At 39.8% G+C, this 72089-nt stretch overlaps 2 protein-coding genes across 3 annotated transcripts; one reads left to right on the top strand and one right to left on the bottom strand.

Moving 5' to 3' along the window:
• Nucleotides 1-15929: 15929 nt before the first annotated feature.
• plpp6 (phospholipid phosphatase 6) lies at nt 15930-36428 on the bottom strand. The gene is made up of 2 exons (XM_043699856.2): nt 35852-36428; nt 15930-20282 (listed from the first exon to the last, which is right to left on the bottom strand). Exons 1-2 carry the CDS (start codon nt 36315-36317, stop codon nt 19909-19911), a joined length of 840 nt encoding a protein of 279 aa, XP_043555791.1. The 5' UTR covers nt 36318-36428; the 3' UTR covers nt 15930-19908.
• Nucleotides 35048-53799, top strand: LOC122554591 (protein FAM78B). Of its 2 annotated transcripts, XM_043699858.2 has the most exons (3): nt 35048-35186; nt 41674-42504; nt 52524-53799. In XM_043699858.2, exons 2-3 carry the CDS (start codon nt 42242-42244, stop codon nt 53044-53046), a joined length of 786 nt encoding a protein of 261 aa, XP_043555793.1. In that variant the 5' UTR covers nt 35048-35186; nt 41674-42241; the 3' UTR covers nt 53047-53799. The 2 variants fall into 2 exon arrangements, with proteins under 2 accessions (XP_043555793.1, XP_043555792.1); XM_043699857.2 differs by lacking the exon at nt 35048-35186 and having other exon boundaries at nt 40814-42504.
• Nucleotides 53800-72089: the final 18290 nt, after the last annotated feature.

Below are 72089 nucleotides of genomic sequence, written 5' to 3'. Positions count from 1 at the left end.
CAGTCCAACACCGGCATCTCCGAATCATGTCCAATATCATAGGACACCATCTTCAACATTCCGGCTGCCTGTGTGCATGGGAGTGTACATTTCAGGGAGTTTGCCAGCAGTGACAGTGACAGTGGTAGGAGGTACAACAGAGAGAGCCAATACTGCAGGCCGGCCAATAAGCAGGCACCGTGCATGCCCATGTTGCTAACATCTTGTGTTCATGATCAATGTTCTTGAAGGTCAATGACTGGTTGTGCTGGAGGGAGCCTCTCTTCCTCACACGCCGGCTCACATAGTCTGCCCATCGCAAGAGTATTCACAGCCATTCCCCTCAACGTTGTGCCCTCTCCACATGCTTCACGGTTTGACTTCATGAGACAGCAAGGGGCAATGCTGGTGGGCAGCTTGATGCACATGCTGAATGGGCACTAGTCCCTTATGCAGTAGCTGTACCTGCTTCAGCCATATACTTGCTGGTGCCCTGTTGAACAAGCCTGTCTTGCAAGCACCCTGCCAATGCATTGGAGTGGTACCTGGAATGGTGGCGATGGCTCAGTTGGAGGAACCTATATTGCTGATCCCAATAAGACAGGGCCTGTTAACTCTGCTGTGTCTCCACAGAGACTGTCTGACCTGCTGAGTTTCTCCGACAATGACGGTTTAAGATGTCATTCATCATTATTACAGCCATCCCATTGATGGGGGAGTGGGGGGATTGTAATTTTATTTTATTAATGCAATTTCCAGAAACAGAAGGGAAACACAAAAATGTATGACTGCTTCTTCATGATGCATGCATTGAAGTACTGGAAGAGATAGGTGACTGAGCAATGTTCTAAAGAGCTATCAGCCAAACCCATGACTGGCAAAATCCAGCTACGCAAAAAAACGTGGAAAATATTATAGCAAGCCAATTGAGGTTCACATGTATCTAAGATAACCATCAGACAAATAAAGTGTTTTATTTGTGTATACATAAGCTAATGCTATTTTTCCACATACAGAAATAATGACTGAAGTAGCTGTTAGCAATTCAGTTGTCTTCAACTTTTCAGTTCTTGCCTCCTGCAAGCTTAGTTTTGAAAGGTTATAAACTAAAACTGCGTTTTAATCCTATCCTAAAGGGCAACTTAATTGTGATTAAATATTTATTAATTGTTGTTATATTAGAAGCAGGAGCCAGGGCATAAATCCCTTCAAACCTGCTTCCCTGTTTAATATGTAAATAGCCAATGTTTCACCCCAACTCCACTTTTCCTGTCCAATGCCTCTGTCTGTTGATTTCCTTTGAATTCAAAACTCTATCACTCTCTTAGACTTGAATTTACTCAGCAATTGCTCATCCACAACCCCTCTCGGGTAGAGAATTCCAACTTTTATTTTCCTTCTATTCGCTGCAGAAATTTCTCCTCATCACACTAGGGAAAGGCTGTCTCCTTATCTTGAGAACACGGCCCTAGCTCTAGATTCTTCAGTCGTGAGAGACATCCTCTCAGCAGCTATCCTGCCAAGCCCTCTCCAGATCCTGTGCATTTCCATTAGGTGACCTCTTATTCTTATACAGTCAGAGTCACACAGCATGGAGACAGCTCTTCAGCCCAACCAGTACATGACTATTATAATCCCAAATTAACCTAGTTCCACAGGCCTGCAATTGGCACACAGCCCTCCAAACTTTTCCTATTCATGTACTTATCTAAGCATTGTTTAAACATTGTGACTGTGCCCGCGCCCACCATTTCCTCAGGACATTCATTCCATACACGAACCAACCATCCCCGTAAAACACTTGCCACTTATGCCATTTTTCAAATCTCTCTTCTCTCATCCTAAAAATGTCCCCTAATCTTGAAATCCCCAACCCTAGGGAAAAGGACACATACCATTAACCTTATCTATACCCCCCCCCACCAAGTTTTATATATCTCTATAAGGCCTCCTCCCAACCTCATATGCTTCAGTGGAAGAGGTCCTAAACTATACAGCCTTTCTTTATAACTCAAACCTTCTAGACCTAGCTACATCCTGGTAAATCTTTCCTGAACCCTCCCCAGCTTAATAATATTGTTCCTATAACAGATTCTCAACCTCAGAGTGTACCTCAATTCTACTGTCCTTAAACAGGCCAATAATTAGTACAGTGAACCTTTTTTGGTACACTCCGCTAAAAGGTAAATATATACCTCATTCAGGTTAAATTAGGCAGAGTGTCTAATTCTGATGATCCAGTCAATTTGAGCCACAGGACAGGCTTGAGAGATCATTTGGTCTATTCGTGCATTCTCTCAACTTTGCTATAGGACTCAGATGAAATGTGGCTCCCTTGACAGCTGAACCTTAAGGATGGAACATAGCATAAAGGCCCAAGGCTGTTGAAATGTTGATTTAGCACAGCATACAAAGAAAACTATCTGCACACAAAGACTGAGCACTGCTTGAAGTGGTGTTCTTGGCAGAGCAGTGAAGTAAACATTTGCATTTATATTTAGTCCAATTATTAGCATCAGTGGGAATAAGGAAGGTTTTTCTGGGATGGATGAACTCTGGGATGAATGAGTTTTCATCCTCTTTGCCACCTGACTGTTTAATCCATATCTGTACACTTAGCTGTTTAGGCTGTCTGCAAACTTTTTACTCACTGCTTTTTAAATGCTGTTCTAAATCATTTAAACACAACCTTCTCCAGTAGATTCACAGATTTACACATTGAAATTGATGCAGGCAAACAATTTATTTGGTCTTTTGAGAGAACTTTTAGCAACAAAAATGCTGAATTTTACATCCACTTATGAAAACTGAAATATAAGACAGGCAAGGTTATAGCCTGTGATTGCATCCTGCTTTTACCAAAAAATTGCATAATTCACTAATTAAAATGAAGGCAAAAATGTATAAAATACATAAAGATTTGAACTGGATGCAATAGAAATGAGATTCACCACACATGCTTTACTTGCAGGGTTAATAGGAGGGTGATTGTGATTCAGTAAGCACCATATTGACATAACTCAGATATAATAGTGCCAGTATGTGTAAATTCATGTAAACTATACCTGCACAAACTCTGCAAATGCAAGTCAAGCTAGCCTTGAAAAGGTTTTTTTTTATCCACAGCTCCCATTGTTTATTGTTTGGAACATTCATATTTGCAATTAACCTGCTTCAATGATGGATGAATACAGGTCAAAATCTGAGTAGGCATATTTTCACAATTTGCATGTTCAGATTTAAGTGAAATTGTCAGGGCCTTGGGTTAAAGTTCTTAATGTGGTGCAGACTCATTTGAATTCAGCCTCATTGTCAGGGCTGATTTACGTGAATCCAGTACTTGAGCTACAATAGTTATCTCTGTAAATGCAATTTCCTTTCAAACTGTCAGTAGCCATAAACAAAGTGTTGAACATTTAATAGGAAGAGTATTTCTCTTACCCTTAACATAGCTTTAGAATCTTTTCTATGCAGTTACGAATCAACAATGACACACCTCTCTATGCTAAATTACACCTTCTCTGCCACATAAACATAAATCCTAACTTGAAATGCAGCACATCTGACAACTAATAACTCACGGTGTTTTAAATTTATCTAGCAAGAATCACCAATTTCTATAAGCATCCTTGTTTACAAACTGCCAACAGTCTTTCATTCATGTAACCTCTCATTCATTCATTCACAAAACTAGGAATTAGGTAACAAGGTCTTGATCTTACATGACATGGTGATTTGAGATCAACCCCTGCTTTAAAGAATCATGCAACATTCCAACAGATTTCCCAAATGGAGTGGGATTCAGATTAAAACCTACAATTCTGGAATAAAGAGTGCATCTCAAACTTGATTCAAATGGCCAGAACTAAAACCAAGCCAGTAGCCTCACTTCTCATGACAGTTAGAACAAGACTAACCAAGGCTTGGACTAAAGACCACAGGTATTATTTTCTTTAGGATGTCATTTTGCAGCACGCTATCCTGATGAAGAGTTTAACAGGGGATTATCAACCAGCCATCCTTGCAGAAGTGGACCAGCCATGTGGCCAACCATTATTCTTCTTTGGACAGCAATTCATGCATGGTACAAGAAAAATAAACCAATTTGTATGGTTCCCTCATTGCTTGAATATGCTCACAATCACTGTTGTGTGCGGAATTTGATTGAAACGTGTAACTATAAGCAATATTGACAATTTAGTGTTTTATTCCTGTCAGCCACTGGACAGTTACTGACAAACACAGCAATATAGCTCCCATTCACAATGTACTAATGTTCAAGTAGTGGTGACTTGCCAGTCCTTGGTGGGAATTGTGTAGGTGAAATGATGATCTTCCATCTTAGGTGTACAATCTCTATCCTGCTGAGACACTGTTTATAATTTTTAGAACTCTTCCACTAAAATTGAAAGAAAATATGCTGGAGGTGGGGGTCAGATTTTCTATGAAACAATTTTACTGTCCCTATGTGGAAGTTGAAATAGTTCACCATCATTTGCTTTCTCTTGTTGAGGGGGAAGGGAAGACAAAAGATGAACATGCTTTTCAGAGGACTGAGCAGACAGAAAAAAAGGCACAGGTCAACAGAATCTTATAGCACAGGAGGATACCACTTAACCCATTAAGCTCAACCCAAGTATTTGGAAAAACTACCCTAATTCTTTTGTCATAGCTCTGCAAATGTTATTTCTTTTTAAAGGGTGTATCTAATTCTCTATTAAAAAGGTTAGTATTGAATCTGCTTCACCTACACTCACAGGCGGCACATTCTGATCACCAACATGAACTGATGGTGATAAAGTTGATTTCTGGGTAAAGTTGCACTTCTCCTGCGGTCTTGCGAGAGAAATCTTGAGCTTTTGCTGCTGAAAAATCAGGCGAGGCTAGCAGCAGAGAGGGGTCATTGGCAGTGGCTGTGTATGAAAGCCTGAACCTGTGAGTAATGTAGAGGCCAATGCAAGAAAAAAGGAATGTTGGCTGGCAACTGATATTGAGGGGGGAAACGGAGCTGGTCAGTGGCAATGGCTCTTTAAGTTGGGGCAAATATTAGGGTTTTCTAAAGAGCGCACATTCAGCACTCTGCACTCATGCTTAAAGTCTGGAATGCATTGCCTGAGATTGTGGTAGAGGCATGTTCGCTGGAATCAATAAAAAAAAAATTAGATTGTTATTTAGAAAATAAGAAGGTACAGAGTTATGGGGTGAAGGTTGGAGAATGGCACTAAGTGAGTTGCTCATTTGGACAGCTGGTGCAATGGGCCAAATTACCTCCTCTCGCAGACCGGAGTTCACTATAAAGTACAAGATTTCAGAATAGAAAAGTGTGGCGCTGGAAAGCACAGGTCAGGCAGACATCCGAGGAGGAGAGTCGCTGTTGCGGGGATAAGCTCTTCACCAGCAATGTGAGGTGGGGGGACGTGGGCTGAAAGATAAATAGGAGGGTGGGGCTGGGGTGAAGGTAGCTGGGAAGGCTATAGGTGTATGAAAGTTGGGGGTGATGGTAAAAGTTAGGTCGGGAGGGTAGAGCGGATAGGTGGGAAGGAAGATGGACAGGTCAAGAGGGCAATGCTGAGTTGGAGGGTTGAATCTGGGGTGAGGCAGAAGGAAGGAAGATTTCAGATTAGACAATCAACAGCCAAACTCTGCTTGCAATGTTAATAAAGTAGTCACTCTTAATGGCACACTGAAGTACGTTCATAGAAAGAATTGCTTGCGAATCATGTTGTACAATATTAAATTTAACAAATCCAGACTATTCGGACTGACAATTTCTGCAACCTAACTACAGCCTTCTCTATGTTGAAATTTCTATTCCCAGTCAGAATTACTGACTTTTAATTTATTAAACATCACTTTAAAATTTAAAGCAATTGAAACAAAAGTAATATCAGAAATATCATATTCAATCTAACTTTGTTTGAACCCCCATCATTAAAATTGAGCCACTGATAATCTTCAGAACAATGGTCATCTATCCTGAGTTTCTTCAGCATGTCAAGAAACTATGCACTCTGATGTACCATTGCTCTCTCTGATGTTAGTACATATAATTTGCAAGTGATTGATTTTTTTGTTGGTGTTCTTCTAAGTTTCCAACTCCACTCTTAAAATGGCGGCGAGACTTTTGAATCTATTACTCTCTTTGTACAGTCTTTCTCCATGCATCATTGTGCACCTTAAAGGGTTTGCTGGTTGCAATCGAACAGGAGAAGCAGAATTTGTCAATTCACACGAAACAGAGAGAAGTAGCACTAACACATTCATACAGGATTGTAAACAAAAATTCAACTATTCTCTGATGTGTTCTTGCACCAAACCTGCAAGGCAAGTTAGAAATATTGGAAGAAGAATTCCCTGTAAAATAATTACAAGTGCTTCAGTCAGATGTGGTAAATTTCCATAGTCACCGTCCATGTGGCTAGTCTAGAAGAACTATCCCAAACCCAGTCGATAAGGCTATTGGAAGAGGTGAGAAACAGGTGCCTACACTACTACTACAAACTCTTACCCCCCACCACTGAAGGTGAAAATTACAATCTTGTCTAATGTAGCTAAGATGATCCATCAAGGTTATAAATGTATTCATTTGGTGACATTAAATTTCAAACTGCTACCGTTGCTGGAATACTGGCATGCTGCAAGAACAGGGAGGAGCAAGCGAGGATTGCAGATGCTGGAGATCAGAGTCGAGAATGTGATGCTGGGAAAGTACAGCAGGTCAGGCAGCATCTGAGGCGCAGGAGAGTTACCATTTCGGGCATAAGCCCTTCATCAGGAAGGGTTTATGCCCGAAACATCGACTGTCCTGCTCCTCGGAAGCTGAGTGACCTGCTATGCTTTTCCAGCACCACACACTTGATGTTGCGAGAACACTTCATTGAGATAATACCTGATATGCTGCAACAGCTTCTTCCTTTAACTTCCAGGAAGCATAATTCAAATCACTTTCAATCCTCACTTGGGCATCAGTGAGATAGAGCAGCTACATTAATAGTGAAGGCACAACAAATTTGAGATTAAAGAACCAATAGATGATATACAGTCTTCCTCTACGCTACACATACAGCTTGACATTTTCAATTGCATTTGTGCTTTGGGTGCTAGTCAATGCCTCTGTACGTAAAAGATTTATCATTGAAAATCTCATCATTGGATTTGCCTTATAGTTCATGGCTCTGTGTTGACAGAGCACAGATTTGACGAATGAAGTACAAGTAAACACTCCTATATTTTACATTAATGTCTTATTTAAACAAGTAGAAACACTCATAACCCAAAGCAGCATTCTTTTAAAAGCTTTTTTTGCCCTGTACAGAAATAGTCATTGTCAATGATCTTCTCCCTAAGGAAGATGATGAACCCTCAGCAAACAATCCATTCTGAATGTGATGGTTTTTAATTATGCGTCTTTGGCAATGGTTGGAGGTCTTTCAAGAAAGACAGGCTAATGCTTTCAGTCTGTAATAATAATGTTATTTAAATTCAATGCTGCAATTCAACAAGAAAAGTGGGATACTAGATCTGCTGAGGCTATCAATGGTTAAATGGCTGTTTTCATCTTCTTGGAAGAAAACTGCAAACCAGACAGTTGATATTTATCACTGCCAAAATATATGGCTTCTCACACCACTAATTTGATGTTCAGATTGGCTGGTGGTCATGATGTGATTTATAATATGCATGCAGTCATATTACAGAAATGTTCATGATCAGTTTGGGAAATCTGATTTATTGTAAAGCTGTCAAAAGGAAAGGGCTCTGGAAACTAAAATATTAATAAGCTTTTAAGAACTGATAACATCACAATTATGGCAGTGGTGAATGTGAAACTTTGGAGAGCAATGGTATTAATTAGATGTCTCTTTAATCAATGAAATTGAAAAACAAAAAACTAAACAGCACAAGAATTGAAAAGGTGGGTCTGTTAGAGTCAAAACAGACACAGAAAGAGAAATAAAATGAAAAGGAAAAAAATAGTTGGATTGAGATGCAAAACAAGAAATAAAAAAAAAGCATTTTTAAAACCTTCAACAATTTTAAGCCTGAAAGAAGGAAACTCTACATTTATTCTGGGTGAACTTTTTTTTGTCAGTCATTAGCAATTATCACATTGTTAAAAGGGCACTTTAATAATTATTATTTAACAATTCATCACAAGGTTTGTGCACAATTGATGTGAAAATTCAGTAACTATCTTCACAATTAAACTCATGGGAGGTAAAAGATAAAATGCAATTTTTGTTGCTCATATCAGGAGTAGCAACTTGTGCTGAATCACAATTCAAGGCAACCAGTTCCCAATAGAGGTTATTAACCTATTTAGCTTCCTTTGTTCACATTGTTCTTTTTTAAGCACAGGGCAGCATTGTGGCTCAGTGGTTAGCGCAGCTACCTCAGTGCCAGGGACTTAGGTTTGATATTAGCCTCAGGCGACTGTATGGAGTTTGCATGCTCTCCCTATGTGGTTTTCCACTGGGTGCTCCGATTTCGTCCCATGGTCCAAAGATGTGCAGGTTAGGTGGATTGACTACGCTAAATTGCTGATACGAGTACAGGGTTGGTGGATTATCCATGGGAAACTCAGGGTTACAGGCATGGTGGTGGGATGTGCTTCCTTTGGAGGGGGAGTGTGGACGTGACGGGACAAATGGCCTGCTGCCACACTTTAGGGATTCTATGATTTATACACTTCCTAGCATGAGAGTTGCAACATCCAGCAGCTGAAGATACATGTCAGTATTCATCTTTCACTCTCTAAACTTGCATTAATCTCTTCTCATTTTAAAAATATTGCTCATCATTGAGATTCATCTGGTGTTTTAAAGGTTTTAACATTACAAGCATTCTCAGTACCACTTCAACCCCATTCAAATATCTTTTATTCTTTTTCTCGTTCAGGAGCCCAATCCTATTTATATTTGTTTCTCTCTAGTCACCTTATACAACCCCCGCATTTATTGATGCTGAGTTTTTTTTGTTTAAGATGAGCCCAGTTTAATCACTATCTCAATTAATACTTTATTTTGGAATCAATTAGCCCTGGACATCATGCTCTTTTTTATTGTACTCCACCAATTAATAGAGAATAATTTTGAAGCATCAGTTCTTGCTCTTCAAATTCCTATGCAGTATTCATCAGCAAGAACATCGTAAAGTGAGAGTGGACTTGGTGCAAAATACAAAGATCAGAGTTTTGAATGAGTCAGTTATGATGGGCGGATAATAGGTGGCCAATCAGCAGGGTGCTCGAATAGTTGAGATTTCAGCAGTACAGCAGATGTAAGTGTGAGAGAGAGATTGGGGGGGGGGGGGGGAGTTGGAGTCAGTGTTACAGAGTTTTAATGAAGAGGATTTAAAAAAGGCTTGCATTTGCATAACACTTTTCATGACCACTGGGTATCCTAAATTGCTTTACGTTCAATTAAACACTTTTGAATTATGTGACAGAACAATGTTCGCCCAGGGCAAAATAGGATGGGATGTGGGTATCCTTGGCAAGTTTAACATTTACTGATCATCCTGAACGTCCTTGAACAGAGTAGCTTGCTACGGCATTGTAGAAGGCAGGTCAGAATCAATCACATCAATATGGGTCTAGATTTATAGTGGACCAGACTGGACAAGGACAGGTTTCCTTTCCAAAAGGAAGTTAGTGAATCAGCTGTATCTTTCAGTTTCATAGGACTAACTTTCAATTCCAAATTTATTAATTGAAATTAAATTCCATGAGCTGCATGCTGGGATTTGTACCAATGGGCCTACTGGATTACAAGTTCAGTGACATTACCACTACACCACATGCCCCCCAGAATGTAAATTACTTGTTCCAGTCTAAGGAGAATGGAATCATGATTGTGTTGCATTTTAATGTAGCTTTAAAAATCCCTGCCACTTAGAAATAACACTTCTGCATACAGTTTCAAACTAGGAACTGAATTTTATACCCTCGTGGTACATTTAAGCTCTGCATCTGGAACCCCATCTAATGAAGCTCATCAATATAGTGCAATAATATTGTAATCTATATAATGCTAACAGTCCATTGTAAATTGGTTAGCTCAAATGTAATTTCTATTTCTGAATACTGCTGGCATTCAAATTTGTTAGGCTCCTGCACAGTACAGTAATGAAAATATAACTTTTCACTTCAGTGAATAAGTCAATCAAGTGGAATTTTAAAGCAGTTTGGGACTTAATTCAATTAATTTAAAACTGACGTGACTACGTCTGAAACTCTTCCCATTCAAATCAAACTTTCAACAACTGCCAAAATAAAGTTAACTAGCAATTTTGCAAAGAGGAATTTTCCATTTTGGCCAGTAATGCTTTATCTGGAGATTTAAGTTCTGTTACATGTAGCTTTCTAGAGTAGCATTTGTGTTACTGCCAATTCTTTATAGAAAAAAGTCAATTACTACAAACCAGATTATTCATTGATTTCATTAAATTTAAAATCACTACTGGGGAACTGAGCAGAGATTTTCCAAACTGTATAAAAATGATACTCATCTTTTATTTTTCTTAAGAGGCAGGTTGAAGTTGAAGTCAGCTTGCAAATTCTGATTTTTTTTGGTCTGGAAAATGATGTTTGGTGATATGTATCTGTGGAACATTTGACACTGATGCACATGGACAGAATGCAGAAGACTCCAGGGCTTACGCAATTGTAAAGAACACCAAAGAGGGAGATTACACTTGAAGATTAAGATAGACATGCAGATGGAGGCAATGTGCAAGTTGGCACTGGAGCTCTCAAAATTAAGCGTGGTGCCAAAGTATCGCCCAGGGCAAATCAGCTTTTAAAGTAACAAAATCAACAGTGAATGAGAAATGTGAAAGCAAGTCCAGGAAAATCCTTAATTTGAAAGCAGGAGGATATCTACAAAAGCAGCAGTGGTTACCACTGTGTAACGCAGAGGCAGACTGCTTATTGCTGAGTCAAATTTGTTCCCATTCCTAAAAGATGGGATACTTTATTTTGTCCAGGACTATCATTGTTTTAGCACTTCTACTGCTTTTTTCTAATTAATCTCTCATTTCATGAAAAAGAATTGCAATTACTGTATATGGTCCCATTTCTCATCTCAAAATACAAAAGCATTATACCACCCTGTGTTGTTTTCAATCATTAACTCGCACCAAGGAAGAGGTTGACCCTGAATTGTGAATCAATGCAAGTTGCTACTGTGACATTAACATCACAAAAACGGAATTTAATCTTTTACTTTCCAGGAGTTTCATTTGTGAAGTTAGTTGCTGAATGTATAATCATGTCACATACACGAAGATGGACTGTCAAGTAAGGCTTCAGAACTACCAATCTCTTGTTACTTCAGTCAAATATTATACCACGTGAACCATGTGAGGGTAAAAATTAGAGTAACACTGTAAATGACCTGATGGTGGGGCAGGATGTACAGCTGAGAGTGTCCAGTTAATGCCAGACTGTTCAATCAGTGAACAGCACATTAAAAACGTTTCTTTATTCTGTTTACAAATGCAACTACAGCAAACATCCCCCGATAAAAACAGCATTACTTAGCCAGCAAAATGCAGAGAGTGGTGGCAAGTTATGTAATACACATTTGGTGCAATTTTCAATCATGAGTGACAGGATTCTTACCCAGTCCTCTGTCACAGTAAGTATTTATATTAAATATTTATCCTACCCTTAGTGACAAGATAGAGACTAGGAGCGACAGGATAATGATTAGAGATCACAATTCTCACTTATGTCACTTTGCTGGTTCAAAGGCACAGAAGACAATGTTTTAACACCTTGATCGTACTCTGTCCGAGACTGGCTAACACACACATGCCATTGAGAGTCAGAGGTGTACAGCATGGAAACAGAACTTTCAGTCCAACTTGTCCATGCCGACTAGATATCCTAGTCTAATTTAGCCACATTTGCCAGCACTTAGCTCACATCCCTCCAAACCCTTCTATTCATAAACCCATCCAGATACCTTTTAAATGTTGTAACTGTACCAGCCTCTTCCACATCCACCATTCCACAGACGCACCACCCAGTGTGAAAAAGTTGCCCCTTACATCCCCTTTTACATCTTTTCCCCTCTCACCCTAAACCTATGCCCTCTAGTTCTGGTCTCACCCACCCCAGGGAAAAGACCTGGTCTAATTATCCTATCCATGCCCCTCATGATTTTATAAGCCTCTATAAGGTCACCCCTCAGTCTCCAATGTTCCAGGGAAAACAGCCCCAGCCTATTCAGCCTCAAATCCACCAACCCTGGCAACATTCTTGAAAGAGTTCAGAAAATGATATCCAAGTTTCACAACATCCTTTCGATAGGAAGGAGACCAGAACTGCATGCAATATTCCAAAAGTGGTCTAACCAATGTCCTATACAGCCACAACATGACCTCCCAACTCCTACACTCAATACTCTGACCAATAAAGGCAAGCATACCAAATGCCTTCTTCACTATCATTTCTACCTGTGACTCCACTTACAAGGAATTATGAACCTGTACTCCAAGATCTCTTTGTTCAGCAACACTCCCCAGGACCTTACCACGAAGTGTATAAGTCCTGCTAAGATTTCCTTATCCAAAATACAGCACCTCGTATTTAGCTAAATTAAACTCCATCTGCCACTCCTCAGTCCATTGGCCCATTCGATCAAGATCCTGTTGTACACTGAGGTAATCTTCTTCACTGTCCACTACACCTCCAATTTTGGAGTCATCTGCAAACTTGTCAACTATACCTCCTACGTTCACATCCAAACCATTCACGTAAATGATGAATAGCAGTGAACCCAGCACCAATCCTTGTGGTACACCACTGGTCCCAGGCCTCCAGTCTGAAAAACAACCCTCCACACCACCCTCTGTCTTCTACCTTCAAGCCAGTTCTGTATCCAAATGGCTAGTTCTTCCGATATTCCACAAGATTGAATCTTGCTAACCAGTCTCCCACAAGGAACCTTATCGAACACCTTACTGAAGTCCATACAGATCATGTCTACCGCTCTGCCCTCAATCCTCTTTGTTAATTCTTCAAAAAACTCAATCAAGTTCGTGAGACATGACTTCCCAACACACAAAGCCATGCTGTCTATCCCTAGTCAGTCCTTGCCTTTCCAAATACATGTAAATCCTGTCCCTCAGGATTCCGTCCAACAACTTCACCAGTGTTGTCAGGCTCACTGGTCCATAGCTCCCCTAGCTTTTCCTTACCACGTTTCTTCAATAGTGGTACCATGTTAGCCAACATCCAGTCTTCCGACACCTCACCTGTGACTGTCAATGACACATTTGTCAGCAAGGGGCTCAGCAATCAATTCCCTATCTTCCCACAGAGTTCTAGGGTACATCTGATCAGATCCTAGGGATTTATCCACTTTTATACATTTCAAGACCTCCTTGGAATCAAACTGGAGACCTTTCCCAGTTGTACGCTTCCACATCACCACTGACCACTGTATCTATGAAATAAATCAAAGTTACAATCTTGTATAGTGCAATAAACAAAATATTTAAATGATCTAATACGTGAACTATAAACAGTTGTCATTTTATGCTTCACATATGGTTAACGGTTTGACTAACTTGTATCTTGATAACAAGTGAGGTTTTGAATATTGTAGATGGTAAGTTGCTAAATTAGACACCTTTGTGAATCAATTTACATGTGAATTAAACCATGTGGATCCACTGAGTTACCAGTTGGAAGGAAAAGCAAAAACAAATTATAGAAATAAATTGATACAACAGATATACACTGGTGCTATTTGCAAGTGCTTTGCCCAAATAGCAAAGCTCAAAGTGAACAGAAAGAACAAAATAAACAAAGTTCACACATGATTTTTATTGTAGAAAATCATTTAGGAGGAACAAAATATTTAAAATGCACATCTGTAATCAGGTTATTTATATTTTACACAGCAATTTATTTTAGCATATCATACCTTTTCTTGTAGGTATAATAGACACACTAATTACCTTTAACTCATTTGTTCCTGGTCTTCCTAGGTAAATTTTCTTTTTGGATGTCTAAATGTAAGAAAAACCTTTTATCTTTACTTAATATTTGCAATACCTTTTTTAAAATTTATCGAAGGAACAGTAATCTATGGCAGCTTTTCAAAGCAAATACATCTCCTGAAGTCGCTGAGACATGGCTTATTAATTATAAGTGGCAAACAGACATTTGTGACAGACCATTTGCTGCATGGTAATCAAGCAAATAATGAGATTCCTAAATCCAGAACAATTGTGTAAAAGATTCTTTACTGCAATCATCTTTGTGATACTTTTGCATTTATTAAATCACATTTTAAAGCACTTTCTACTCAGATATGATCTTCAAATGCACTCAGTCAATATCATCCAATATGCATTCAAAACATGCAGTATGAGAGTACATTAGCCAGGACATCAAAGGAGATGGGCAAGAAAGCTAAACACTTGCCCGAATCCCATCAAGAATCAGTAATTTTGCAATGAACAGATTTTACTCAGTGTAAAATTAAAAAGTGTGTATCACACACCAAAAAGTAAAGTTTCACTGTACAGATGATCCAAATGATGCTAAAAAGTTGCTTCGTGGAGCTGTTTTTGATCAAAGACAGATGCATTTGAATGGAACTGGCCAAATGCATCATAGGCAGGAGGAGGGAAAGAGAACTGGAAGATATTTTAAAATCAATGAGAGGTCCATTGACTCGAAAAAGCAAAGAGGAAAGGGAAAATGAAGCAAACCAAGGTGATTAACTTTATTAAAAAGTTGTAAATGAAGTCTTTCTGAACTGGAATTAATATAACAATCTATACTGTCATACTATTGACCACTGGTAGCTATGGGGAGAAAGTGAGGTCTGCAGATGCTGGAGATCAGAGCTGAAAATGTGTTGCTGGAAAAGCGCAGGTCAGGCAGCATCCAGGGAACAGGAGAATCGACGTTTCGGTCATAAGCCTGAAGAAGGGCTTATGCCCGAAACGTCGATTCTCCTGTTCCCTGGATGCTGCCTGACCTGCTACGCTTTTCCAGCAACACATTTTCAGCACTGGTAGCTATAGTGCCCTAATATTTGTATTTGCTCCAATTAAAAGAAAGAAAGTAACTACTCCATTCAGGGCCTAAAATACTCCAGAATCTATTATTAAGCTAAGCATGAAAATATGTCTGATTCTGAGGCATGGTCAAATCTGATGGGTATGGAAAACTGAAATGGTCGAGTCTGACTCTCTCAGGCACTGATTAAATATGGCAGCCCTAGTAAATGAAAAGAATTGATGCTTCTCTTAATTGTTTTTGCAAAACTAGCAAACAACTATACAGTCAGTTATTTATAGCAAGCAATAAAATTGCTCAAGAACAACTCTGCTAAATTGGGTTAGCAGGGGTCACTCTTTAATTGCATTCTAATCCTGAGAATTGCAATGGTTATGCAAAGGAAGTTTGTTAAAAAAAGAAGCTGGAAGTAATTTGCATTACAACACAGGTGTAACTGAGATATTGTTCTGCCAAAGTTACAAACATTCACTATGGCAATGCTCCCAAACACATTTATCGTAATTCACAAATATTACATATTAACCACAAATGCATACACAAACACACTGAAACAATTCCACACCACAATGATTAGGTCTATGACACTGTAGTTCTTATAGTAAGAGAAGGATTTAAGTTATATGCATTACGTTTCTCAGTTCTAATATCACAACGTATTATTCAAGCAACTATTATTGACACCTTAGCTGCCATATTGAAGATCAAAAATATAAAAGGATAGTTTATTTACACTATGAAAGTATTGTAGCTGAAGCAAAATCTTGTCTTGAATGTGATAGATCAATGACTATTTCAAAGTGTGAAGGCTGTGAAGCATTTTCACATTTATACTCTGCTGGTGCAATTCATATTTTAAATTTTGATGTAAAACCCAGTTGGTTTCAACAAAACTGGTCTAAATTAGTGCGTCTTAAAATAAACCGTTTATTTAATTTTATAACACTGCACGCTGATGAAGAGGCAACAGTTTCCTTAATATCTGGTAAATCTGATACAAAGTGTAAATTAAAAATTTATAAACCCACAATAAAACATGTTAAAGATCGCAGCAAGCTGCAATGGTGATGGAGGGGAGGGGGCAGCAAAATCAATCATGTTAGGTGCTTTGAGACTTCTATACAAGCTCTGCAGAACCAGCATACAACTCATCAAACAAACTAACAACATATAACACATCACTGAATAGACAACACAAGGCAACTGTACAAACATTACCACATTTAAAACACCACGTCTACAATATAAAGACACATAAATGAGGTCTTGAACATCTACTTACATTGGGGAAATGGCTTCTGGAATGTTGTAGGAAGTCACAACATGTAGGAATTATTCTCAATGAATGTTTCTGGAAGGAGAAATGCATTTTGTGGAACAGTTACACAACCCAAATATTGTTGTCAGTGAAGCTCTGACATGCTTTGAAACGGATGGTCAAATAAGCTGATCTTTTTATAGCACACTAAGTTGTGTTCAGTACTCCCCATCATGTTGGTAGCTGTCAGAGAAAAGGCACTGGATGGAAGGCTTTATGCCTTTATTGGACGAGAACAGAGATAATACTTGAAATAATTTTTTAAAAAATCAAATATGTACACAAACTAATTCACAGAAAGAAACAGTTCTGTTTTTGGTGGTGGGGCAGTGAGGGAGTTTAACAGTTAGAAGGAACGAAAAGGGGGGTTGCAAAAATGTATTATTTTATACAATTTATATTACAGTTTGGTTAAACATAGCTGGATAAACCATGCCTGCAAACAGTAAGCTTTACTGTGATGAAACAGGCTCCTGTACACTGGTAGAGCCAAGAGGCCTGGGTTCAAGTCCCACTTGTTCCCCAGGTGAGCAATAAAATATCTGAACGGTTGAATGGAAAAGTTTCTTTTCCTGATATGAAAACCTGGCACTTAGGGAAAAGATGAAAAAAAAGGATTCTGAGTCAAACTGCTTTCTTTCTCCACCTCACTTGGCTATAACAAAAATAAGAACGTAAAGAAAACAAAACATTCAAAGTTTATCTGGTTTGCTTTCTGCCATCCTCTTGGTCATGAAAGATGAATGGAGGTCGTAGCTCATAGCAGCAATTAAACTCCATTAATTAGTCTACAAATGAGGAAAGCCCCAGCAGTGAATGGTCTGTTAGGGTTTTTGTTTTCAGAAGTGGAACTATCCCAAATTTCCTGTTGTAAATGCAACCAATTCAGCTAAAGTGCCTGCTTAAACATCTTTTTGTAGCACTTTCTTCTTATGATAGAAACAGTGAGTTGTGTACAGTAGTCCACTGCAACAGCCTTACTTGCCATCAGTGTTCTCTGATGGTTGGCAAGAGAAAATGATCCAAAGAAAATATATGCAAAGATGTGGATGAACACAGGAGCTCTAGACAGAGAGCCAGAGATAATAATGTAAGTCTGGACAACTGCTCACAAAACCATACTCAAATCGATCCAGTGATTGCCTTGCGTAGTTGGTGAGGTTTCAAACAGAATTATTGCAAGAAGTCCCTGCAAGGCAAATGCGGCCCATGGACTTAGCAGGGGAGTGTTAGTGGTGACAGAAAAAAATGTGACAATGAGAGTACAGCTGACATACAGATAGATAAGTCAGTAGACAAACCATCGACAGTGAAAGAAAAACAGGATGAGAGAACAAACACAAAACCGAGAAATAACTGTAGTCCCAAAAAAAACTTAAAAAGGAGCAAATGGTTGAAAAAGACAATGCAGGTAGCAGATAAAAGCTGCAAACACATCAGGTGCAGATATTCTTCACTTCGCTAAGTTGGCATTTATGCACAATGGGTGGAACAGTTAGAACTGCAGGAAAAAAAAAGACATGATCCACATAATCCTGTTAAAAAAAACATTAATACTAGCTCACATCTCTGACTGACCAAATCTGAGAGAGAAAGATATTGCTTTCCAATTTTATCTGAATATCACTTAAAAAGGGAAAGAAATGAAAATTTCTCATGTGCTTGATGAATTCTGTCAAGGAATGATCAGGATCTATTTAAAAGTATATTAATGCAAGGGGAGCTTATTGAACATTTCCTATTTACTATTCATGAATTGCAAAAAACCTCAGCCTGCATTTTAATCAAGTTCCTGGTTAGCATACAATTCAACGCCAAGACTGGTTTTGCCTCAGACCTGGCTAAAATTTGGCGATAATTTGAAACTGGCGAGAGGGGTTTCTTTCCACCAATTACCCATGCTCCTGTGGAGAAGAATATACATCAGGAAAACTGTTTTGAAATACATGTCTGATTTCCCACTTATATTCTGGGAGGCCATAATTCATAGTACCACAGAGAACTTGTTACTTTTGTTAGATCCTTGTCATGTGACTAATGAAGGGCTTACGCTGGAAATATCAATTTTCTTGCTCCTCAGATGCTGCCTGACCTGCTGTGCTTTTCCACCACCACACTCTTGACTCTTGATTACCTTCCCATTCCCAGCTCCCTCCCACCCAGCCCCACCCCCTCCCATTTATCTCTCAGTCTCCCTGGTCCACAAGCCTCATTCCTGAAGAAGGGCTTATACCGAAAATGTCGATTCTTCTGCTCCTCAGATACTGCCTGACCTGCTGTGCTTTGCCAGCACCACACTCTCTACTCTTGATTACCAGCAAAGACTTGTTACTCAGTCTGTGGACACTTTAGTCACAATTTGTACTTGTCCATTGATATTCTTAACTATTTGGAAATACCTTGTTATTATTTCCCTGCCCATATATTCTGTGCCTGTGCGCATTCCTCCACTTCACCTAACGAATGAGCAGAGCTCCAAAATCTTGTGATTTTAAATAAATCTGTTGGATTATAATCTGGTGTCAGACTTTTGCTTTGTCCACCCGAACCCAACACCAGCATCTCCACATCTGGGCTAGTAGTAAAGATGCTCTTTAGTATAGACACCCCCAAAACAGAAGCTTGGAAAATGCATTTGTCTTATACTATGGTGGTACCTCAACACTTGACAAGGAATGGAAATACTCATCTCAACCTGTTTCTTTCCAGCTAAAAATAAAAGAATTGGGAAGTAAGCAAAATAAAATCCAGTGAAATCACAATGAGTCAAATTCTGATAACTACACCAGAGAATTTTGTGTTATCAGGTGTTTCCAATGCAAAATAGAAATTCCAATAGATGGATACCAGTGGTAAGCCAAACTTCTGACTGGTAACTCTGGAACAACTGACCTTGTGCACAATTCTTGTACAACTATATCAATCAATTGGAGCAAATTAGGCCACACGAGAGCACAATATCATGGGAATGGCTGCAAAATAGTCTCACCCATATTATTAAGCAAACAAGCGCAGAGACTGCAGAAATGCTCCAGACTTCACACTATGCATGAAAACACAGAATACATTTGACTGCACTACCAACACTGGGCGCTTCCAAAGGTAGCATGTTAAGCAAAACAAAAAGTTTTTTTTTAACAGAGCTAACATTCAACATTTTCAATACCCTTTACTGTATAAGGTCCAGCCATTGTAAGGTAAGAACAACTTTAAAAGTAAAGTCATTTGTCACATATTTTCTGCATTAAGTGTTTTCATTTGGTTTTGTTTTTGATAGAGCATGTCTATCAGCAAATTGTATTACATAGGTGCTTAGTCTTAACTATGTTGCAGCTCTGTTTAATGTGAAATTGTGGATCAATTCCCCTGCAATTTGACTTATTATAATTTTACTGTATTAGACATTGTTTTGGAGTTTTGAACATTAGCTAAACAAGATACAGTGTTAAAGTAAAAGGTCAGAATATAAAATCAAATAATTGTGCACTATCAATTTACAGTGTTAGGTATACAGTACAATAATAAGTTGGAACAGATACAGACTGCACAAAAAAAAATCTACACTTAATTATTTAAGTCCACATAATCTCAGAAATGTCTGCAGGTTACTGGATGACAACCACATATACTCCACCAGGCTATATTGCAGATACCCCATGATAAATCCACAAACAACATCAGTCACGTTATGTCTTCCCAGCATCACTCGTGACAGTCCCACGATACAAACCCATAGCACAATCAGAATGCGTAGCGGAATGGCTAAAACCAAGTGATTGAGGAAGAATCGACCTCCCAATGCTGCTCTGGTTGCATGGCCTGACGGGAATGAGTATCTGTCCACAGAGAAGGTAGCAAACATGTCCATCTTGTTATGTGAAGGCCGACGCCTGCGGACCAGTGACTTGACAATACCTACCAGGACCAGATCCAGGATCAAAGCTAAACAAAGAAACAAACAAATCATTATACTATATCAATGGGCAACATGGTCTCCACATCATATCTAACTGTTTGGCAGGCATGAATTACTGACCTCTCTGTCTATGGGTAGGAAACAGAAATAATGTTGTATGCAATTTTGAGAAAGACCTTTGTAATTAAACCAGAACTTAACTGTACAGCTGGCGCTCGTCTCCTGCACAGTGGGGACACAGTTGACTTGTGAGTCGCACATGTCAAGGCATTCTTCAAATCACAGAACAAACCCTTGATAATGCAGAGATCTGAATTTATTCCTTTGGAATTGTAAAACAAGCTATGGGAGAAACATTGACCGAAAATATTTATTTTGGAACTCATTCACTGTGGAATTTTTTTTTTTTAAAAAGCCACGGTGACTTAATGATACAGGGGCTTTCAAGGGACTTCAAGATTCCAGTTTGAGCGAGGCAAAAATTAAACTTACGTATAAAAAAACATGATTTGCAACTTTTAAAGTAAAATTGCATGACAGGAATAAGTCTGCATCACATTAGCGTATGTACTTAAATACCAGGATTTGGAAAACATCAGAGTTGTTGGGCCAAATCATTTATAGGTGCAGCAACAATCTGCAAGCACAGGTGCTTAGATGCAAATAAAAATCTTATTTAATCTATTTCACACATTAGGACTACAAAATGTACAATTTCAAATATTTCCTAAAGAAGTGCTCAAATAGACAAGTATCCTGCCAAGACTGGCAAGGAAAGTGTGTTTTTCTTTTATTTCTCTACCAATTGATCATCCATGGCTTTGCTTGTTGCTCACTTAAGCAAGTTACATGCCCAGATTTTGTATGAGCAACAAATGGACACCACATGCTGTTCTCATGACACAGAATTCCTGAGTGAATAAAACACGTAATGACTTGTCTCAACCAATCAGACTGAAGAATTTTGAGAGAGCCATAAAGTCTAACACAGTAAGTTTTAAAGCATTTAATTCAATGCAAAATAACTTTCGAAGAATATGAAGTGTGGAGATAGATGGATGGGATTGAGAGATTTGAAACAAAAATTGCAAAAATATATTTTTGAAAGGATCTGCCAAAATTAAAATTGGAATGAATAATTCTCCACCATTTGTAAAAAAAAACATGTTTACAGTATGTGTGGTTGCTTGGTAATAATTAAAATTCATCATCAATTTAAAATTTCAATTACTCTTGAATGGATAAGCCAAAAACTATGCCTCAAGTTTAGTAGGATCTAGTGGATAAGTGCCACAAATCTGGCCATATTTGCATCTGAATTGCAAAAATAGCAAATGGCTTTGGAAAGCTTGTGGAAGGGCAACTCTCAGCAATTTCTGGAAGTAGCTACCTGATTTACTCCAGTATCCTTGGACAACACAGCCTTGCCATTATTTCTAATGCAATAGGAATGATATGGAGGCTGCCAACACACACCATTAATAAGGCATGAATCAGACACAGTTTGTTATCCGCATATTTAATCAAATGCTGAAACCATATTGGTGCTAGAGTTGGCCTAGAAATCATCACAAATTCTTTGAAAATTTAGAATGAGTTCACCAGAAATAAAACATGATTAATTGGGGCAGTGTTTGGGTATATACCTCTATTTTGAGATAAATTAATTTGCACTTCTCAGCACACCTACATTATGAATCCTATATAAAACAGTAAAATATTAATTAGGCAACCTGTATTTAATCACACCTTGAAGTATCAAAAGATGTTTAAACAAGTGTGTAAAAAAAAAGGAGGAAGCCATTTTATGCTGGTTTCTTTGAATCTCGAGCCAGAAATTTACCAAGGGCCTGCCAATATGCAAACTTTGCTCATCAACATTTCCTCTCTTTACGTGTTTCTCTGACAAATAGCTAGGACAGGTTATTCATGTTAAAAGGTGTTTTGGTTAATGTATAAATATACAACACATTGCAGATTTGTCTAAAGCATGACACTGAATTGCAAAATTACCTTATTTTAGTTCAAAGCAGAAACAGAATATTTGTTTCTTCAGAAACCATGCCAGAAGTAAAGCATTGCATGGATAGACTGCCTAGGGTTCATTAAAATGACATTGTCCCACCTTTTTGGTTTATTTTACTTCTTGTCTAAAAATCAACGTTTGCACTTGTAGGTCTTGAATTTACTCAGTTATGAAGCACCCATAGCACTGCAAACACACAAATCTTTTGTGAAGAAATTTCTCATTATGTCAGTCCAAAATTGCTGATGTGTTATTCTCAGACTGTGACCCCTCATTCTAGATTCCCTAGCAAGGATAAACATCATCTCAGCACTGACACTATTAAGCCCTTTAAGATTTACATAGTTCAATTCAATCACTGTAGGTCTAAATTCTGGTCAACATAGGCCTAGTGTACTCAGTCAGAAGGCAGCACCCTAATTTCAGGAATCAACTCTTGTTCACCTAGTGAGCTCTAAACATGCTATCATAAAAGATAAGATGAAGTTTGAGAGAGACAAATAAATAACTTGCACCAGCGATGCTGAACACCTTGGTTTTGTCCTACTAAAGCCTAATAAATGAGCAAATACACAAATTACAAATGTAAGCAAAAAGTATCTGATGTATTTGAAAAGCTACACGGTGGCTGATCTGCTTTGCCTATTAACTTCTTTCCATTGGGAATTGTCTTTTTGTTTCAAGCACTTTTTTTGAAAAAAAAAATGCTTTACAAGGAAAATCTGTTTGAGTACAAAATCTAACCAAGGGGTTTTCCAATCTGGCAATTATAGTCCTTTTCATCAGGATATCAAAAAGGTCAAATGTGCAATGAGATTCCCATCATCCTGCCCAAGTGCTAGATCTTCTGCAAAGTCTTATACGACCTTGTGGATCCTCAGATGGAAAGGTTGTTGTAATTCTTTGCGAAAAATAGTTCTCTTGGTAGTACTTTGTTCCCAATTACATTTTACTTAGAAAACACTTTTTTTTAAACAAGATGTGCTTGAAACAAAAGATAAAATTCTCTGGGGATTGGGGTTAAGTGAAAAAGCAAGTGAGCCACCAGGTGATGCCGCACTCAAACTCAGGAGCCATCTTGTGTTCAAACTCCCATGTTGAGTCCAAATTCCTATGTTGTCTTTTCTTGTTGAGACTTTACATCACCAGATTTTTCTGTTCAGTACTGAGAATGCAGGGGTGGGATGCTAGTTTCCACTCTGCTAGTAATTTACCAGTAGAAATATCAATAAAATGGGTATATTTGCCAGTAGACCTGGTTTCCTTTCTATTCCTTCTCAAGTAAGACTCAGTTTTATGAGAAAACATCTGCTGTTCTTGAATTGAATGTGCCAAGGTTGAGATCATTGGGAATCACGATAGCATGATAGACTGAATTATGTTCTCATAAATAGACATTCTCAAAGATGTTTAGTATCTGTCAGTTCTACTGTTACCAGACATTTCCATCTAAAGTGACAAAGGAACCATAACTGATTTACTGGGTCACTTGCAGTTTCACCGCATGGCATATGTACTGAAGAAATGGGTGGCTTAATTGTGAAGACAGGCAATTGCTCACGACTTGAACAGCCAGCTAAATGAATGAATCTGAATGAACTCAATCATTTTTTTAGGATGGAGATATCACTGGTATGGTTGACATTTATTGCCCATTCCAGCTGTCTTAACTTGAGTGGCTCAGCAGGTAAGTTCAGGGGCACCAACTGCTTTAGTGTGCAAAGTTAAAAATCACACAGCACCAGGTTATAGTCCAACAGGTTTAATTGGAAGCACACTAGCTTTCGGAGCGACGCTCCTTCATCAGGTGATTGTGGAGGGCTCGATCATAACACAGAATTTATAGCAAAGATTTGCAGTGTGATGTAACTGAAATTATACATTGAAGAATTGATTGTCTGTTAAGCCTTTCATCTCCGAATCATGCACTAGTGTGGTTTGAGAGTTACATAGAAGCTACACTGAATGAAGAGTCAGTTTCCCCAAAAAATAATACAAACGCTGACCATAATCCAATGTTTTTGTCCTCGCTTTTCCTTTTAAAAATGATCCCAGCTTATTGCCAAAGCTGAATTCAAATTCTCAAACTGTCCTGGAGGGATCTGAAAACAATATTACTGTTTGGTATCATAATCTGTGCATTCTGTGTCTGTGGCATCTTGTTTTAAACTTAAGCTAATTTGCTTTCTCTTAAAACACAACTCTTAGAAACAAAACTCAAAAACCAAATTCTTTCCATAAATGAAACCTATTGTCATGTTTTGGAATTTTTGACTATGAAAAAGATGAATTTTAATCAAATTGTCCCATTTATGTAATTGGTAGTGCTGAACAAATGGCGACGTTCTATGAAAGGATATAAACTATAGCGTTTACACCACAGAAACAGGCCAGTCAGCCCAACCAGTCCATATCAATTTTTATGCTCCATGCAAATTTCCTTAAAACCTTCTTAAAATAAAAATCCCTTATTCCTTTGTTTTTCAATGTTTACCTAGTTTCTCCCTAGTCATATACCTCATTCCTCTCAGGACAAAGTTCCACATTCTAAGCATGTACTGTGTACAGTTTCACTTGCATTAGTGACTGTCTCATACTTCCATCATTAAGGCACAGTCTGGAGGGGTGCATCAATTACTTTCCAGTTCCACTACTTGACTGGCAATAACAAATTTAACCAGCATGGTGATATGCCAATTAATTTTAGGTTTATGGTCTTAAGATTATATTAAATTTTGTACTAAAAACAATTCCACCAAGTTTCTTTCAAAGAATAACTAGTTTACTACAAATAAAATTTACTCAAACATGCAAAGATTATTGACCAAAGACAAAGGTTCTGACTGTGTAAAGACACAGGTAAAAGCATGTGGCAACTGCTGCAAGGCACTGTGGGGAAAAGTCTGTGGAAAAAAAAAATCGGAGTTAATGTTTTGGGTCAAATAATTTCTGTTTTGTTCCTGATTTCAGATATTGCACCTGCAGTTCTTTCAGTTTTTATCATCTAAAGTCTTTCTGCCAAAGTATAACAAGGGACCATTAAGTTCTAAGACCCATTCGTTGCCTCAAAATGAAAGTAAATAGTCTCCTGCATGCTACAAAATGTTGTTTTTGCAACATGCAGAGTATATCTGAGAAATGTCAAATTCCAATGTGTCATTTTCTTTTTTTTCGCTGCAGACTGTCCAGAACTGTTTTGACACTTCCCATGTACTTACAGATAAATGAATAAAGTATATTTTTGCAATAAAAACAAATTGATCCTTATTTGACTGAGTTTGCATACTATGCACATAACTTCTCTCCTGCTTCAGAGGTACAGGTTGATTCAAAAATATAACTTCTGTCAAATTATCTGCAGAATTGCACTCCATTTTCCTTGCCTCATATATTGGGTGATTTACACACTTAATAACTGACTGAATTCATATTGTAGCTAATAAGCAAGTCTAAGATCAGTGTAGCAAATCTCAGCATCAAAACCAATTTCAAAGTGAAATTAATGAATGAATGACATTCCCATTGTCCTTTTGTTACCATGTGAAACCAACACCAAATGAAAAATAAAGTCATTCAATTCAGAACAAATGGCTCAGTTTAACTCAGTCAATGTAGAAATAAACAAATACTTTCTTGATAGCTTAATGAGTGAAGAAAGACTCAGTGTTGTACTAAACTATAGTAGCAGAAGACCTTGTGCTCACTTCAAGATTTATACTGACTTTGATTTCACCCAAGTTAGCAATTAAAGCGCTCCAATTACCTACAACACCTTAGTTCACTGGGCTCATTCCTGAGATCTTAGGAGGAGAAACTCAATTAAAACTCATGGCAGTTCAGAAGATGAGAGAGGATAGTATTGAAATGTTTAAGATTCTGACGGACTTTGACTGGCAGAATGGTGAGATGATTTCCTTATGGGACTAGCACAGAAAGAAGCAGCACAGTTTAAAACTAAGTGGTTTCCCATTCAAGATGGCGATAAGGAGAAATTTCTTCTGTGGGACATTAGTTTTTCGAATTTGATTCTCGAAAGAATAGTAGAGACTGGGACATTGAATACATTCAAGTGTGTTTGACAGATTTTTGATTCAGAAGGGAGTCAGATGTTATGGCACATTCAGGACAACAGAATTAATACCACAATTAGGTCAGCCAAACCTAACTGAATGGCAAAACAGCTGAATGATTTATTCCTGTTCTTTCTTCATATGTTCTTCAGGAAGGATGGAGAAATAAAAATCAACCAATGTACCCATACCTGCGCACTAAAATAAGATTTGATAACATTCCACACAAGCAGTTAGTGCACACAATTAGGGCTCTTGGAATATGGGACAATAAATTAGCATTGACTTTGGACTACTTAAACAAAAGAACAGAACAATAAACATAATATTCTGGGTTAGCAGGCTGCAACTATCAAAGTTCCACAAGGATTAGTATTTGGCTTTAGCTACTTGTAAACTATATTAAATTACTTAAACAAGGGGACCAAATGTAATGTGTTCAAACTTGTCAGATGGGAAAACAGATTGTGAAAAGGATGCAAAGCAACTACAAAAGAATATCAAAAGATTATGCGTGACTAAGAAAGTTGCAGATAGATTTCAATGTGAAATTACCCATTTGGTAAGAAATAATAAAAGTAGACTTATTTTAAATGGTGAGAAACTATTATAAGTTGGCTTTCAGAGGAATTTGGAGTCCTTAAAGAAAGAAGGCAGAAGTAAAGTTTGTTTGCTGTAACACAATGCTATTAGGAAGGCAAATAATAAGTCGGTCTTTATTGCAAGGCTGTTGAAGTATAGCAGTAAGGAACACTTGCTCCACTTGTACAGAAGTTTTGTGAAGGTGGGACCACACCTGGAACAATTATTGCAGTTTTGGTCTCCTTACATAAGAATGAATGCAGCTGCTTTGAATGAATGCAACAGGGTGGACTCCTGGGGTGAGGGGATTGTACAAGGAGATATTAAATAGACAGAATGTATACCCCTTGGCATTCAGAAGTAGAAGCAATCACTGAAACATGAAAATTCTTAGGAGGCTTTATAGCAGAGATGCTGACAGGATATTTTCTCAGGTTTGGTAATCTAGAACTAAGGAATCAGAGGTTCACAATAAGAGGTCAGCCATTAATGACTGGAAAATTCTGTTGTGAATTTTCAGCATTTGCTGCATCAAGAGAGCTGTGGATGTTCAGTTGTTGTGTGCATTGCAAGACAGGTTGATAGATTTTGGATATGAAGGTTTTTGAGGGATCATAGGCAAGAATGGAAATGTGTAGTTGAGGTCAATAATCTATTATCATATTGAAATGTTGAGAGAAAGCTCAAAAGGGCCAAATGGACAACCCTTGATCCTGTTTATGTTTCTATTGTGATATTTTCTGGATTGGGTGAATGCGTGGCAAAAAAGCATGCTCAGGATTTACTTGGAAGCCCATCACAGCCAAAACAGCATGATAATAATAGTGTTTAAATTTACTCATGAAAGATATCGAAGTTACCAGAGAAGTGCTGGCACTCACGAAAACACTCCCCAGGAACACAGTCAGCGCCATCAGGAGTTATTTTGCAACTGAACAAGTGCAAATATGTATATTAGCAACAGTTTGATAGGGCTAATACAAAAACTGTGAAACACAGTAAACAGAATTTACACAAGAGATGTAATCTTCAACATGGGCCAAGAGTTGCAGGTGGAATTAAACATCCAACCAACATGCATATTCATTTTAAAACAAGCACATAAATAGCCGTTAAGCATACCTTTTGTAAAAAAAAAAGCACATCTACTCAGTTCAGATCATAAGGTAGAACTGATGAAGCATGTGTTTATAATCGAAAATACTGCTTCAAGTGGCTACCCTCTGACAATGTGTCAACTATTAATTAAAAGGTTATTGTGCCTGTTGTTACTTCATCTAAAGTAATTCTATTTCATTGAGAATGGAGGTACGTTGGAATGCTCAATCCTTAATTAAACTCTTTGAAATTGATATTTTGCAAATGTTTTGGTTGTTAAACCAATTATTTAGAAGTCGTTCACACAAGTATTAAAATACCAGCGAGTGGTTCCTAGCACTTTACAGTGTGAAGCTCATAAATTAGGAGATCTAAATTTACTTGAGAATCTTAAAATTTCCAGCACCTAATTCTTTGCATTTTTTTTAGTTCTTAGTAAGTGGCCAGCAATTAAGCAAAAAGGGCTCTTGTGGTGGTTTAGTGCCCCTACCTCTGAGCCAGAATCTTTGGGTTCAAGTCCCACTTGTTTCATAGTGTGTGATAATATCGCTGAACAGGCTGATTACAAAATGTTTATAAGACCAAGATGCCTGCACACTGGAATTAGCAGGCATCAGGATTTCAAAGATAATTTAAACTTCACTTTGTAAAATACTGATGCCACATGTAATCTGCTTGCCCACCTACGTAGAAGGTTCAAATGTAATAGGCCATCTAAGGCAGTGTCAAGTTACTGTGGATGTCTTGAAGTGGTACAGAAAAGGGCAGATATGAATTGCAAAAGGTTGGTAAGTTTTAAAGTCAAAGTCCCAAATTTTATAAGCTGCTGGTTCAAGTTTGGAAAGTTCCTAAATTTTCAACCGAAATTGCAACAGTACAATGTCAGGAGACAGGGACACTGCAAAATAATCAGCTTTTAAACTGTTCTTGTTGGCACAGTGTTAATGTGGTGATTTCCTGTATTTTGACATATAGAATTCCTGATATGATATAATGGCCTCCAGCAGCAATCACTTTTTCCTTGTGCCAAATAGGATTCCAAATCAGTGATTTCAAAATTTACTAAACGTCCCCCTTGTTGTCAAGTGTGGTTAAATGCCAGGGCAACCCTGCTCACCTCTGGCATTCCTCGTTACATATGAACCAAGGTTGTAATCCATTCTATAGCTGAACAGTCCTGGCTGAATCCAAAAAAAAATCATTGAAGTGTTGTTAGCCATTAAGTGTTACTTAATGGCACTGTTGATATCACCTTGTGATTTTATAAGATTAGATTAATGGGACAATAATTGGCCATTGTGAATTTTGGGATTTTTTTTTTTTATGGACAGCACAAACATGTACAATTTTCCTCTATACAGCATAAATGCCAAAGTTGCACCACACAGCTTGTCTCATGTCCTCCGCAAAGGGTGTTGTCAGGTTCTATGACCTTTCACTCATTGTACTCAGTCATGGAGTAAATTAAATTGGTTGAAGAATGACTGTTATGATGCTGGGAAATTCAAAAGAGGCTGAGATAGATGATCCATTTAGCATTTATGGCTAACGATGACTGCAAATGCTTCAGGCTGGTCTTTTACATTCATGCTAAATTCTGCCATTGTGAAGGATGGAATGTCTTTGGATCCTTCACCTCTGGTTAGCTGTTTAATTATTAAAAACCATTAACCACTGGATCTGGTAGGACTGCAAAGCTTTGATCCCATTTATTAGTTATGGGAATATTTTAGTTTTGAATAATATCACATTACTTCCACCGTGCAACATGTAGGCAAGTTCTTTATTGTTATTTGACATGACAATAATGGTAGAGTAAGAAGTATACCAAGCCACAAAGTTACAGATTGTCTCAGGATACAATTCTTCTGATCACGGACCCAAGCAATTCATGAATGCCCAATTTGGAGCGACTAGATTTGTTCTGATTCTCTTCCATTTAAGCATGTTTGGAGTCCCACACGTGATAGAGGAAGTCTTATGTGAAAACAAGCAATGTTGATTGCAACTGTGAGATTGCAAATCTTATCAATACTGTCAGAGATAGAAATGTTGCAACAGCTAGTGTGGTCAGAATAAGCCACATTGGTGCTCTTTCTGCCTATTGCTGGCCCAGTCTTGTAACTATTTCCTTCAAGGACTTGGCAATCTCAGTCAGTTTTGATACAAACAAACCAATTCTGGTGAAGTCACTCACCTAGAGGGTAGCATGTGCCCTTGCTACCCTCAGTGCTTCATTGACGTGAAGTGATGCTCAACGTGGAGGCATTATCAGATAAAGGACAGCATTAGGTTGTATTGAGAAGGTTGTTTTGAACAATTTTGAGATGATGCTTCAAGACTTCAAGGGTCCAGAATGAATATTGCAGATACTGAAGGTCACTCCCTCCCAACCATTCATCCACTGTGCTGCCAACTCTGGTGGAATGCAAAGTACCCAAAGTGCTAGGGATCTCTAGAACATTGGCTGAGAATAATGATGTCACGTTATTACCTGGCTAATCTGTGGTCTAAACATGTAATTGTTATTGTACATGGATTCCAATTCAGATCAAAGAACGACTTATCTATTTATAGCACTCCTAGTTTACACAAAAAGTTTCACTGGAATCTATGGGACAGAAGTAGAACAAAGCATATGTTAATGAGAGGACTTGTAGGATTGACTGGGTGGGATAGGTCAACATGTCCAGTACCTGGGTCAACCAGATTGTGATTTTGAGTCACAAAAAGACATAAGATAAGGGTGGCAGATTTCCGTCCCTCAAGGGTGTGAGTGAACCAAAGGATTTTTAATGACAATTCTGAGGTTTCATGTTCAGCATAAATGTGACTTGCTTTTTATTTCACATTTATTTAGCTAATTGAATTTAAGTTCCTCAACTGCTATAGAAAGATCTGGATCATTTGCTTAGGTCTCTCAATTACTAGCCCAATAACAGAACCATTACATCTGTATGGTGGGTAGAAATAATGCTGGTAATTCTTGCATAACTTAAAGGATTAAGGCTACTGATTCAGTGTTAGCATCAATTTTATCAATTTGACTTAAATAGATTTGTGAACTAAAATTTTTAAACAAACTTGATTGTCTAAAATTTCTAGAAGCTGAATGTAGATTTTGGAATATACAGTCATGTTCAAAACTCTCAAAAAATAAACCAATTTACTGCCTAACTGGGACTTTTCAGAGACTTCATCAGTATCACATCATTGTTTTTCATTACCCAGCCTTTAAAATGTGAAAAAAAATGAATGGGCAGATCGGTACCATGCCCTTTATGCATCATGTAACTTTATCCACCACTGACCAAGTTTAATGAAATTTGTGACCACACAACTTCAAAATACTGAGGAAACTGCACACAGGGAACATATAAGAGAGACAGTGAGTGTTTTGATGTTTTTAAAATGTGTGGAAGGACAGAGAGCAAAACTGTGGATAATCAGCAAGTTGTTTATCTGGATGCCAGTCAGCACCCAACATACATTATATGAAAGTGTTTAGGAAGCTTTTTGCAAATTATATTCTTTCTTGTTACATAAATAGTAATGCCTGGGAAATCAGTTCAAACATTGGATTATTTTTGTATTTAGTAGACATTTAATTATTTATGTTACTGAAAGCATAAAAGATACTGAATGAGGTTTATAATAAATAAAAATGCTTATTTATTGTTTCAAAATCTAAAAATATTGTAATACATAATGCACATATGCAATCTTTGGTATTTGTACTATTTTACCTATCTCAGCAAATCGACCCCTAAAAATCAACAGAGAAACAGAACGTAATGTTGATCCATGCGTGCCAACATACAAATTAGAAGCAGAAATAGGCCATTCAGCTCCTCCATTCAATAAGATCACAGCTGATTTAACTGTAAACTCAAATCCACATTCCCACTAATTCTGATTAACATTCACCTCCTTTGTTTATCAAGAATCTATATACCTCTGTTTCTAAAAAAAAAAGAACAAAAAACTTTCACCTAATGTTTCAAATGAGTTCCACCATATTTTTTTTAAACAGTGACCTAACAGTTGTAGCTTTTCCTATAAGAGGAAACATTCTCTTAATTTTCACCAAAACAAGACCACTTGGGATGTTTCAATCAAGTCATTTCACAAAATTCTGTCAAAGGTAATCGCCAACCGGGTCAGGTCTGCTCTGGGGTCGGTGATTCACCCTGACCAAATCTGTGCTGTGCCGGGCAGGAAGATCGCTGAGAGCCTCGCACTCCTCAGGGGTACGATCGCCTACGATACATCCAATGCCACCCTCACCCGGACAGAGGGTTGGACACCTGCCTGATCAGCCTGGACCAGGAGAAAGCCTTTGACAGGATATCGCACAGGTATATGAGAGATGTTCTCTCCAAAATAAGCTTTGGGGAGGGAATCTGCAATTAGATCAGACTGTTCTACATCAACATTGCTTGAGACTGCACTGACAATCGGTGGGAATCAGCTAGCTTCCCAGTCAGATCAGGAATCAGGCAGGGCTGCCCTCTCTCTCCTGCCTTATTTGTGTGCTGCATAGAGCCACTTGCCGAGTCCATCGGGAAGGATGCGAGCCTGAGAGCGGTGACTATTCCTTGCAAAGGGAGCCTACAGGTTAAGGACTCCCTGTACATGGATGACGTCACCGTTTTCTGCTCGGATCCGCTGTCTGTGCGCAGACTCACGTGCATATGTGACCAGTTCGAACGGGCCTCGGGGGCCAAGGTAAACCGAGGCAAGAGCGAGGCCATGCTCTTCGGGAACTGGGCCGACCAATCCTCGATCCCCTTCACCGTCAGGACCGACCACCTGAAGGTGCTGGGTATTTGGTTCGGAGGGGCTGGGGCGTGCGCCAAGTCTTGGGAGGAGCGTATCAGCAAAGTGAGGCAGAAACTGGGCAGATGGAAGCTACGGTCGCTCTCCATCGCGGGAAAAAACCTGGTCATCAGGTGTGAGGCACTGTCATTGCTGTTATACGTGGCACAGGTCTGGCCTATTCCCAGAACCTGTGCCGCTGCAGTCACCCGGGCCATCTTCCAGTTTATATGGAGGTCAAAGATGGACCGAGTCTGAAGGGACTCACTGTACAAAGATCTGGGCAACAGGGGAAAAAATACATCCAATGCCACCCTCACCCTGATGGCCACCTTTGTGTGTGGCTGCATCAAGCTGTGCGTGGATTCCCAGTACGCAAATACCAAGTGTCACTACGTACTGAGGTTCTACCTGTCCCCGGTGTTGCGGAGGATGGGCCTGGCCTCGCTGCTGCGGAACGCTCCGAGTAGTTGGACCGTCCCGTATCACCTGCCCTTCGTGGAGAAGTGTATGAAGAAAAACACCTTTGACCACAAGTCCATCAGGAAGTGGTCAGCACGTAGTGTCCTTGAGACCCTTCGGGAAAAGGAGAGGGCGGATCCTATCGAGCGGTTCCCTGAGCAGACTGTCAAAGCCATTTGGCAGAATGACTCATCGCCAGAACTTTCCAACAAGCACCAAGACATGGCTTGGCTGGTGGTGAGAAGGGCTCTGCCTGAGAGATCCTTTATGCACCCCCGGACTCTCAGCCGCACCACACGCTGCCCTCTAAGCGGCTGCGGGGGGGACGAGACTGTCACACACCTCCTTCTGGAATGTGCCTACGCAGAAGAAGTCTGGAGAGGAATGCAGTGGTGTTTGTCAAGGTTCATCCCGAGCAGCGCCGTGACGCGGGACTCCGTGCTCTACGGCCTGTTCCCCGGGACACACACCGAGACGAACATCAACTGTGCCTGGAGGATCATCAACTCGGTGAAGGACGCTCTCTGGGCGGTCCGAAACCTGTTGATCTTCCAGCTGAAGGAGTTGACCCCGATTGAGTGTTGCAAACTGGCACATTCCAAAGTCCAGGACTACGTGTTGAGGGACGCGCTGAAGCTTGGGGCAGCTGCCGCCAAGGCGCGGTGGGGAAAGACAACCGTGTAACACCTGCCTGCCTAAAGAAGAACAGGGGGCCCGCGCAGTCATTTGGGCTCTGCTGACGCCTCAGCTAAAAACGTAATCATACAGACCTGTAAATAGGAATGATTACTCTGTTTTCGGTATGCAAACAAATGAAATGTTTACATATGTATGGCATGTCCAGTTGTACAGATCAAAGTATTTTATGAATAAAGTATATTTTTGAAATAAAAAAAACTCTTTCGTTTCTAACCCATAAGGTTACCTCCCACCTCACCATTTCAAGTATTAGTCTGATAGACCTATGAACGACCTCCAAAACAATTTCATTCTTCCTTAAATAAGTTGACTAATACTGCACAGTGTGCCAGATCTGGCCTCAGCTATACCATGCATAACCACCCAATTTAAATTTGTATTAAATTTTCCTCATGATAAATGATAATATTCCACTGTATTTCCTAATTACTTGCTGTATCTGCAAACTAATCTCTTGTGGTCACTCTGCATTGCAGAGCTCTGCAATCTTTAACCATTGCGATAATACTTTATCTTCTTCTTGCCAAAATGGACAATTTCACATTTTCCACATTGTACTTTATTTGTCTCATCTTTGCCACCACAACCTATATCTTTTGGTAGCCTCCTTTTGTCCTCTTCATAATTTACTTTTCTACCCATATTTGTATCGTTAGCAAATTTACCAGTCATAATAAAGTCCCTTCATTTAAATAATTGTAAATAGTTGAAGTCCCAGCAGCGAGTCCAGTGGCAAAGCTTCTAACATTTTACTAATCTGAAAAGGAGTGAATTATACCTAATCTCTGCTTCCTATTAGCTAGCCAAATTTATATTCACTTCCATATGCTTTCCCTATATCATGAGCTTTTATTTTCCATAATAACCTTCGATATGGCACCTTATCAAATGTCTGCTGGAGTTCTAAATAAAGTACATCACCTTTATCTACATGGGTAAGTCTCAGTCTGGAAGAGTTCCAACATATTTGTCAAATATATTATGATGCAACACAGCCATTTAATAATTGGAATAAATGAGTGGATGGAAGTCTGCGAAAAAATGTAGCTCTGAAGAAAGTATCAAGTGTCATTCTGAAGAAAAGGCCCTCAAGAGAAACAATTTCTGCTTGTGGAAGGACCCCAAATCAGAGAACACCAATTTAAAGTGACTGGCAAAACAAGAAACAGCAACAAGTAAGTACTTTCCTTTTTAAACATGGGGAGTGGTTAGGATTTGGAGTATAACACCTAACAGTGTGGCGGAAGCAGTTTCAATTGAGACTTTCAAAAGAAAACTGGCTCATTGTTTGCAGAGAGAGAGAAAGAGGCAGAGGTGAAAAAAAGGGCAGGTGAAAACAAAATGTTGCTCTAAAGAAAGTATCAAGAGTCATCCTGAAAAAAAGGCCCTCAAGAGAAACAACTTCTGCTTGTGGAAGGACCCCAAATCAGAGAACACCAATTTAAAGTGACTGGTGAACGGTGAGGGAGTGGGGTACTGGGTGAATAGCCCTTGCAGTAGGCTGGCAGGCAAGGCGGACTTAATGGCCTTCAGCGCTGTCACTTCTACTGTTGTAGGAAGTTCAGGTAACATGCAACATTGGAGGAGAGGCCATTCGTCCCGTCGAAGCTCGGAAGCAAGACGTCCAGCCAGCCTCAACCCTGCCCATGTTCCCAGTAGCCCTGTTCCCAACTCTGAATCACAGTCCGGCGGATCAAATCCTGCCGGGGGGAAAAGAGAGGAAAGAGGGGCTGGAGAGAGATTCAATCCCCCACCCTGCAGCTGGGTTGAAAGGGTGTCCCCTCTGGTTGCTGGGCCTGGAAGGTCAGTCAGGGATGGGAGACTGCACTCACTCACTCACCCAGCAGCAGGTTGAACAGCACTTCGTGTCCGGCGGTGCTGTCGCTCTTGCACAGACAGTACAAGGTGCCCCCGATCCAGGGGATGCCGTGGCCCGACACCTCGATCAGCTTCATGATGGGCCGGGCGCTGCCCCAGGCCGAGTCCTCGGTGGCGCACACCCCCAGGCGCTTGGAGAGCCACAGGTCGATGGCCAGCAGCGAGCGCAGGGCGATGCCGAGCAGCGACGGGTTCAGCTTCATGCAGTCCTCCTCGGGCTGCGGGCAGGGGTATAGGCCGGAGCCCGAGTCCCGGCGGAAGCCCGCCGCCGCCGCCTCCAGCTGCTGCACCGCCCGGTGCCGAGGCGACGGAGGCTCGGGGCTGGCCCCTCTCTGCAGGAGGCCCGGAGGCCTCCCCGCCACCAGGAACTCCAGCCTGCCGCCACCTTTCGGCTCTCGGTTCCGGGATTTGGGGGAGTGAGCCGGCATCTTTCCAGGCCTCCCCACCCACTCCTTCCCACCCCTCCCCCCGGCCGAGTGCACCGTCAGGGGAGGAGCGGAGCCTCCTCCACGGCAACCGCCGTCGCCAAGGCGCCGGTCGTCCGGCTCGAGGAAGGGGCGGAGCCGGCTCCCTGTCAATCAAATCACCCCGGTAACCCGCACGCGGCCACAAGAGCACCGCCAGCGTGCAAAACCATTTGAGTGCACTGCGGCCGCGCGCACCAGAGCATCTACCTGTTCAGTACTGCATCAGACCTGCACCTGAATAAACTGCCGCCGTAAACCTGTGCTTGCGTCGACCTGTTGCACGTGCGGTCCCTGGCACGTGCTCGTGTTGGGTACACTGCAGCAACAAGCCCCGCATGTGAATACACTGCAGCCGTAGACCCGCATGTGCTGGTATTGCGTGAACTGCAGCGACCGCATATGTTGGTATTGAATGAACTGCAGCAACATCCCTGCATAAGAATATACCTCAACCGTAGACCTGCATGTATTGCTATTAAATGAACTACAGCAACAGGCCTGCATGAGAATGGACTGCAGCAGCAGATCTGCATGTCCTCGCATTGAGTGAACTGCAGCCACCAAGCTGCATGTCCTCATATTGAATAAACTGCAACAACATGGGAATATACTGCAGCAATAGAGCCGTTCATGTTGGTATTGGTGTTGAATGAACTGTAGCAGTACACTCATTAATGCTGCCATTGAATGAAATGTAGCAACAGACCTGCGCGTGAATGAACTTCAGCAATCGGCTTGCAAGCATTGATGTTGAATGAACTGCAGTAACAGACGTACATGTTGGGGTTTGAATTAATTGCTGCAGCAAATCTGCATTTATTAACATTAAATGAACTACTTCAGCAAACTGCATGCATTGGTTTTAAACGAACTGCAACAGACCAATAGAGATTTGCACTGAATCAATCTTGCATCAGGCCTGCGGGCATTGGTTATTTAAAGAACTACATATGTTGTGAATAACTTCAGCAGACATGCATCATTTAGCATTGAATGAACTGCAAAAGCAGACATGCATGGATCAGTGTTGAATGAACTACGGCCTTGCACCTGTGTATATTAAAATTGAACGCATCACAATACATATCACCGATGATTAGACAAAACAGCAGTTTACCATTCTAACAAACCTATATGTGCTGCATTGATTACGCCATTGCATCAGACCATATTGAGTTTAGGTTTAATTACGATGCTGCATGAAGTTTGCACTCTCCACCGTTTCTTAAAACACTATATTCACAATGCATATGTTACAGCCAGAACACTGAAAACAAGTAAAACAAGCTTGCATTGAAATTGTAGTTTTCATGGCCTTGAAAAATGCTCTATGGTCAGTAGATTTTAAAGGAAATAAGTGAGCAAATTGTAGGTGCTTTGCCATAATCAATTGAAGCTTACTCAGTTCAAGAATTGCCTCTTCCGATTGAAAAATTGCAAATGTCATACTGTTAAATGTAAAAGGTGAGGAAGAGAAACCAGGAAATGATAAACCTGACACTTGATTTGGGGCGATTATTGGACTCTATAAGTCAACGCAGAGTGATGGTGTATTCAGAGAAATGTGATCGAACATAGCCCACATCAATTGACCAGGCCAACACACACATCCTAGGACAGGTGAAACAAAGACTCGCACGAGAACTCTTCGAGGCATGGCATTCTAACCCGAACTCCATCAATAAACACATCGATTTAGATCCTATCTACCTTACCTTGAAAAAAAATCTAGAAATGACATCACCCACCATAAGAAACCAAGACCTATAAATACAGAAGTGGGATATACCACCAGCGCTTCACTGGAGACTCTCACTGACGATGTTACCAAGTTTGGTGACGAAATGTCAGAAAATAAATCTTCCAGCTCAGTGAGCTAACTTACATACTTATCATCAACCTGAGCTACAAATCTTCTCAAAAATCGCTATCAATTAGTAAAGAATGGATCATGTCTAACAAACCTAATCAATGTTTTTGAGAATATACTTGAAGCTATAGACAGTGAAATGCCTGTGCATATAATTTATATGGATTTCCAGAAGGGTTTCAATAAGGTTCCACACCAAAGACAGTCAGCCAACATTAAAACTCAGGGAATTTTAAAAAATTACTCAGTTGATTAGGAGATTGTTTAGGTGGTAGTAGGCAGAATGTAAATGAAATAAAAGGATAGATCTGAGTAGTTTTGAAATAATAAAACATTAGAAATATGGAGGTTCAAAGAGGTTTAGGGGTTGATATACATAGAACATTAAGATGTGGTGGTCAGATATAAAACAATCAAAAAAGCACTTGGAATGTAGTCATTGTATTTTAGAAAACTTGAATATAAAGAGGTGGAAATTTATACAGTTATACAAAGTCTAGTTGAGCTTTATCTGGAGTGTTCGGTACAGACCACGAAAATCTGGTATGTTCTGATATAATGCAACAGTTCATTCCTCTGCAACCTCATGCTATAGAGAATTGCGCTATGGTAATCATCTATAGAAAAATGCACTGTAGAAGATCATTTTAGAAAATCGCTATAGCTGTTCAGTACAAAGTTTGTTATCCAAACAGTGTCCACAATTCGTTGATCTATAGCCAATTTGTGTTGACAACACGTTATACCAGAAATACATATTGGCTTTGGAGAGGTAATGCAGGCCAAGCAAAATATTACCAAGGGTTAGATTATGATGACAGATTAGATATGGTTAAGTACACTCGCAATGCCTAGATTACAGAAGGGTAAACTATGATTTGAGGTTTTTAGAACTTTGAAAGGAGTTGCTAGAGTAAAACTATTTTGTGTTGGTGGAGTCAAGGTTGTAGGGTTATGACTTTAAAACATTCAGGAGAACAGTTAGCAACATGGCTTTGTGCAGGGCAAGGCATGTCTTACTAACTTGAATTAATTTTTTGAGGAAGTGACAAAGGTGATCGATGAGGGTAGAACAATGGATGTTGTTTACATGGATTTTAGCAAGGCTTCTGACAGGGTCACACATGTAAGGCCCATCCAGAAGATTAAGATGTATGGGATCCATGGTGACTTGGCCACGTGGATTCAGAATTGGCTTGCCCACAGAAGACAAATGGTAGTGATGGAAGGGTGTTTTTCAGGCTGGAGGTCTGTGACTAGTGGTGTTCCATGTGGACCTGGACCTCTGATATTTGTGACATATATAAATAACTTAGATGAAAGTGTGTATGGGTGGATTAGTAAGCATGTAAATGGTACAAAGATCGGTAGAGTTGTCTATAGTGTAGACGATTGTCAAAGGATACAGCTGGGTATAGATCAGTTGCAGATATGGGCAGAGATATGGCAGACAGAGTTTAATCCAGGTAAGTGTGAGGTGCTGCACTTTGAGAGATCAAATGTTTAGGAAAAGTATAAAATTAATGGCAGGACTCTGAACAGCATTGTTGTACAGAAGAATCCTGGGGTTTAAACCCACAGCCCTGAAAATGGCCATGCAAGTAGATAGGTTGGTAAAAAAAAGTGTATTGCATGCTTGCATTTATTGGTTGGGGAATTAAGTACAAAAGTCAAATTGTTACGTTGCAGCTTTATAATACTTTGCTTAGGCCACACTGTGAGAAAAACTCAGGTTGTTTCCTTTTGAGTTGTGGAGGCTGAAGGGAGACTTGATAAAAGTCTATAAAATTATGAGATGCATAGATAGGGTTGACAATCAGAATCTTTTTTCCCAGAGTTGAAGTGTCTAATATTAGGGAGCATGCATTTAAAGTGAGAAAGTTCCACGACGACGTGAGAGGCAAGTTTTTTACACAGATAATGGTAGGAGTTTGGAATGTACTGCTAGGGTGGTGGTTGAGGCAGATCTGATAAGGGCATTTAAAGGACTTTTAGATAAGCACATGAATAAGCAAGGAATGGAGGGATTATAGACCAAGAGCAGGCAGAAGGGATTAGTTTAATTTGGTGTCATGTTCGGCACAACATCTTGGGCTGAAGGGCTCGTTCTTATGCTGTACTGTTCGAAGTTCTATGTCTTGACTCACTGGGTAGGAGAGTAGACTGGTGGAAGAAAAACAGTACATGTTGGCCAATTAGTAACATTAAATCTGAGGCCTGTAGAGCTTTGCTCGCCTCAGGTATGCAGGGATATGGGCAAGACAGAGTTGGGAATCACAATAACTGTGATCTACATGAATGGTAGACAGGAGCTGAATTGTCCTGTTTCTAAAAAGTAGTTTTGAAGTGTTACTGCTTGACTTAAGAAAATAGTCATATAGTATCATTCTACTAGCAATGGCGTGTCACATTTTAGTGATGTGCTTTAAGTGATAACTATTGGTCAGGGAACAAACTATTGTTTTTCGAATATGCATGGGACTTGGTAGGGTCTTGGCGTAGTGTCCATACCCTTCTCAGAATTGGCTTGTCAGCCCAGATTTTACCCCTAAATCTCCAAAGAGACTTCAGCCCTTTTTTTGAGTCTACTCGCACGACTGTTATCACTGAGCCTCACTAACATCAGCTGAAATGATTGTTTGGCAAATCCTCTCAGTACCCAACCTGTTTGCAAGCGCGTTGCGTCTTGAGAACGCCCAACGTTTGGCAAAGTGATGGGGGCTCCTTCAATTTTATTTCGCCCGAAGAGGTTTGTAGAGAAGCAGGGTTGAATTCACGCGTTTAACAACATCGACCCAACGTTAACGATCGGAATTCTCTGAATTCAAGTCAGCAAAATGTATTGCCCTATACATAGGAGGATAAATGAACAAAAAATGGGATAAGGTGAACGGTTTGGCGCATCTTTCGTCGGACCTGAACTTCTGAGAACTTGTCTGTTCACTTTCCACCTGCTGTGCATTACGTTTTAATTTCAGATTGACAGTTCTCTGGTCCCTAGCGCGCAGATATTGTGGGTTAGCATTTCTCTTTCTTACTGTAAATCATACACACAGTAATTGTGAGGCGTAAGTCAACGTCTTTTTTTTTAAAAAAAGAAGGATTGCTTATCTAGTCACACTAGATCCCGTTTTGGAATGTATTAAATCTCATCCGGATGCTGTATTCGGTTTGGTGGAGCATATGTTTATTTAATAAGGAACAGGGCGCCACGGTCGTTCAGGCGAACTGGTTGTACATAAGGGGGCGCCGCTCGGTATCCTGATCCCTGGGAATCCTGAAGCAGTGGGACAGCATTCTCTCGATGGTGTTTTACTTTGGGGGCTTGGTGGGTGGGGTTTGTAGGGTGGGGTGGGTGGGGGGGTGGAGGTGATGGTGAAACCCAGCCTATGGGGTCCTAGGAGGCACTAAAAAGGATGTCTCTTTCTCTCTCGCATTCATCTTCAGCATCAGGAGTAATGGACAGCGTGGTGCCATACGACGGACAATGCAAGTACTCTTCAAATACCGCCTGATTCACCAAGATATTTTTTTTTAAATCGGATGTATTTATATTTGTCGGTACCGGTCTTCATTGAATAGCGGCGGTGGGGAGGAATGGAACCAGCGGTTCATTAACCGTTAGCGATGAAGGCAGAAGAAAGGCTGTGTTGTTCTGTGAGGCTTCACAACAGATGCAGACTATGCTGGAGTCAGTGGCTACAGTGCGTTTCCTCTGCTCCCAGTGCCACTCGATTACAACGGGAAACCCGCATATCCTCTCGCTCCTCTTATCTTTTTGCCAATATGCTGCCTCGTCTTCCTCCTGCTTCCTGCCGTTTGTGACATGAAAATAAGGAGGCGAAAGGCACACAGGGGGATTAAAAAAAAAGAACTATAGCCCGGACCCGAATAACGAACTCAAACTGAAGACCATAGACTGTTGTCTGATTTGACGCGCTCAGCAAGATAGACGATTAGCAGGGCTCTATCTTCAGTCTTTTTAAATATATTAATATCCATAAAGCCCGGAAGGATGGGTTGCATTCAGAGTATAACTTGTAAATCACGGATACGTCGAGAGAATATAGTGGTATATGATGTTTCTGCTACCATTGACCAGTGCCCAACTCTAATCGAGGAGAATTCTCCCATTGTTTTACGGTACAAGACTCCATACTTCAAGGCATCCGCCCGGGTGGTGATGCCTCCAGTCCCCCGGAACGAAACGTGGGTTGTGGGGTGGATTCAAGCTTGCAACCAGATGGAATTTTTCAACACCTACAGCGACCTCGGAATGTAAGGGAATTTAACACGGTAGAGTATGTGTAATGCACTGCCAGTTCATCCTTGCAGTGTGCTAAGATGATGAGCCGACTATAAGTCAGCATTACAACATGGTCAATCCACACACATAAAAACCCGCTTTATTGGCTAAATGTATTGCAGTCACCTTATTTAAATACACTTGTGTTTAATCCTCATTGTACAACTGGTCTGTGATGAATGGCTTTGTAGCTGCGGCTTCCTTCATTGGTATTACTGTGCATTAGTGAGGATTGCATGAAATTCATCCAATATCATAGTGTGGGTATACAGTGGAGATTATTTTTATGCACATATGCCGGGTTTATTTTTGTTATTTTTGCCACTGCATGATCACAAGGCATTCCTATCCTGTCTTTGTGGCACCCGATAGATTTATGTTCAGATTTAGTGACGGAAGCGTCCGTACGTTGCTAAACAGTTAATTTTTCTGTGCAGACCAGCACTTCCAGACTAAACATGCTCACCCGCCCACGTTTCTTTCTAAGGAATGGGAGTCATTCTTAAGAGAGGGAGTTAAACATGGCTATATATTAAGACAGCTGCAGTGTTAGATGTCTTCCATTTGACGAGCTACCACGCAAACAATTAGGAAGAGTTTGAAGGTGCATATTTAAAGGTACAGTGTGAGGCTCAATTATGATTCACGTCATGTTTCCAAGTTAATCCCATAAATTAAAATGAAATTTAACAAACCAGTCGTGATCAACATAGAGCCAGGCTGAAATTGCTTAATCATTATTTACTGCTACCGAACTTTCAGTACTTATTATGGTAAAACGCCGATCGAGACAAAATGCAGCTTTGTATCAAAGCTGCGGGGAAAGTGGCAGTTTGCGACTCGAACTTCCGCATCCTCTTTAATGATCACGTATAATTTCAGGCTGCATCCTTCACCATATAACAACGTGAAAGCTGGTTTGGACTTCAGTTGGATCTCGTTGAAAACACGGGGCGTGACGGTTCAGTCCCGCTGACAATAAAATTGCAAGTTCCAAAATAGTATCTCGATACTTTGCGAAGGCAATTACATCTTTCTGAATCCGACTGGGATCCAAAAGCAACACTTTTATAGACTAAATAACCCCAGGGCCCCCCTCGCGCGGCATTCAGACGATTGATCCATGTTTAATGCCAACATCGCATAGCAGAGAAAATTCTAGGTTATTTAAAACCTTTGAAATGAGATCTTTCCCTTGTTTCACCCTGGCAACCCTGCCCTCCAACCTAAAGTTAAACGTCTGTCCCCCTTTAAAGATAAACGTCTGTCACTCATACCTTGAATTTTTAAAAAAATGCAAGGGATCTATGGTTCAAATCTATCGACGCCCAATTAAAAGGTGTTTCTGTTTCATGGGCAAAACTTGTTAGCGATGGCATTCCAGTGAGCTATGAATTTCCGAAAACCTAACGTTGACCTGACATCTGACTGTAGGAAGGAGACAGTGCGGTCGGAATCTCTTTTTCCTTTTGAGTTGAAATTCCCAAAGCAATACCGGACAATCAAGAACTCTGGCAGACGCCAAATATAGAACAGCTCCAAGTTCTTTACATAGCTGACACCAGTGATGTGATATGGAGAGACCGTTGTTGTCTTTCATGTCATGTCAATGTCCTTGCCACCAAGATCCCTGTACACATTGTCCCTTACATCACCAGACAATATATTGTGCTCCCCATGCACATATCTTGTCACAATCCTGGGCAGCAGATTACATCATATTGACAAATCTTCGCAGCAGGCGAAAGATAATGCTTTGTTGCATTGTTGCTGAGGTAAACAATATCAGATTGTTCAGTAGCTCCATAGTTAATCAATCACAAGTACTAGTCAACAATATATTTATGCAATGTCTATAAGGTTCTAAAAGAGTAATCATAAAACAAAGATATTAAGGCTGTAATTTGGAAGAGTAACCAAAAAGGTCAGTCAAATTTTGAAGGATAACTTCGAGGAGGAGAGAGATGTAGGGAGGTTGAGGGAGAGAATGCCAAGAGCTGAAAACTTAGAGAACTAAGGGTACAGTGTAGCCATTGAGGTTGAATTATTATTAAGTTTTTTAGTTGGTTTTAGATATTTTAGTACTTTGTTTTAGTGGTAGATTTAAGTCATTTTATGATAGATTTCGTCAAGTAGACAGGCAAAAGGCCAGAAATCACAGATCTTACAGGGTTCTAGGGCTGGAGGAAGCTACCAAAAACAAAGCGGCAAGGCCAATGCACAATTCTGAATTTACTGTGACAAGCTAAATCTTCTGTGCACAACCTGGATTCTATTCCTTATTGACAAATCTGTTGTGGACCTTTTGTCCCCTTACTTTGCTTACATCCTTCTGTCTATTTTCCAGAACTGGATCTAGAAGTTCTGGAACTCTACTGTAAACAGCCCCTTCCAATGTCTGAAAGTTGTGTTTTTTTGTAAACTGTACAATTCTGCTCTGCATTTTCATCAATTTATGAGAGAACTGAATTGTAGCCTTTTTAAATACAGAAACACTTTGGGGGAAAGTTATGATTGCTAATGTCAATACAGCTCAAGGTGTGATACTCACCAAATTATTTCATAGCCAAGGACTGGGTTAACACATTTCTGCAGAATGCACTGTTTATTAACATGACTACATTTTTCTAATAAGTTTATTCCATAGTAATCACCAGTTTTAAAGTGCTGAATACTTTGTCTCTCTCCACACATAGTTGCATTATAATAATTTACCAAACAGTGCTGTATATTAACAGGGGAAGTATTAACTAATGGATTCATAAAGTCATCTTGAAGATTGGAAAATCTGTAATATTTAAGGTAGGTGGTTGAAAAGTGTTCTGAGGACTTAAGTCCAGTTTGCATAGAGAAGAGATTACAATTTAGCTCACAAAATTAACTAAATCTGTGCAAAAGAATAGTTCCTCCTTCCCCAAATCCTGCTATGGTCTTGCATCTCCCAATCCCTATAACCTCCTTCAGTCCTACAACCCCTCCAATTGTGCCTTCAGCTATCTAGGCTTTAAACTTTGAAATTCCCTACTTTAGCTTCTCCAAACCCTTCTCCTCCCCTAGGTCATCCTTCAAACTTTAAGCTTTCAATTGCCTTTACAAATCCATTTAAGTGACTCAGCAATTTTTAAAATGATTGTTTTTTAGTGTCTTGGACATATTTACACTTTAAAGACCCCATATAAATCCAAATCAAATAAATACAAATTGTTATTACTGTCAATGATGATGGCTGGCTGAAGAATTCTATAGACAAAGAGTAAGTTGGAAGAATAAATATTTTGAACTTCTATCAAACCTTGGATCTGAATTATGCTTACCTCATCTACCCAAAAGACCAAGTTGCTCTTCCTGAACTGTTATGTTTTTTACATTTATACTGTTGGATGCATAACATTTCTGTAACCCAATACATTAAACTTGCCTCTTCCTTAATAGAATGTCATAACACCAATTAATGGTAAATCTCTTTTACTTAATTTAAACATTTGATAAGGTACCTGTCAATTCATTTCTTTTTAATTGCCAACCAATTAGAAGACATGAAGATGCTGAGAGACTACAATAGTTTGTTGGCAACTAATGTTTTCTCATTAGGAGAAAATTTCTGGATGATTCAATGAAAATTTCAATCAATATCTTACTTTAATATTCCATAGAGGTTTGCAACTTGCCATTTGCCCTCAAAACCCATCGCCCCACTGCCTTCAACCCTTTACCAACATCAATTAAACTCCAGTTTCATAAATCACCGATCCCCATTATCCTGCAATAGACATTTTAGAACCAATGTCCACAATTTTTTTACCTATTCACACCAACTCTTTGTATATCGCCATGTCATTATCATTGGCTTTCATATCAGTCAGGTTCAACTCCTCCAACTGACAATGTAATCAAAATCTCCATAAGACCATTGCCAAATGTTCACAGGAGCAACCTCACTATATCACAGTACTGCTTTTATTGCAGGGTGATTTATTTGAACCACATCTATGAAAAACAAAAGTTTATTGGAGTGAAGCCTTGCTGCTGTTTCTGTTGAGCTCCTAATTATTTTCCAGGAGAAAACAATTGGCAAATTGAAAGGCTTTATATAAAGGTTTCCACTGGAGCAGCATCAATAAAAGGGTAGCTTAATCAAATAAATGTATCACATTGAAACTAGAAGAATATTAATTACTTTGAAAGCAATCCTGTTCATTGTGAACTGTTAATTTTCTCATATTGATCTGAGTCATAAATGAAAAGAAAATATTGGGAGAATTAGACAAGGAGGAAAGCAAGTGTTTCTGATCATTTGTAGTATTTGGATATCACTCATTCCTAATTACCCTTAGGTGGGTGGTATTGATCTGTCATCTTGAACCACTGTAGTCCTTGTGGTGAAGGTATTCCCACAGTGCTGTTATGTTTGGAGTTCAAGGATTTTGATCAACTACAATGAAGGAATTGAAATATATTTTTATGTCATGACAGCATGGCATTTGGTGGGTAACTCAAGGGTTAGTGTGTTCCCATGTATCTGCTGCCCTTTTTCTTCTGGGAAGTAGAGGTTGCAGATTTGTAAGGTGTGTTGAAAAAGCCTTAGTGAGTTGTTGCAGTGCATTTTGTAGATGGTACACATGGCAACCATGGAATGCCTGTGGTGGAGGGAGTGAATGCTTAATACAGCAGATGGGATGAGATAAACGTCCCTATTGTAATTAAGTTTTCATGTTTTTTGATGATATCCTCAGAATTTAAAGCAGTTATTTCTGCTACTGTGAATTCTAGACTTTGGGAAGAATTATGTTATTAAAGAATGGCTTAATAATGGTGATGGTGTTTCATATCATAGGGCATTAACAGAACACTAATAGAGTTATCCCATAAACCAGCTTAATCATTTTCACGCAAAATCTAACTTTTATGTTCGAACCAAAAGAGGGACAACAGAAAATTAGTGTATTCAATAGATTGATGTCCACTTTGTGTTGCCAAAAAATTGCATGAGTCTAAAAAGCAAAATGAAGAGGAACAAACAGAATAGATGGAGTGAAACTATTTTTGTTGTTTGGAGAGTTTAAGACAAGAAGGTCTGAAGAGTGCAGTCAGACTATAACAGGACAACATTAAGAAATGCATGATGAAAATTTGAAACACTTCAACAAATGGCAAGTGTTGCTAGTTCAGTTATAAATTATAAATCTGAAGTTGATAGATTTTTACTAACTGAGGATATTAAGAGAAATGGGGATTAATCATGATCTTGTTGAATGACTGAAAGGTTCCTGGAAGGCCGATTGGCCTAGTTCTATTCAATGCTGTAACATTTAGAATAATAGAGTCATGCAGCACGTAAACAGACCCTTTAGTCCAACTACTCTGTGCCGAACGTAATCCCAAATTAAACTTGTCCCTCCTGCCTGCACTTGTCTGATATCCCTCTGAATCTTTTCCATTCCAAATGTCTGATATCCCTCTGAATCTTTTCCATTCCAAATGTGTTTTAAACATTGTAATTGTATCCATGTCCATGACTTCCTCAGAAAGTTCATTCCACACATGAACCACCCTCTGTGTAAATCATTTGCTCCTCATTTATTTTGTCAATCTCTCTCCTCTCACCTTAAAAATATGTCCCTAATCTTGAAGTCCACCATCCTAGGGAAAGGACACCTACCATTAACCCTATCTATACCCCTCATGATTTTATCAACTTCTGTAAGGTCACCTCTCAACTTCCTATGCTCCAGTGAAAAAAGTCCCAACATATGCAGCTTTTCTTTGTAACTCAAATCTTACATACTGGACAAAATCCTGGTAAACCTCTTCTGGACCTTCTCCAGCTTAATAATATCCTCCCTGTAACAAAGCATTCAGAACTGGACACTACTCCAGTAGAGGCCTCACCAATGTCCTGTACAACCTCAACATGACATTCCAACTCCTAAACTCAAAGGACTGAACCATGAAGGCAAGCGTGCTAAATGCCTTTTAACCGCTCAGTCTAAATATGACGCAAACTTCAAAAAATCATGTACCTGAACCCCTAGGTCCCTCAGTTATACAACCCTACCCAAGGCTCTACCATTAATTGTACAAGTCCTACCCCTGTTTTTGCAATATATCACAAGTATCCAGATTGAACTCCATCTGCCATTTTTCAGCCCATTCACCTATTTGATCAAGATCCCTTTGTAATCTAAGAAAACCTTCTTCACTGTCTACTATGCCACCAATTGCTTCATGTTTCATGTGTATCAATCAAACTTTCAAACTCTACAATGTCCATTTTGTGAGACTCATCATTTCATCAGAATTTATTTTATTTTTAATATGTTAATTTTTTAATATCTCTGTGCCAGGTAAAGGCTTTACCGATGGGTTGAGCAAATGATCTGCTTTCCCATTGCTGTTTATGCTGCATAAATACCGTCTCTTTTTAAGAGGGGAAGGTGCAATGCTCTAACTGCACAACTGACGATGTGGGACAGAGTTAGTGAGGATCGAGCTGCACCCCACATCATGTTATAGCAAGTCCAAGGAGTGGCTTATTAGTACAGCATACTGAGCAGAGGGGCCAAATCCCTTGCATGCACTGCTGTCGCAGGAAGCTCATCACTAGAGCAGAAGAGTACAATTTACCCTAATATTCATCATACTTATTCTTACCCTGTATGCTCAGCAAAATTTGGAACTTGTCAGTGTTTTTTGATGCACATTTTGGAACACAGTTGGATTTCAGTTTCAAATTTTTACAGCCAGTTGTGATATGAAAAATACAAATATTTTGAAGAGTCCATTTTGTATTGTTAGCATCAGACACACTCACTTCACATATACCCGTTGTGATTTTGTAGATTCATACTTAGATAATTAGCTACAATCTACATAGATGTCTCTGTAAGAAAGACAGACAATTGGCTAAATGTTTGTATACAGGGAGCATGGGGCAAAGTGAGGGGGTGGGCCCTCACAACTGTGGAAACCTTCAGAATTATTATTTTTAAAATCTAACACCTTTAAACTAGTGGGAAGTTTGAAGCTCAAACCCTAGACTCTGTGTTTAATAACTCCTTTAACAATTCTTTTTATAAATTAGTGACAACTCAAAAATTATTTTCTACAAGCAATCCTGTTTTAGAATCATAACAATTCTAAAAATGAAGTTTCATTTAAACCTCCTTGTATTTTAGTTTTCAATTGACATTTCTGGGACAACAGGGCATAACAATTTTCTTATCAGTAATAGACAACTGAGTTAATGTTTTATTACTTAGGGAAATCTCATCTTGTACTTTCAAGGAAGTCGCTGAACATACTGATGAAACTGTAGATTGTATTCACTCTTTAAAACATCTTGAATTGGTTTGTACTTTCACAACAAGATTTAACCAACCCCTTTGTTCTACCGCATTTTCTGACGTGAATAGTTCTTCAGGAATTAGTACATAGCTCTTCTAAAACTCTCATCTATCCCTTGGTAGGATTACTTTGAAGTCATGTGGCAGAACAACAGCTTGTATTTATAAAGCACCCTTAAAGTAGCAAAATTTGCACAGGTGCTTCTCAATGACATAGTCGGACAACAAATGAATGGAGACTAAGAAGGAGATATGATGGCCAGGACCAAAGATTAATCAAAGTGAGAAGTTTACAGGGGAAAGGGTTGGTGAAATCCAAAGGTTGAAGGAGGGAACATCAGAGCTTAAGGCCTACATATGGGATTCTTAAGGGTCTTGACAGGATAAGTGCTGAAAGGATGTTTCCTCTCATGGGAGAGTTTCGGACCAGAGATCATAGTATCAGAATAAAGGGGCACCAATTTAAGACTGAGATGAGGAGAAATTTCTTCCCTCAGAGAGTTATGAGTCTTTGGAACTCCTTGCCACAGAGAGCTGTTGGGACAGAGTCCTTGTATATATTTAAGGTTAAGATAGATAGATTCTTGGTCAGTAGGAGAAACAAAGGTTATGGGGAAAATGCAGCAAAATGGACATGAGGAATGGTGGATCAGCCATGATTCTGCTGAATGGTGGAATAGATTTGAGGAGTAAATTGGCCTCCTCGTATCTCTATTTCTTATGGTCTTAAATGCCAACAGAGAGACAAAAGAGGTGGAATGTTCAGAAGAGACTAGAATTGAAGGATCACTGATGTCTAGGAGGGTTGTAGAGCTCTTGGAAATTGAAGGGATACAAGTAAATGCTTGGTAATTCAGAACTTAAGTAATGATTTTAAAAAATGAATTCAAAGCTTTTTGTCTTACACTCATCAGGATTAAGCACAAGATAATCACCTGAGACAGGAAGCAATAATTTATACAGCATGAGAAGAAGGTCATGATTGGTTAGACTGTGGTTGGTATGGAGATGCAGCAGGACCTGTTAACTGTCTTACTCGACAGTCTCACCATCTTACTTTAAATTCAAAACAGGCAAGGTCTTTTGTGTTTCTTTCCTAATAAATGCAAAATTGAAATCACCAATACCATATCCCTTTTTTAAGTATGTTAAAGGGATTGTGCAAATTGTGAGGATTTTCCTTTGATAGGCAACTCGAAGCTGTTAATATATGGACAAGTGGCAGTAGAATTAATTTATCTTTGCTTTCAAGCTACCTTCTACGGGAAATACAGAAAACAGTGCAGTAACATATATCAATTGACAGACATAGTAATGAATTATACATTTTTCAGAAATAGTGGAGACATACTAGCTTAAATGTTGCTGCATTTTTTTTTAGTAAATATTTTCCTTTCTGCTCAGTATGTTTAAAAGTAAAAGTAAAGAATTTGAATCAACAGGAACAACTTGATTCATCAACTGTCTTTTCACACATCAAATAATTCACTCCATAGTGCTGCCATGAATCAGACATAAGATATTACTGACAGTATCTTCCTTGATAATATTAATGTAGTCAAAATGCACCATGTGTTAAAACAATATAGACAAGAGATGAGGTTGAGACAATGTATGACATTAGTGGGCATCCGTCCACTATTTCCTGGTAACAATTATAAATGTGGAATTTACAGCAAATAACATTTCTGTTCAATATTTTAAAACTTGATCACACATTGAGCTAAAGTGCTTTTGAGCAAAACATTTTATCTGAACTATGAATACAACCCTAAAATGCAAGAGTAGGCTGGTTGTCTCCTCCAACTTGTTCAACCATTCCATTTAAAAAAAAATCTTTCATGGAATGTGGGTGTTCCTGGCAAGGCCTATTTGTATATTATATTGCTGTGGGTCTGGAGTTGTATGTAGGCCAGATCAGGTAAGGACAAACTTTCCGGTCCTATAGGTCATTAGTGAATCAGTTGGTTTTTCACCATTACTGAGGCCAGTGTTATATTCCAGATTTATTAATTGAACTTAAAATCCACGAGCTGCTGTGTGTTCTGAATCCATATCTCCAATGCATTAGGCTGAATCTCTGGATTACAGGTCCAGGGATATTACCACTACTCGACCATCCTCATCCCCAGTGAGGTGAGAATTTATCTGCAATCAAAGTTAGAGGCCTGTATCTCTGAGTACTCCTGAAACATTTTGGTAATCAAAAATTGAAAAATCTCTGTTGTAGAATTACCATCAAATGTAGCATCACTAGTTTTGTGTAGCAGAAAGTTTTAATTGTTTACCGTCCTTTCACAAAGAAGCTGGTTCTCATTTTTAAACAGTGTCCATTACTCCTGAAAGTCATGGAAATAGTTCCTGTCATTTTATCTTATCTGTTCTCCTTAATGTCTGTGAATCTTTCAAACAAATTCCACCTCAATATGTTTCATTAATGAGGTTAAAAAAAGATAAGTTGTCAAGGATCAACAAAAACAATAAATTCAGCTCAGCCCTTCAACCCTCTAACTCTCCTGATAAACAGCCATGAATGTCCACACTATTTGTTAACACTGTATGTGGTTGGTAAAATGCATCTGAACGAATAAGTTGTGCGAGCTACAGCTGCCTGCAGATTATGCTTATCTGTATTTATCTTTATCCAGGTCTAGCTGGGAACTTCCTGATTTGCGAGAAGGCAGGGTTAAAGCTATTAGTGATTCTGATGGAGTGAGCTATCCATGGTATGGGAACACCACCGAGACAGTGACACTGGTCGGCCCCATTAACAAGGCGTCTCGCTTCTCAGTCAGTATGAATGACAATTTTTACCCGAGTGTAACATGGGCGGTCCCTGTGAGTGAGAGCAACGTGCCGCAACTAACCAGGATTAAAAGAGACCAAAGTTTCACCACCTGGCTGGTAGCCATGAACACAGTCAGCAAAGAGAAGATTTTACTTCAGACAATCAAATGGAGGATGCGGGTTGACATTGAAGTCGACCCGTCGAATCCGTTGGGCTACCGTGCTAAGCTTGTTGGAAGGACACAGCAGGAGCAGCCTCGGATATTAAGCAGGATGGAGCCCATACCGCCGAATGCCTTGGTGAAGCCCAACGCGAACGACGCCCAGGTTTTAATGTGGAGACCCAAACGTGGTCTACCTCTAGTTGTCATACCTCCCAAGTAGTAATAGACGCTTGCAGCCGTTTAAGGAAATCTTCTAAGGCCGTGCATTTTTAACACACCTCCTATTTCATTCAGCAGCAAGGAACGAGCAAGGTTGGAATTTTTTTGAGGGGGGGAGGGGGGACATCTGTGCTTGTTTGAAGGAGGTGAATGAAGCCTTTGGTTCGGTTGTCGGGATCTCACGTGGCTGTTTACAAAGGTCATCCGACTGTACAACCATTCTGGTAACACTTGATCCTTATTTTTTGTTTAACTTTTTTTTTGATAGGGCAATGTTGTCGGTCCAGATGAACTGGCCGTGGTGCTGAAATGTGACGGGAATAAGGTACCACTATTTTCTAACTGCCTGCGGGCCGTGTGTGGCTCCACAGTGCAGGCTTCAATCAGACGATGCTTCCTACTCTTGCTAACATGTCCTGACTGTTCGACTGATTAATGGATAGTTTTTATTTTGCATGCACTTCGTGTTGAGAAGATATATGGTTCGGAAATCCATGTGCATTCAGTTTTTGTGTATTGTGAGTAATTTCGAGCCTAATATCACAATTGTCGCAGTCAATTGAATGACTTTTTTAATATTAAAATGGCATCGTTTATTTGGAATGTTTAATAAGTCTGCATTCAAACCTTAACGGAGTGGGAGGGGGGTATCTCTCCAACTATTTTGCTGTGACTCTTTTTCAATCGTTAGATGCCAAAGTGGCTGGGAGTTTAACGCATTGTTGCCATGGTTTTAATAATTTCAACCGAAGATGTCTTTTAATTGGGCACAATCTATGGCGTTTTTAATATATATGATGTTAATTTATCATTTTATTTCGCCAATGCACAACAGCAGAGGTAGTCTTGTTTTAGTTTCAGCTCGATAGTACAATGGTTTTGATATTCTCCAATTTAATTCGGAGCAGAATATCATTTTGCAATATTTATGCTGGCTCAGCGGTCAAAACTTAAAGTCGATACTTGTGTTTGAATTCTATTTGATGTGATTTTACATTGCACCTTTGGCACTTTGGTTAAATCTCAATGCTCCACTGAGCATTGCTAGGTTTGTTGCAGCATATTATTTATTGGTTAATGCGGGTACGTATTAGGGATACAGCGGCCTAGTCTGGACTGAGCAATGAGAAGTATTGGTAAGGGTGTAAACCAGTGGACGGCCCCCTTTTGTGTAAACGTTTTATTCCCAAAGTGTAAAGTGAAGGCTTGCTTTTGCTCTTCCAGCAGTGGGAGATAACCAACATCTGTCACCTCCGTCTGTTAAATCTCAAAAGAATTGGATTGTAATTGAACAGAATAATGTTGTAGGATTAGGGAGAAAGGGCAGAAGAGTGGGACTAATGGCTGGCTCTCTCAGAGAGCAGGCACATGATGGGCTGAAAGGCCTCCTTCTGTGCCTAATGCTTCTATAATCCTGTCTCTGTGACTGGGTTGGCATGAATGTGGAAGTCAAAACCATTGTATTAAATAAAAACACATACACTTTAATTTCCCATCCGATTACTGTAAACATTGTATTTACCATCTAAGCATTATCAGAATTGTGTTTTGGTATTTGTAAATCACACCATTTTATTTCTAAAAAAGGTTTTCTTTAAAGCTGCAAATTGGGTTCATGATGTTGAAGTCAAATGCTAAGTCAAATGTATTCACCTGAGAAAATATGAATCGATATGTTGTGTTGCTGAAAAGTTTGGCTTTGCAGCGTGCCTTATAAACCAGTGAGATCTGCTGCGTACCTGGCTCTCTCTGGAGTACAGATGTTTGGCAGATGTTTGGCTCACTAATCTGTGAAGTGTAGGTTGAAAGGTGACAAGCTGTTGATTGGTAGATTGCATGCATTTTCTGTAACTGAGAGATTTGCACTTTGATTTTGTTCATTTATACTGGAATATGACATGTCACTTTCATTGCTGGAAAACAATGAAATAAAAATGCAATTTTTTTTCTAAGTACAATGAAATATATTAATTTACATCTCCTTTCATTGGGAGAGACCTGCATTTATTCAATCAGAAATTCTTTAAAAACACTCATGTTGTGAATCTAAAAGTAGGACAATTTTGTGTGGATTGTATTCACAAACAAAAAGAGATACTTGCCTCTCCAATTGCATCCCAATTAAACTTTTGCATAGGCCAAATTTGGTTTATTTATTTGCATGCAGGAGAGCTATATTTTATGAAATCTGTACTCAGCAGTATAACTTTAGCAAAAGAGTTTTGATGAAAGGTCATCTATTTGAAACATTAATTCTGTTTCTTTCTTCATAGATGCTGCCAGTTCTGTTGAGAATTTGCAGCATTTTCTGTTTTTTTAATGACCATTAATTGTGTGATACATTTTGGGTTTTTTTGCCTGAAATTTCACAGTCAGATAATGCACCGATTACAGTAGCTGCATGAGAAACAAACCAAAAAGAAATATGCTTACACAACGCAACAGAATAGACAGCATTTGTTGGAAAAAAACCCGAATTTCAGATTTCCAGCATTCACCGTGTTTCTTTGTGATTTTACCGCTGCAATTTAGAGCTCCCATACCCCATCCAAACTAAATGCACAATTTTCAGAGTCGTGGGAATAGTACTGATTTATTGCTCAATTGGTTAGTGCTGTATTGTACTTGGATTGCTGTGAGAAATTGCTTTTGAGCCAACAATTCAATTAGATTTGATATGTGACAGAAATTCAAATAGTACTTTTAGATCCATATTTTTTAAAAAAGATGCATTAAAATGTGCTGTGAAAATATACAAGATTGAAAGATACAATTAGTTTTGTGTCAACCTGTCAGGAGACCTACCTGTCTAGTTCTCATTTGCATCAAACTCTATAGCCCAGAGGTTTCACTGCATGATTTTTACTATACAACATAGAACTCATTAATTTGAGAATACTTCGATTGAATTTTAACAAAGGAATTTAAGAATCCTATTGTCATTTTAAAAATACTTTGTGGCCTAATGTGTGATTTTCAGTAGCTCTTTAACCCTCTGAGAAGTTTGCATTTCTCTAATTCTGGCCTCTTGAGCATCCCCTACTTTCTTCCGAGTATCTTCCATGCCTTGAGCCCTTTCCCTCTCCACTTCTGTCTCATTTAGGATGCTCCTTTAACCCAACTTCTTTGGTCACCTTTCCTAATGTCTCCTTCTTTGGCTTGGTGTCAACTTTCATCTGATTTGCACCTCTGAAGCCACAGATTTCAGTGTGTTAAATATGTTACATAAATGTGAGTTGTTAACAATGCAATTGACTAAAACTTACTAAAATCCTTATATTGGATAAACATCTAAATTGTCTACAATATGATTTTTAAAAATTAACATGATAAATGGCAGTAATTACTTGATGCTTGCATTGTCCACGGAAATGCATAATAGCCTTAAGAACTGGAAAGTTCCCTTGTTTAATCCCGAGTGTGTGCTGGTTTAGTTGACTGCAGATAGGCAGTGATTGGAATATGAGAATTTGCTTCTGTGCCTGAGTTTTAAAAGAGAGGGAAAGAGCACAATTCCTGTTGGTGAACACTTCTCTGTTAGTGCATGCAAATAAGATGATTTTGACGACTGCATAGAGTTTAGGTGTAGTGGCATAGATGAAGTTCAGGAACTGCAGACCCTTGCTGGGAGATAATTGGCTGCTATGGACATGTACCCCTGCAAGTTGAAATCTTCAGGGGAATAGGAAGAAGGAAATTAACAAGGAGAATTAGGGAGAAAATCCAAATAAAATTGCTTTAAAAAGTTTGTACTCAATTCAAAAGATATTTTAAAATAGTACAAAAGAGAGCCACTTTACATGGAAAAGGAATATTACATTGCATACCACAATTCAGATGATGAACTATTACAGTCTGATAATAAAAACAACTTCACATTAACATATTTAATGCATTAACCTGACAAATCCCATTTCTTTAGCAGCCATTGTTAATAGCTGTTTGAGCAATGTTTCTGAAATAGAGCCAGTTGTTGGTAAATTGCAGATAGATGAATTCCCCTGGGAGCTGGATTAAGATAATCCAAACTCCCTTTTTTTTTAGGTTCCTTAATTACCATCTGAGAGACGATATTTTCCTCTCAACTGTCTGCGCTGGATCCTCCTCCAGGTCCCTGGAGTGTCGAGGCAGATTGTAATTTACTTCAACAGCCAGCTGTCCTCTGAATAAATCAATTAACCAGCGGCTCACTTCTCAATCAATTGTATGTCACATGGATCATTGTTTGTAGATTTTTCTTTTGTCTAAATTATAAACTTTAAGATAAGGACAAAGCTAAGTGCCCAAAGATTCAACACTACCTAGAACTCCTGCACCTTAGACCTAGTAACAGAGGTATCAGTGATTCGATGAGTATTATATCTGCAGTTGATTTTACAAGCTGTGACTTGCTGAATAACTGAAACATCACATACCAGTTTCATGCTTCAAGCCACTCAGAGAGGCAGGTTTTAAAGATGTTGCATGAGACATCTGATGTGCATGTGGAATGAACTGCCAGAAATGTTGTGGAGGCAGGTTCAACATGGGGTAAGAGAAGGCATTGGATGGTTATTTGGATGGAAGTAATGTGCAAGGGTTTGGGGAAAAAGCAGAGATTGGCACTGGTAATGACACTCATTTAAAGATCTAGTGCAAACACAATGGGCTGAATGGCCTCATTCAGTGCTATGACAACTTTATGATTCTGTGATATGTTAACACAGGTATGCCGACTGCAGGAATATTGGGAAATTAATGTTCCAGGTGTAATTTTATTTGATTACGGATACTTCATATATACATTTTAAAGTGGGTCCAATTAACTGATTTTTTTTCCCTGGTTCATGATTCTGCATAATTTCATGAGATTTTTGTATCATACTGTCCTTGACAATTTGTTTAAGAGTACACAGTGCTTCTGGTCAATAAACTTTGAAGATCCCAGACAGATTTCATTGGCTTTGGCTATATGGCAAAGTTTTTACCTCATGGAATTTTAGTCCATGCTGGTTTGGAATAGGAGGTATAAGTTAGTCTTCAGATCCTGAGGGAAAATATTGTTGAGGTCTTGAATATTCAAAGCTTGAGTGTGATGGAAGAGTAGCCAATATAATTGCTAATTAAAAGAAACATTAACAATGATCCAGATAAAGAGATTATACCCTCTAGTTAGAAATAGCCAGCACAAGTTTTAAAAGTACCGATCATGATTGACAAACCTCAGAATGGTTTGAGGAGATCTGAAGCATTAGCGATACTGGAAATGCAACATGCATGAAGTTTAGAAAAATCTTTGAAAAAGATTATGGGATAGAGACAGCAAGTCAGAGACTGGAAATTCTGTGATGAAGCATTCACCTCTTGACCACCAACCTTTCTAAGTCATGCAAGGAGTGTGGTGAAATTCTTCCACTTGCCTGGAGAAGTGCAGCTCTAACAATACTCAAGAAGCTCCACATCAACTTGGATAAAGTAGCATGCTTGATCAACACTCTATCCACCACCTTAAACATTTACTGCTTTCACCACTGGCACACAGTGGCAGCAATGCATACCATCTACAAAATGCATGGCAGCAACTCACTGAGGCTCCATCAACAGTACCATTTTAACTTGTGACCTCTGCCATTTAGAAGATCGAGGGTAACATGGGAATACCACTTTCTGCAAGTTGCCCTCCAATTACAAATGGTCCTGACTTAGGAATATATTGCCATTCCACCATTATCATTCCTCATTGACTGCAACTAAGGAACAGGCAATTAGAAATGGTCAACAAATGCTAGGTTTACTAATGATACTTACCTGCTGTAAATAAAACACAATAATAATTTTGATAATTACCCAGAAGTAGTGCTGATGCAAGAAGTTGATTAAACCAAAATATTACTTTGCAGCACAGAGGTGTGAACAAAATGGAGGGTCCTGCTAAAAAGAGCCAGGGGAAATTCAGTATCGATAAGTGGCAGGCAATGCATTTTCCTGAAAATATATAGATAGTAAATATACTTTCAGTAGAAGTAGCCTCAGTGAATTTTGGGGCACAAGTCCACACTACTTAAAGCTTGCACCTCATGTCTATAGAATCATAAAAAGGTCAATAGTATTCTTGGTTTTAACATTAAAGACAACCTAATTGCTGCTGTCTTCAGGCTCATGGTTAGCAATTAGTCACTTTTGTTCTTGTTGAGGCAGGCAGCATGTAAACTTTGTGCTGACCCTTTATTTCAAAGATCGAATATACTGCAGGAGGCTGCACACTGTTAGGAGGTTCTGTAGTGTGCATATCTAAACCTTGTTTCAGCTAAACTCCACCTCTTAAAGGCTGCTGTTTTGGAGATCCTTGCTGGATTGTGTGGGACTGCATGGGATGAAAAACAAGCTATTCAGCCCAAGTAGTTCATGCTAATGTTTATGCTCCTCAAGACACTTTTTATTTTTCCCCATCTAAACTTATCAGCTACACCCTCTATTTCCTTCTGCCTCAAATGATTATCTAGCTTTTCTTTACATCTACATTTATTGTTCATTTCAACCATTCCCTGTGGTAGCAAGTTGCATTTTTTCACTGTTCTTTGGGTAAAGAAGTTTCTTCTATATTTCCTGTTAGATCATTTGGTGACTACCCTATACTAACAGGCTCTGATTATGCTCTTCCCCACAGAGGAAACATTTCCATTATCTCAAAATCTGGGACAGACCTTTATCTTCTTCCCCAGCAGCCTACAGTCCATGTTCACATGAAGCTGCAGATAAAAAGTGACGGAACTATAGCCCTTATATTGAGCAGAAAACTCCTGTCACTGCCCTGTCATGATGCAACAAGACTTCTTTCAAAATAATGTTCGACCAAAACCTCCTCTACATTGTACTTTCGAACTTTCACAAACTTTGTAAGGGCGAAAGTACATCAAAAACCTCCCACCTGCCAGTTGAATGGCTATCCCTTTAACAGCTGCTAGTGACAGTGTTAATATTTTCTAATCAACCTGTTTAGAGATATTAATAACACCTCTGGGGTAGGTTGGATTTGAACGGACATCACCCAACTCTGAGGTAGGGACACTATCATGATGCCACAAGAGTCTCTGTGGGGAAGACGTCTGTCAAACATTTCACCTGGGGAGATTAGAAGACTCTGTTAATGCCGGAACATGCACTAATCCAGCTTTAGAGGTTATTCAATGTCACCTTCTTAACTCCCAGGCATGACTGAGGTGTGTTCATGACATACCCATGTTAACGCCCTCAATAAGTTTGGCATATCCTTGGCTGCACCAGATGTGGTGTATCTGCAAGAGCTGAAAGTTGCAGACAGAAAACATAAAAACAGAAGTAATGTTATCCTATGCAAAACGTAATTTCTCAGCCTATTATAGACACCACATTATAGTATAGATGTGATGATTTTAAAAGAAGGTGAATTGCAGATTCACCAAGATACTGCCTGCTGGGGGAAGTACAAATGTGAAAAATGTCTTGCAATTGTTTTCATTACAAAAATGTACATTATGGTGGGAGATTTTAATATAATTAGAATAGAACAGATTGTTCCAACTATTTGAGGAGTCATGGATGAAGATTTATTGATATGTGACTAAATGTAAATGATTTAGAACGCAAGAAATTAGAAGTTACAGAATTTTGAAGAGACATACATGCAGGTGCATAATGTTGGATATACTGAATAATCTCCAAATTAAAGCATTTTATGCTGTCTGAATTAATGTATTCAAAAATAACTCAATCAGTATCTGGTTGTGAATGAAACTAAAATCTATATGGATATCATAGAAAATAATTAATTATTGAATGCCTACAGTGTGGAAGCAGGCTATTCAGCCGGTCGAGCCAACATTGATCCTCCGAAGATCATCCCTCCCAGTACCACCCTATCCTTGTAATCCTGCTTTGTAATCCCATGGCTAATCCATCTAGCCTTCACATCCCTGGAGATATTGGACAATTTAGCATGGCCAGTCCACCTAACCTGCACATCTTTGGACAGATAAAAATGATTTTATAAGGCAGCAGAATGCAATGAGTGCTGATGGGTCAATGGAATGGCAACATTTGCTGAAATAATTTGAATAATAGAACCAGTGGTAGAGGTTATGTATTGGAGCTTTACTGCATTGCTTTGGTTGAGACATAGTTTACACATTTTCCAAGTAATTAAAATAAATGTAGTATAACCCACAATGGAAGAAACAATACGCAGAATGTAACAGAAATATAGTTGATGGGTAAAATGGTCTTTGATCCATGATGTTCTGTCAGTTCAAATGTTTACTTTGTTTCCTTTGTCAGGTCCATTGAGTGCTTAGACAGCAGTGTTGTGGCAACAATTGCAATCCCTTTTTTTGAAATCTCCAAGTCCGTCGTTCATACTTGTTGTGTTGGCAACAGATAGGTGAAGATGGAAATGTTCAGTGTCTGAGTGTCACCCTAGATGTGAAAGAATATTGTCATGTGAATTAAAGTAATTTGATTTACAAGGCACCTATCATTGTCATTGTTAGCCCCTTGAATGGCAGGTGACATCTGCCAGCTTTCACGATTTGTGAGTGACTCAGCCAACCAATCCTTGAGTGATAGGTCTTTGGGCACAAAGGAAATGTGAGGGAAGGGTGGGGCAGAAGGTGTATTGTTCTGGAGTCAGGGTCCTTTTCCATCTGCTTTTGTCATGTCTGCACAGCAGAGTTGATATGGTCAGTTCCAGTTGTGTTGAGGTTTGTTGGATGAGATACATGGCACAGTTTGTGGCTATTTCCTTACACAAACCAATACTGATTTGTTCCATTTTCAATGAGGCCTACCAAGTGTCCTCAGAATGTTTTTCTCTGTCCTTCTTAATTTGTGAAAAGGGAAACTACTTCAAGAACTAATTTCTTTGAATGTGGATGCAGTGTCCAGGTGCAGTGGTGGTCTCTAGTAATGATAGAATCCCCACAATGTGGAAGCAAGCCATTCGGCCCATCAAGCCTACACCAAGCATCCTGCCCAGATCCACACCCTCACCCCATAACTCTCCATGGAGTTTTTAGCGATGGCTAATCCAACTAATTTGCACATCCCTGGACACAACAGGGATTTTTTTTTAAGCATGGCCAATCCATCTAACCTGCACATCTTTGGATTGTGGGAGGAAACTAGAGCACCCAAAGGAAACCCATGCAGGAACAGGGAGAATGTCCAAACTCCAAACAGACAGTTTTCTGAGGCTGGAATTGAGCCCAGGTCCCTGGTGCTGTGAGGCAGCAGTGCTAACCACTGTGCTACTGTGCTGCCTCTCAGCATTTACCCTGTCAAGTCTCTTAAGAGCCCAAATGTTTCAATGAGATCACCTCTCATTCTTCTAAACTCTAATGAGTAGAGTTGCAACCTACTTAACCTTTGCTCATAAGAAAATCCCTCCATACCAAGGATCATCCTAATGAATTTTTTCTGAACTGCCACAAGTAAAATATATGCAGAGTTTGCACATTTTCTCCATGTTTGCGTGGGTTTCCTCCGAGTGCTCGAGTTTCCTCTCACAGACCAAAGATGTGCAGTTTAGGTGGATTGACTACATCAAATTGCCCATAGTGTCCAGAGATATGCAGGCTAAGTGGATGAACCATGGGGAATGCAAGGTTACAGGGATAGGGTAGCGGGTAGGTCTGGGTGGGCTGTTCTTTGAAGGGTCGGTGTGGACACAATGGCCAAATGGCTTGCTTCCACACTGTAAAGAATCTATGGTTCTGTGGAATAATATATTTTCTTAAATAAAGGGACCAAATCTGCTCACAATCAGATTCAACAATATCAACAAAACTACCAAACAGTTCCTCAACAACTTGAGAGATCAAATTTGGGTGTGCTACCTTTTATGTAAATCTTGCTCTGAAGTGGAGCCTATCCAACCCATTCTGTCTCATGAATGAAAAGAACAAACAGCCGTAATCTTCATGAAATTAAACTCTGTGAAATCTCCTTCAAAAAGCGCATACAATGACATTGAATTTGCAGCACAGACACAGGCCATTTGGCAAACGTGGTGCATACTGGTGTTTATGCTCCCAATGAGCCTCTTTTCAAGTCTCTTTACCTAGCTGCAGGATTCAATGCAGCTATATGATACGCAATGTGCCACTCTGAGCAATTGAATTCTTCAAACGACACATCTATTGCCTCAGTAACAAAGGAAATTTATTCATAGATCAGGTTAACTAACCTGCTTGCATACATATTACTTCTTCAAGTGTCTGGATTGTGTATTCTTTGTCTTTCTTTTTCTTAGTGAAAGCAAGTACAATTCTCTGATATTTATCTTCTGAATTTACATGTCAGAATCATCCTGTAGCTTTTCTCTGAACTTTCTGAACTACCATAATGGAGTAATGCGCAGTCAACCTCTGACATTATTGGAAATATGGCTCAAGCGAAGAGTCATACAAGGTCAAAAAGTATGACTTTTAACACTTTCAGGAACATCTGAGTATTTTGATTATCCTTGTCATAGCTTTTAATTGATTGGAAGCCATCATTGAGTTGATACCAAACACAACCAAAACCTTTTTACATTTTTTATGTTGCATTCACAGGCCCTCATCCAGTTATATAGTACCTTTCACGGTACTATATAAATGCTTACTCTCCATTTTTCTTTAAATCCAAAAAAGATCTTGTTATTCAATGAGCATTTCCACGATCTATTATGGAAATGAAGCATGAAGACAAGAAAAGTAGTGAAAACAAAAAGTGCTGAAGATGACAGCAGGTCAGGCAGCATCCGTGGAGAGAGAACAAGCTAATGTTTCACAATCTCAAGCCATCCCAAAGGACTTGACAAATAATAAAATACTTCTGAAATTCAGGTAGTGCTGTAATGTTGGCAGCCAATTTATACACAGCAACCGTCCATTAACAGAAATGGAAAAAGCTCATCTGTTGGTTGAGAGATAACTGTAAGGTAGGATACTGGTGGGAGCTCTCTAGATCATCTTTGAATAGAGCAATGGCATCATTCAGGTCCAACTGAGAGAACAGATGTGGCCTCCATCCCTCCATCAGTACAGATGTGGCCTCCATCCCTCCGTCCCTACTGTAGATAAATAAAGTTATGTTGGCCCAACCCTGGAAACATAATTTCATAAGACCATAAGAAATAGGAGCAGTATTAGGCCATTCACCCCATCTAGTCTGCTCAGGCATTTGATCATGGCTGATATGTTTCTCAACACCATTCTCTTGCCTTCACCCAGTAACCTTTAATCCCTTTACCAATTAAGAACCTATCAATCTCTGTCTTAAATACTTACACACGTGTGGCCTGCAAAGACCCCTAGAGCAATGAGTTCCACAGGTTCACCACCCTTGGGCTGAAGAAATTCCTCCTCATCTTAGTTCTAAAGGGTCGTCCCTTCACCCTGAGTCTGTAGCCTTGGGTCCTAGTCTGTCTTACTAGTGAAAACATCTTCTCCACATCTACTCGATCCAGGTCTGTTAGTATCTTGTAAGTTTCAGTCAGACCCCCTTCATCCTTCTGACTCCATTAAATACAGACCGCAAATCCTCAAACTGCTTCTTATAGGATAAGCCCTTCATCCAAGGGATCATCCTTGTAAATCTCCTCCAGGTCCCTTCAAATTCCTGAGATACAGAGCCCAAACTGCTCATAATATTCCAAATGCGGTCTGACCAGAGCATTAAACAGCCTCAGCAGTACATCTCTGCTCTTGTGTTCTAACCCTCTTGAAATGTATGCCAACTTCATTTTTGCCTTCCAAACTGCCAACTGAACCTACATGTTAACCTGAAGAGAATCCTGAACTAGGACTCCCAAGTCCCTTTGTGCTTCAAATTTCTGAAGCCGTTCCCCACTTTTCAATACAATTTTAGGAAACTAAAGAAGAAATGTGTCTGGAATCTTCGAAATATGTCTCACTTCCATTTATAAGAATCTAGTGTTTAATGAATTGAGATCAACTTTCCTTCACAAAATGGAAATTTAAGTTATTTTGAGTTTTCAGAATCTGTGGCAGAGAAGCACGTTCTTCCTGTTCTCTGTGAAAATGTGATGTGCTTTATTTTCACAATGAATGTGACATTTGCTAAATGTTAGCATTTTTGAATTGAATTGCAATTGGAAGCATCAGAGAAGATCTGAGTGATGTGTTATTTAAAAATGGAAAATTCAAAACAAAAGGATCATCGTCACCCAAATGAACATATACCACTTGAATCCAAGTGAGAGATTTTGAGATTACCCCTTAGCACTTGCAGAGAAAGCTATCACCATCCATCGAAAGAAGGTACAATATAATCTTTGAAGATATACTTCATTTTTGGATCTAATTATGTATTTTAATTATACAGACTTTACTAATGAGGCATGCTAATGAAGGGGTAGTGCTGCTAAGTAGTCATGTTAATAGCTTCTTGATTTATACACCCTGATGAAGCAAAGCCAATGAGCACCTATTAACCATCATTTCAGATTCTAGCAGGGCAATATTTATGAGAATGTGTGCTTATTTTAAGAAAGCCAATCAATGTCTTGCCATCCCTGAATGAAATCTAGAAAAACTGTGCAATTTCTTATTAGAGTCATAGAGATGTACAGCATGGAAATAGACACTTCAGTCCAACCCGTCCATGCCGACCAGATATCCCAACCCAATCCAGTCCAACCTTCCAGCACCCGGCCCATATCCCTCAAAACCCTTCCTATTCATATACCCATCCAAATGCCTCTTAAATTTTGCAATTGTACCAGACTCCACCACATCCTCTGGCAGCTCATTCCATACACGTACCACCCTCTGCGTGAAAAAGTTGCCCCTTAGGTCTCTTTTATATCTTTCCCCTCTCACCCTAAACCTATGCCCTCTATTTCTGGACTCCCTGACCCCAGGGAAAAGACTTTGCCTACTTATCCTATCCATGCCCCTCATAATTTTGTAAACCTCCATAAGGTCACCACTCAGCCTCTGACGCTCCAGGGAAAACAGCCCCAGCCTGTTCAGCCTCTCCCTCTAGCTCAGATCCTCCAACCCTGGCAACATCCTTGTAAATCTCTTCTGAACCCTTTCAAGTTTCACAACATCTTTCCGATAGGAAGGAGACCAGAATTGCACACAATATTCCAACAGTGGCCTAACCAATGTTCTGTCCAGCCGCAACATGACCTCCCAACTCCTGTACTCAATACTCTGACCAATAAAGGAAAGAATACCAAACGCCTTCTTCACTATCCTATCTACCTGCGACTCCACTTTCAAGGAGCTATGAACCTGCACTCCAAAGTCTCTTTGTTCAGCAACACTCCCTAGGACCTTACCATTAAGTGTATAAGTCCTGCTAAGATTTTCTTTCCCAAAATGCAGCACCTTGCATTTATCTGAATTAAACTCCATCTGCCACTTCTCAGCCCATTAGCCCATCTGGTCCAGATCCTGTTGTAATCTGAGGTAACCCTCTGCACTGTTCACTACACCTCCAATTTTGGTGTCATCTGCAAACTTACGAACTGTACCTCTTATGCTCGCATCCAAATCATTTATGTAAATGATGAAAAGTAGAGGGCCCAGCACCGATCCTTGTGGCACTCCACTGGTCACAGGCCTCCAGTCTGAAAAACAACCCTCCACCACCACCCTCTGTCTTATACCTTTGAGCTAGTACTGTATCCAAATGGCTAGTTCTCCCTGTATTCCATGAGATCTAACCTTGCTAATCAGTCTCCCATGGAGAACCTTGTCGAATGCCTTACTGAAGTCCATATAGATCACATTTACCACTCTGCCCTCATCAATCTGCAAGATGTCACCATCTATTTCCCTTCAGTCTATATCTTCCATATCCTTTTCCACAGTAAATACTGATGCAAAATATTCATTTAGTATCTCCCCCATTTTCTGTGGCTCCACCCAAAGGCTGCCTTGCTGATCTTTGAGGGGCCCTATTCTCTCCCTAGTTACCCTTTTGTCCTTACTATAGTTGTAAAACCCTTTGGATTCTTCTTAATTCTATTTGCCAGAGCTATCTCATGTCCCTGTTTGCCCTCCTGATTTCCTTCTTAAGTATACTCCTACTTTCTTTATACTCTTCTAAGGATTCACTCAATCTATCCTGTCTGTACCTGACATATGCTTCCTTCTTTTTCTTAACGAAACCCTCAATTTCTTTAGTCATCCAGGATTCCCTATATACTAGACTTCCCTTTCACCCTGACAGGAATATACTTTCTCTGGATTCTTGCTATCTCATTTCTGAAGGCTTCCCATTTTCCAGCCATCCCTTTACCTGCGAACATCTGCCTCCAATCAGCTTTTGAAAGTTCTTGCCTAATACCATCAAAATTGGCCTTTCTCCAATTTAGAACTTCAACTTTTAGATCTGGTCTATCCCTTTCCATCACTATTTTAAAACAAATAGAATTATGGTCGCTGGCCCCAATGTGCTCCCCCACTGACACCTCAGTCACCTGCCCTGCCTTATTTCCCAAGAGTAGGTCAAGGTTTGCCCCTTCTCTAGTAGGTACATCCACATACTGAATCAGAAAATTGTCTTGTACACACTTAAGTAATTCCCCTCCATCTAAACCTTTAACATTATGGCAGTCCCAGTTGATGTTTGGAAAGTTAAAATCCCCTACCATAACCACCATAATATTCTTACAGATAGCTGAGATCTCCTTACAAGTTTGTTTCTCAATTTCCCTCTGACTATTGGGGGGTCTATAATACAATCCCAATAAGGTGATCATCCCTTTCTTATTTCTCAGTTCCACCCAAATAACTTCCCTGGATGTATTTCCAGGAATATCCTCCCTTAGCACAGCTGTAATGCTATCCCTTATCAAAAATGCCACTCCCCCTCCTCTCTTGCCTCCCTTTCTATCCTTCCTGTAGCATTTGTATCCTGGAACTTTAAGCTGCCAGTCCTGCCCATCCCTGAGCCATGTTTCCATAATTGCTATGATATCCCAGTCCCATGTTCCTAACCATGCCCTGAGTTCATCTGCCTTCCCTGTTAGGCCCCTTGCACTGAAATAAATGCAGTTTAATTTATTAGTCCTACCTTGTCCCTGCCTGCCCTGACTGTTGGACTCACATCTGTTCTCAACTGTACCCGCCTCAGGTCGATCTCTTTCCTCACTATCTCCCTGGGTCCCATTCCCCCACCTTACTAGTTTAAATCCTTCCAAGCAGTTCTAGCAAATTTCCCTGCCAGTATATTAGTCCCCTTCCAATTTAGGTGCAATCCATCCTTCTTGTACAGGTCACTTCTACCCCAAAAGAAATTCCAATGATCCAAAAATGTGAATCCTTCTCCCATACACCAGCCATGCATTCATCTGCTCTATCCTCCTATTCCTGCCCTCACTGGCTCATAGCACTGGGAGTAATCCAGATATTACTACCCTTGAGGGCCTCCTTTTTAAATTTCTACCTAACACTCTGTAATCTCCCTTCAGAGTCTCAACCTTTTCCCTTCCAATGTCATTGGTTCCAATGTGGACAATGACCTCCTGCTGGCCCCTCTCCCCTGTGAGAACATTCTGCATCCTCTCTGAGACATCCTTGATCCTGGCACCAGGGAAACAACACACCATTCTGCTTTTTCTCTGCTGGCCACAGAAACGTCTGACTACAGAATCCCCTAACTCAATTGATCTCTTGGAAGCCTACGTACCCCTCATTGCATTAGAGCCAATGTCAATACCAGAAACTTGGCTGTTTGTGCTACGTTCCCCTGAGAACCCATCATCCCCTACATTTTCTAAAACAACATACCTGTTTTAAATGGGTATATCCAAAAAAGACTCCTGCACTAGCTGCCTACCTTTCTTACCCTTCCTGGAGTTAACCCATCTATGTGACTGTATCTGAGACTTTCCCCCCTTACTATAACTGCCATCCATCACATACTGTTGCTGTTGCAAATTCCTCATCGCTTCTATTTGTCTCTCCAACATATCCACTTGAACTGATAAGATTCGCATCCAACAGCATTTATGGCAGATATAATCCGCAGTAACCCTTAAACTCTCTTTAAACTCCCACATCTGACAAGAAGTACATATCACTGTAAAGTCCATTTTGCTCCTTCACAATCTACAGACCCAGAAAATAACACCTCTTATTCATCTACAAACACTGCCCCAGGTTAAATTAATAGTTATAGCTATATTTTAAGTTTAATCTAGAGACTTATCTCCAAAAACATATAATCAAGAAAGAATCCACTGTACCCACTACTGCAGCCTCTCTCGGACAGACTTAAAACAACAATAACTTATCTGATTCTGTGCTGTGAACTTCGCCCAACAGTTCCTCCAAGATTAGTTGTGAATTTCACTGTTTGTTAATTTTCCCAGATGCACTCCGATGTCCAGCGATACATGAATTCAAACAGCAAAGGCAGTAACTGTGCAGGTTTTCTCTCTCTCTCTCTCTCTCCTGCACTGTCCTCACCATGTGCTTCCTTTGTCTGCTCTTCTTCCTTTTAAACTGCTGTTGTTTTGATATTTTTTCTTCAAAGTTCCAAAACAATGCAACAGCATATAAAACAGTAATTGCTGCACCTGGAATTTGAGGAAATCACCTCCAACACCTAAAATACCTCAAAAAAAGGAGCAGCTCTTACAGCCAGACATTTTTCCCATCCTCCATCTTGGATTGCCAAAGCAGAATATATAACAGGTGAGCCATACTAATATTGCAATCCCAACTCATATTAAATGCCTTTACACTACACAGTGGGGGAGTTTTTTAACACATAATGTATTACTGCCCCCCTCCCACCCACCATGACCCCCAACTCACATTTTAATTCTGCCTGGGCATCCTTAATGAGGTAAGAGTGGATCTTACGACAATCAAGGCTTGGACATTGCACCCTCAAGAGGTGCCGCATTCTGATTGGCTAGCAACTCTTGTAGTCTCAACAGTACCAGAGCCCAGTTGTTATCATATAAGGGTGTAAGGGTCTGAAAGGGTTAATGCTTAGGAGTGGAGGTGATGATGTTATATGTACAAACAGCTTAGGATCTTGAAGAAGGAAGACCTACTTTTTGGGTCTCCCCCATCATCTCTGTAACAATGCCAATCATATTAATGCAACTTGTACATAGTCATTATCATGCAATTAACAGCATATTGCTTAACCCTAGAGCCCTCACCTCAGTAGACTACCAAGTGGTCTTCCTCTACCACAGTAGACCAAGCAAGCTCTGTAGGTCTCTACAGGAAAGAGGCTGGTGCAGCAAATTTTCCAGGGAGCATGATGATATCCATATAACAGTAGTGAGCACTTGCTGGGGCTACAAGAGGTCTCAGGAAGAACTGAAGATGGATATCAATCTTAAACCATGTCTGAACCTTTCAACTGGGCATTTTATCATGACCCCAGCACGTGGTGGTGGTGGGGGGGAGGGGAAGAGCTCGGGTTTTAGAGGCTGGGGGAGGCACAAAGATGTGTATGATCTTAGTCGGAGTTGGGGGCGTGGGGGCGGGGGGGGGGGGGGGGGGGGTGGTGGGACGAAGGGTACTCTTCAACAGCAGGTAACCTGACTTGATGCTTGTCTTTAGCCCATGTAGTGGAATCTACCAGACTGGCAGCCTTCCTGCTACCATCCCCAGCTTCAGATATTATGATTGCAGAGGCAGAATCAGGTCCGTAAGTAGCCATTAATTGGTGAAATAGAGGGGACAGTTTGGTGGTGGGCCAAGAGGTTTGTGGGTTGGCCACTTGTTTTACTTCATGTGTCTTCTACCTTCAAACATCGTAACAAAATCAATATGCTCGGATATGCTATGACACATCTCTGGAGCAGTTGAGACTTAAGCCCAGATCTCCTGGCTCAGAGGAAGGGACACTACTAACTATACCATGCCCAAAATGTCAATTCTCCTGCACCTTGGATGCGCCCGACCTGCTGTGCTTTTCCAGCACCACACTCTCGACTCTATACTACAAGAGGCCCTAGCATACCGTGTCTAGCCCATAAAATGTGCAGATGTATTTGTTTACCAAAAGTTGTCATATCCATTTGCAGAGCTTCCAAATTTACCAGGCAGGAACAAACGACTGCAGATAATGGAATCTGGACTGAAAACAAAAATGCTAGATATGTGAGCGCTCACATTTTGAGTCGAGATGACGCTTCAATCAGAGCTGCTTTCACTGTGTATTTTGATCCAACTCAATGTGTGGGAAATAAAATAATTCTCAGGTCACTTCAAAACTTCCTGTTCACCTAACTGCAAGAGAAAGGGAAAGCTGGGATACCAGAGAGAGCACACAACTGACATTCCTGTGCTCCACCCAAACGAAAGGTGCATACAAACAGCCTGGCTCTCTTAAATTTTTACTGTTCTTAAGGCAAAAGCTGACTTTAAATGTGTTTTGAAGTGGGTGCTCGTGCTTTCAGAGTTAAAGAGCCATGGCAAGGCTCAGTGAAAGACAAATGAATTCGGAAACCTGTACCTCATCCGTCTCTCCAACTCTGCATTTAGTTCTTTGATATTACAATTCCACCCTGAAGTGCTGGGGCATCTGCTTTGCTAAAAAGTCTGTCACTGACCTTTGAGTTGATTTGCAGATGATAGCTGGCATTGGAAGCTCTTACCATTGCTATGAATGTTGCCTATTACTGAATCCTTCCAAGGTGCTGCAGCAGCCTGTCTGAACACAATGAATACTTCAACCAAGTAACAGGTACTCCTGCAGAGGAAACCCTTTGTTTAGCTTCCTTGTAGAAAGGAGACATTAAGTGTACCATGCACAGACATTTCATTGGGCTGTAAAGAATTCAGTGCGTGTGAATTGGCATTCATGTGGCTCCTCCTGCCTACCCCGCTGCTCATACATGAGCTTCCTACTTCTGCCATCTTCACCCTCTGGAATTTCCTTTCTTTAATTTGCTAAGTCTCTCCCCAACTTCAAAAGATGTTTTTTCAATCATGTTCCCTGCAGTGTGGAAGCAGGCCATTCGGCCCATCAAATCCACAATGACCCTCTGACAAGCATCCCACCCAGACCCAACCCAATCCAACAGTCATTTATGACACT

The sequence above is a fragment of the Chiloscyllium plagiosum genome, unplaced genomic scaffold (assembly GCF_037043375.1).
Source record: "Chiloscyllium plagiosum isolate Xiang-an unplaced genomic scaffold, Cpla_swu_hap1 HiC_scaffold_9, whole genome shotgun sequence".
NCBI classification, from domain to species: Eukaryota; Metazoa; Chordata; class Chondrichthyes; order Orectolobiformes; family Hemiscylliidae; genus Chiloscyllium; species Chiloscyllium plagiosum.
This window is presented reverse-complemented; position numbering and strand designations above follow the sequence as displayed.

What these genes read in the sequence shown, in the direction of transcription:
- LOC122554591 (XM_043699858.2), top strand. Translation starts at nt 42,242, where the DNA reads ATGGGTTGCATTCAGAGTATAACTTGTAAATCACGGATACGTCGAGAG. An exon ending in ACCTACAGCGACCTCGGAAT is followed by an intron (nt 42,505 to 52,523) that starts GTAAGGGAATTT and finishes ATCTTTATCCAG; the next exon opens with GTCTAGCTGGGAACTTCCTG.
- plpp6 (XM_043699856.2), bottom strand. Translation starts at nt 36,317, where the DNA reads ATGCCGGCTCACTCCCCCAAATCCCGGAACCGAGAGCCGAAAGGTGGC. An exon ending in GCTGTTCAACCTGCTGCTGG is followed by an intron (nt 20,283 to 35,851) that starts GTGAGTGAGTGA and finishes TTCTTTGTTTAG; the next exon opens with CTTTGATCCTGGATCTGGTC.